At 41.2% G+C, this 70,000-nt stretch overlaps 1 protein-coding gene across 1 annotated transcript; it reads left to right on the top strand.

Moving 5' to 3' along the window:
* Positions 1-33,466: 33,466 nt before the first annotated feature.
* Positions 33,467-62,515, top strand: LOC308381738 (uncharacterized protein; the record flags this gene model as incomplete). The annotated part of the gene is made up of 11 exons (XM_080859306.1): positions 33,467-33,516; positions 33,967-34,197; positions 35,125-35,210; positions 35,413-37,213; positions 37,811-37,981; positions 38,571-38,741; positions 44,630-45,959; positions 46,381-46,445; positions 51,583-51,756; positions 54,165-54,211; positions 61,986-62,515. 11 exons carry the CDS (start codon positions 33,467-33,469, stop codon positions 62,513-62,515), a joined length of 4,656 nt encoding a protein of 1,551 aa, XP_080715432.1.
* Between the last annotated feature and the right edge of the window lie 7,485 nt (positions 62,516-70,000).

Genomic DNA, 70,000 nt, shown 5'->3' with positions numbered 1-70,000 from the left:
GTGTGTGTGTGTGTGTGAGTAGTATTTACCATTCACTAACTGTCAACTTTTAATCGATTGTGATGGATTAAAATAGTGGTAACAAAATCCTGATTAATTAAAAAGTAATAAATAATTGAATAAAAATAAATTAATATAAAAAATTAAAAATTAAAAATTTAGTAATTCAAAAATAAAATATAAAAAATTAAAATTAAAGAAAATGATAACCTGATAGAATCTTATAATTGTGGGGCAAGTTGTCATTAAATTAAACTATATGATAGTTAATGATATCTGATGACTGGTGTCGTGTGTTGAGAACCCAGACATGTATTGATAACAATGATTATTAAGTTGTCATTATACTAAACTGTATGATGTCTAATGATATTTGATGTGTATTAGTATAAGTTTATATTAGGCACCAAGGTGTTATTGTAGGCAGGTCCCTAGGCATAGTTAAGTTTTGGGCAGTGTGCTTGTTAAAACACGTGGTTAAACGGTTACGTATTATGCAGCCAGGTGCTATGGTCACACAACCAGGTAACTCTATCTGATCAGTGGGTGTTATAACTAGAAACGCTAGGACGAGGCCACTCACAAGCCATGTGATTAAACATAAAACTTTCACACCACCTCATATCAGGCCCCCACAGGTCAGGATGTTTGTTTTTGCCCAAGTATAAGAGATGTGTAGTATGTGAAGTTACAGTCTAAGTTTTTGAAGAATGGCTTCAACAACTAGTGATGCTACCAATAGCACCCCAGGTATGGTTGAAGGCGTAGACTTTGAAATAACATACGCACCCAGAAAAGCCAAAAGAGGGGGTATGTTGGGCTGTCCTAGGGGGATTTCACCGCCGCTAAGATATGAATGGCCTCTGGCTGATGGTCGTATAGGTGGATACATATTCGACAAAGAAGAAGATGAATATAGTGTAAAACTATATACAATGGATACCCCCGGTACCTGCTTTACAGATGAAATGAAACATATCTCATGTAATGCTGAAGAATGGAAAAAGTCCAAGACCAACGTTTGGAAAGACCTCGGTGTAACAAACCAGGATGGTGACCAGGTTTTAAAGAAGATTGATGTATTATTCAAGCTGGGGCAGTTTGAAGAACGCTGCAAAGCTATTAAAGTAAGACTATTTTAAACTAACAGGCTTATCCGATAGTGTACATGGATGCCACACCCTCTGTTACTTTTCCTTTTTTTTTTTTTTTTCAAAGCATTGAAAAGGAGGGGGCACCTGTATGGTCGTGAACTATTGCCATGGCTCTTACAGAGGGACACACAGCACCACCTATGAACATCACCACCGATACAGACAGCGACAATACGACCTCTACAAGCCCTGAATCCACCCCCATCAAGATGGACCCGCGCAGCAATACCACCGGCAGCAGCACCCTGGACACCACAGACAGGGGAACCAACACAGATGTGGTAGATATGATATCTACAATTACAACCTCAGAGACCACACTAGAACCCCATATCATCAAGGACTGTGTACACGTCATGTTAAATGATGTAATCTATGATATGTTGAGGGAGACATGTAATGGATGTGTGACAAACCATCCTAGTCAGCGTCAACATGACTGTCTTTTTGAAAAACCATGCGACTTTTACCACAGCAACCATGTGGCTGTTAAAAACAGACTGTACCAGAAGGGTATGTTGAATGTACTAGGGCATTTATGTTTATCAAAGGGGATCACACCCAACCCACTAAGAATGTAAGGATCAGTGGATGTGGTGCTTTGGCAGTTGGACCAAGATGCAATAGACGAGGCCTACATTAACAATCCATACCGCTTCATCGATAGGGAAACTGCATCACACATTTCAGCAGCAATGGATGAATGTTGGTGAATATGTATAACCTGAGACCATCATTGAAGCAGCAGCCACCGTCTGGTGTGTCACGCAACATCATCGCTGAAGCGTTCTACAAGATGGGGAACTATCTAGGCTACTACATACTGTCAAAGAAAACTATCAAGAGACGTGTGAAATTTGAACTTTCTACATTGCTATGTAATACAATAATACATGATTCAAGACATGTTACCAAAAACTTCATAGGGTCTAAACGACGATTCATTTCACTCAAAAAGCAAATGGGGTTGGCCAGGTCAATGTCTGCAGAGTGGTCTGATATTTTGCAAAAGGGTACTAATTTAGCCAAACCGTGGCATATTACATTACGTTTAATTCTAGAGCACGCTGTGCCATATGAACAGGGTTGTTTTAAGGTGGGGCATCTTATTGTTTTATGTACATATATGTCTGATATATGTACCATGAATCTCGGTGGAAATAAAACTGTGGATGTGTGTGTGGTAATAGATACATTGGTAGATATGTTAGTTGAGAGGAGGCTTGATACATGTGTACAATTGTTAAACTATCTGGATGGTTAGACCGTCATAACTTTTGGATGTCAATAAAAAGTGGTGATATTATATGAAAATGAGTCATTATTTGTAAGACGTTTCAGCATGGCAGATCTTCTAAAAGCTGTATACTATGATCCCTCCAACCAGGGGTCTTTTGGTGGCAAAACCCGCTTAAAAGAGGCTGTATTGAAAGACAAGGGGGTAAGACTGACAGATAGCCAAGTGTCAGAATGGCTGGCTGGCGAAGAACCATATACATTGCACAAACCAGCACGTATGAATTACAAGAGAAACAGGGTCGTGGTATACGGCGTGGACAAACAATTTCAAGCAGATCTGGTGGACATGTCCATTTACTCAAAGGAGAATGATAACATCAAATTTATGCTAATGTGCATCGATGTTTTTAGCAAATACGCGTGGATACGTGTATTAAAAACTAAAACAGGACCTGAGGTGGCCAGAGCATTTGAGTCCATTTTAAAAGAGGGGAGGGTGCCTCGGAAAATCCAAACAGACCGCGGCACAGAGTTCTTCAATGAACACTTTCAGAAGGTGTTGAGTAAACATGACATTCATCACTTCGCCACAGGGAGCGAATTAAAAGCTAGTGTGGTTGAGCGTTTCAACAGAACTTTTAAAAGCAGAATGTGGAGATATTTAACGGCTGTCAATTCTAAACGCTATGTTGATACCATACAAGCATTGCTTACATCGTATAACAATAGCTATCAGCGTAGCATTAAGATGACGCCTACAGAGGTGACCAGAGAGAACGAAAATACAGTGTTTAAAACATTGTATGGTCTAAAGGACGGAAATGACAAAACTGTGTTCAAATTCAAAACAGGGGATGTTGTCAGAGTCTCAAAGGTCAGAGGAGTGTTCACCAAGGGGTATGAACAAACATTTACCCAGGAATTTTTCACCATAGCAGAATGTGTACCTCGAACACCCCCGGTATACAAATTAAAAGACTATGATGGCGATACATTAGATGGGGCATTTTATGAATCAGAATTGCAAAAAATACAAATTGATAGCGATAAACCATTTAAAATGGAGAAGGTTTTAGAAAGAAAAAAAGTGGGCGGAAGACGCATGGTCTTAGTCAAATGGCTTGGTTGGCCTTCCAAATTCAACAGCTGGGTCGCTGAGAAAGACGTGATCAGCATTTAACCTTTTTTAAAGACGATGCCCTGGACATTTTAACTCATTGAGACAGCTACAACATGGACGACGCCGGCTTTTACGTGACTCTACCCTGTAACGTATCGCGTAGTGTTTACAGCAAGAATGAGATATCCAGCTATCGAACTAAACTTGCTAAACCATTAATGTTGAGAGGAGCTTGGCAAGTGGCGCTATGTGAGATTATATATCCTCATACTTGGGAGGCATTCAGCTATGAGCATGCGACCATCATACTTACTGACAAAAGTACCAATGAGTCAACTGGTATCAAACTGCGGGTGGGCTATTACACAAAACTCACGGATATACTCGAGGAGATCAACAAACATACGACTGGATACGGTGTCACACTTGGCTACGACGATGTCATAAACAAAACCTATATTGATGCAAAAGAGAACATGACTCTAACATGCTACGGCAAACTTGCTCGAATTTTGGGGTACGATAGGGGGATAGCTTTTGATCCAAACATACCTAACAAGGGAAGGAAATTTGCTAGATATGTGGCTGATTTACATGGTTGGGTATACACACTTTTTATATATACAGATATAATAGATTATCAAGTCGTGGGGGATCATTTTGTACCACTACTGCGATGTGTACAAATAAACGGTAAGAACAGAGAGATCATTACAATCAAGTACGACAAGCCACACTACGTCCGTGTCTCTAAAAGCGATATCAGTGATATAGAGATCGAGATCAAGACGGATCAGAATTATAACGTACTTTTCAAGTACGGTAAAGTCATTGTGAAACTTCATTTCAGACCGTTGAAAGAAACACATAGTTTTTAGAATAATGTTACCTTTCAACCCTGCCGCGGATCCTCATAGATATGTCAACTATTACAAGAACCAGGCGGGAGGGTCTTTGCCTGGCTATGCAGGGTTGCCATCTATGTATGGCGTAGGTCTCGGAGGATTATTCAGAGGTCTTTTCCGAATGGCTATGCCGCTATTGAGAAGGGGGATCGGCATTGCAAAACCTCATTTAAAAGCGGCCGCTAAAAATATTGTCGGTGATGTTATCACCAATGTCATGAGCCACCGTAAGGACAATCAGAGGGACAGTACACAGAGCGGCTCAGGCATGCTGGTAATGAGCCGTAACAGTATGCAAAGACCCCCAGGAGTGAGACGTGTCATGTCAACAAATAAAAATAAGGGCCAAACTAAGAAGCAATCAGTGAGGAAAAGGAAGTCAGCGAGTAAACACCGTAAAAGTGGGGGCTCCAAAAAGAGGTGTAAAAACATATTCTGATTATGGCGCTAATACATGGCCTGTCAGAAGAATGCCTTAAATCAGAGCTTGACCTTTTTACCGTCCCAATGACGCAAACAGTTATTGAGAAAAGTACATATGTGGAAATAGCCCCTATCTCAGCCTTAACGGATACAACACCTTTGGAGTTTTTTATCGCAGGGAATGGAGAGGATTATATCGATTTGAATAACACACTATTATTCACCAAGATCAAAATTACAAGGCCCGACGGTACTGATATAGCCGATGGAGCTACAGTGGGGTTGGTGAACTACCCTGGGGCTACAATTTTCTCACAGGTGGACGTCTCACTGGGGGACCGTTTGATTTCACAGGGATCAAACACCTATCCATATCGATGTATCATAGAATGTTTAATGAATTACGACCGCCAGACTCTGGAGACACTTTTCTCTGCAGGGTTATTTTACAAAGATACCGCCGGCCATATGGACGTGGGAGATCCAGCTGGGGCTAACCGTGGGCTCACCAAGAGAGGCTCATTCTCAAATGCCAGTAATGTTGTGGAATTGTTGGCACCCCTCCATAGTGACATATTTTTCCAAGAAAAACTGATGTTAAATAATATGGACATCAGAATCAGATTGACAAGGGCCAAGGATGAATTTTGCCTAATGCGCAGCAATGCAGATAATCTTGCATATAAAATCAGTTTGCTTTCGGCATCCCTGTTTGTTAAAAAATCTGCCGTATCCCCTGCTGTGAGACTGGGGCATGCACAAGCATTACTATCTGCGACGGCCAAATACCCCATTGACAGAGTGTGTCTTAAAAACATCTCAATACCTACCGGCACGCGGGTGGCCAATCAAGAAAATCTGTTTCTAGGAACACTACCTAAATCTATCGTTATAGGTATGGTGGATAATGATGCGTTTACAGGGACCTATGATAAGAATCCATTCGCCTTCAAACATTACGATTTAGAGTTTTTGGCTCTTTATATGGACGGTCAGCAATTCCCTTCAAAACCCCTTCAACCACAATATTTACAGGGGTGTGCTGTGCGCGAGTTTTATCAACTAGCCTTAGCCTCAGGCAGGCATCTAAAAAATAGAGCCATGCTGGTCGACCGTGAAGATTTTTTAAATGGTTATACGCTATACGCCTTCAATCTCGCACCTGATGAGGAGTGTAGTCAGCATTTGTCATTAATTAAGAATGGTAACATAAGGTTAGAAGCCCGTTTCAGACAAGCTTTACCAAACACTATAAATCTAGTAGTCTATGCTATATATGACAGCATTATTGAGGTATCAAACCGAAGACAGGTGCTAATAGATTATTACTAAGGCTATGAATACAATTCAGCTATCCGCGATTATGGATACAATTTCCCAAAACACCCATTTCCTAGGTGTGTTAGCCTGTGATCAACTACCCCAGGCGCCTCTGCAAAACACACCAGTGTCTGTAATAATCAACACCCATAGTTCGGACATGGCTGGTGAGCACTGGCTAGCTGTATACATAACGCACACACGGACCGGTTGTTTTTTTGACAGTTTTGGCAACAGTCCCACTTGTCAGATATTCCCACCAGCTATCTATACATTTTTAAGAACCAACTGTTCAGGACTACAATTCTCAAAAAGACAAGTACAAGATAACTTGAGTGTCATGTGTGGCGAACATTGTGTTTTCTTTCTCTATCATATGCTGTGTGGTTTAAACTATAAAGATGTAATGTTAAAATATTCTGATGACTTGATTAAAAATGATAAGATGGTTTCATCATTTGTGAAGAAATTACTACCATGTAAATGTAATTCTAAAATGTTACACTGTGTTCAGTATGTACAGTGGGGGACAAAGTTCCTAAATAAATAAAAACAACCAAAGGCAATTACCTGTGTACAAGTATATTTATTGAAACACTGACATATTATACTGACAGTTTTAAAATACATTTTTAACAACCCATGTACATGATATACCAAGATACACATGTTATCACACCATACAGATGATTTACCAAAATACACACTATAACACCCCATACACATAAATGACCAAAAGAAATAAAAAAAACCTTTATTATACAAAACCCCAGTAAAATAAACAAATAAAATAAAAACACAATCACAGATGCCTATTTAAAAGTCTTGCCACCCCGAAGTATCCTTACCAGGTGTAGAAAACTTGCTTGATTCTGAACCCCTGACCGGGGTAGATGTACTGGGGGTTACAGGTCTTTTCAAAGAATCAACGGCCTGCTGAACTTGTTTATTTGGCACTGTCGAAAGCGGTATGTTTAATTTTGCTATAGCTCTCAGAAATTCACGCCACCCCTGAGGCCTCCGACGTATCGTCTGTGGGGCTGTGGCACTTTTTACCAAATCGAGTATATGGGTGCCAGGTACCACTGCTCCATTAAAAACAAATTCACCCGTTTCACGCCACGTTGCTGTATCTTGAGCCATAAGCATTTTTTCTAATATATGGTGGGCATTCTTTTTACTTCTCTCTGGTATATTTCTTAAAATTTCTTGAACCATGCCGTCACCCCCCACATCAGAGCCTGTAGCTTGAGGTGTAACAATGTCATTAGTTACAGCTTCTTGGGGTATGCTCAAAGTTAAAGTGTTGGTTTCGAGTGCACCCTGTTTAACCAATGCCAAATATCGCTGCAATAAGCCCGTATACAGTTTGGCCTTTTCATGTTGATTCAAATCTGCTCCACTCAAAACATTGTTTATAGAGGTATCCAGTTCGTTTTCAACAACCTGTCTAAGGGGTTTGGATGTTTCATTATTCTTCAAGCTATCCAATTGTCGCTGGGGTACTAAATATAACTTTTCGGCGTATTCCATCACCTTTTTTTTATTTTTTTTAACTACTTCTTGAAGCGATAAGACTACTTATGAAAGGTATTGCCACGCTCAGTAGTGGTAGAATAAAACCCCCTTGCTGATTAATTGTGCGCCTTTTCTTGAGCAAACCAATTTTCTTATCTGCTATAAACTTGATTGCCGTCTTCTTCTTTTCCAATTTTTTATATTGTGCTTTTGTCAGAGGTATAGTACCTCGGAGAATGTTCAAAGCCACTTCACACAGGGTTAGAATTAACTCATCTGATGCTGTTTGTAAAATGAGGCGTCTCTGTGGCGGTTTAGCCTTAAGTATGCGTTTCAACAGTGTCAAGTGGCTACGGACCCTCACGGACATGCTGTGGATCAATTCTTTTTCGGGACATAAACAACCGGATGCTCTGAAAGCAGATCTGTTCTGAGACGGAATGAATCTGGTGTTTTGGTTTTATAATCAAGCAGTAGATACCCATGGGGTTTCTCTGTAGCATTTTTATAACTCTCCATGAAATATTTTGTATTACCAGGGTACATTTGTCTAGCCAAGACAGATACCTGTTGATTATCCCTAGCGTTTTTAAAAAGAATGAGATAATTGGTGTTTAGACTTATCGTTCTGCTAGATTTACCCTGAAAAAACAGATTCTGAACCAGGTAAATGGCACTAAGATTACGATGGTGAACATATTGCGTGAAGACCTTTTCAACTTGTGCATTGCTGCTTGCATCATTCATCACATCATCAAAAATAATCAGATTGTTTTTGGTAACAGGTAGTAGAGCATCGTCATCTAAAGCCTTAGGTATTCCTTCTATGAATTTAATGTCTCTTATCTTCAACAGCTCGTCATAAAGAGGCTGCCAGCAGTTATATATATAGACAATATTCTCAATCTTGTTACTAATCGCACTATTAGCCTTTGCAATCAACATTTTTACAAAGTATGTTTTTCCAGAGTTTGATGGCCCACTTATCACGCATGAGAATGGATGTTGAAGTCTGAAGTCAAAACTATTGACATCTCTTGAACTCTTGTTAAAATTAGCCATTTAAAAATAAATAAAATACCTCCAATCAGTATCCGTAAGGTATCGTTGTGTAGTCAGGGAGTAGCACACGTTTGTTGTATACAACTTTGAAACGCTTAACATCTGATTTGTTTTTCAGAGTGAGCTGGCTTTTATTGCGAACAATGTTGTCGGTGCGTGCTAAAATGTGGTGTGTGCTGTCTCGGTCTACCATGTGATGATCTACTAGACCAATCAATGTATCTAACCTGATTAGTTTTGAATTTTCGGCATTCAGTGTAATACCTTTGGCTTTCATGCATGTCTTCCCTTTGGCTGTCCGGTATCCATATGTTTTAGGCCCCCCTGAACAAAACTCGACAATGTGATCACCACTGTCGCATTCATCTGTGAGATCCCCCAAATAACCCTCTAGTGGTGGTTCCCAGTCACCATCTTTGGAAACAAATATCAGACTGTCTGTATCACTGTATAACACTCGCTCGCCTAATTTATCCATGACATAAAATAATTCTAGACGTGCGTGGGCTGTAGTGAACGCTCCAACAAACACATTTATGTCAGAGGGCTGATCTCCACACCCATCAGCAAACCGCCACTGGACCAAAGCCATGTCGTCTGAGACAAACGAAAAGTGACAAACGTCATATTCATCGCCAAATATGAATCTCGCAAATTGTCAAGGGCCTTTTATCATTTCTGTCTTCGGTAAGTTCTCACGCATAGAAAACTTGCCCCAAAGTGAGTTCAAAAGTAACTTGTTGATATGTCTGCGAGCATGATTGATTCTTATCTGATCTGATCTTAATCTGATACCTTCCTTGTCAAAATAATCCTCAATGTAAGCCAATTTCTCGGCATCTGAAGTCACATGTGGTGGGTATCCACTGGCCTCCAGTTTGAATTGGAGAGAAGTCTTTACATAGTTTGCAAAAAGACAATCTGAAGTTTCTGAAAAATGCCATATCTCGTCAATTGTACCAACTACGTAACCCTTCTCAACCGCTTTTAACAGTTCAATGCTAACCCAGCAACCTGAAAGTGCTCGCTCCACATCGTCATGGGAGCATGGGGCGTTCTGAATCTGTTGTTCAGTGCATGTCCTGCACAATGGAAACATTAATTTACCGCCGGCTCGATATGGCAGTACAGGGTGATATAACCCTCTCGGGGGGTAGACAGTGGCCTTGACTAACCCATAGTAACTCTCAAGTGGGCCAAAATCTTTCAATATGATCTGTGGGTGCCCTATGGGGTATGTTTTACGAGCCTGACAGTAGGGGTACAGACTGGTAAAATCCACATATCGGATTTTTTCGCCATCTTCAGCCTTGTGGTATAGCTTGTAAGCATTCGTTCTACCACCATAGAGACTGTCACGTGGTTTCAATCGTTCAGGGTGTATGTATGTCTTCATAAACTCAATAACAGCAGCATCATGTTGCTTGGCACGCTTCCAATCACATTCCCACATAACTTCAACTCTGAGCCCATACGTTTTGGTCAGTATGGCCACTTTGTCATCAAAGCGGCTTCTTAGAACGCTATATGGTAGTTTTGACAACGGGTGAACATTATTAGGATTATAGCGGCATGAATGTCCATGGTGTATGCAACCGTTAAACTCGAGCGCCATTCTTACACCATCCTGTTCATAGTAACCGTCCAGATAATATTTACCGATTAGCATTTCACCACCGGATAGTGCATGTAATATGTGTACATTTCTATGACTCTTCACAAATTCCAGCCATTCAATTGATATGTTTGAAAAGGCCTTGTGCTGGTCAATGTAAGCATTGTTCTGTGTTAGCGCAAGTGTGTCTCTGGGCAGATAGTTAGTCTTGTAAACGGCCATACAACAGGATGCTAGCGTAGTCTGCATAAACGGATCTAGACCGGTACACCCCATGAACTCATGCCGATATCTGAGGCAAGCTGAGCGTAGTAAAACAACATCATTACGCCCATATGCATATAGTTGTTCTTGAAAGTTAAATAACCCTGTTGAGTTGTCGTTGTACCAGCTGTCGAAAGCTAGCCGGTCTTTCTCAGACATATTGTCATACCCATAATAAAACTTGTCAGGGTATTGCCCGATGTAGTTGTTATTAGCCCTTGTGTTAAATCTGTGTGGGAAGTAACCCTTTTCACTTGTGGTCAGATTAAAGGCAGCTGTCATGTTGGCCAATCGCATGGGTATAAATGAGTAGCTGTCTATGTAACGCTGTTGGAAACGCTCGTCATACATGAAGGTTAACCGACACCCCTTCATTATTATTTTAGGCATCATCCCTATCTTAACAAAATGCTCCATCAGCAGTAGGTTGTCAAACCCGGAAGCATTGTGAGCCAACCACGTGTATCCAATGTACTTGTAAGATCTAAAATGCTTTAAAAGCCTGTCCACACAGTCGTACCCCTCAGCTGTAAATTCAAAACCCTGACAGGTAATGGCACATGCAAAATTAGCTGTGTGTTTTCCATTTTCAACACGTGTTTCTAGGTCAAAGAAAATGTACTTGTTAGCTGGTGTTTGTTTTTTGAGCGGCTGTATGTAGCATTTATGTATGGCATCGGGTGTCAACTCCTGCTTACAGTGGGTACATTTCCTGGGTGTACATATGTGTCGCTTGGGGTTTGTAATACTCACAGTATAACGCCTATTGCAATCTCTGCAATATTTTGTTACATCACATGGTGCGACTAGCTTTCCTGAAATGCACCTGTGGGTTTGCTTTTTGTGCTTTTCAAAACAGCTGTCAGAATGACAATACCTCCTACAATCGACACAATACACATCCGCCCCCTTAATCTTGTAGCAATTCTTGTCGAAACAGACGTTACATACATATTTACAACAGTGGTCAGTTCTACTGGTGTAACCTTTGTAACAATACATGCATACGTAGCTCACCCCCATAAAGCCTGGCAGATTTAAAATGCCATGATAGTGTTCGTCATGGAGATACATGTGTACTGTTCTATCGTGGGGAACATCGCTGTTTTGGTAATGTAACAAGTAGCCATCAACTGATCTGTAGAAAACGACAATTTTCACATCCGAGGTTTCTTCAAACTTAGTTACATCCCTAAAGCCTATTTTCTGATGCCTTATATAGCCTGCACGTCTCTGTATATCTAATGCTATTTCATGTAACCTTTTGGTTGTAGCCTGTGGATGCATGTATTTGGCTACACATTGAGCAAAACACAGTTTGTCTGTAGTATTCATAGGTATATACAGATGCATACGGTTTTTCCTTATGACTTCTGTGTGGGCCAAGTCCCGTAATTTCCGGCGAACACCGCCATTACGGGCTCGTGTTATGGTCACAATTACCTCTAAACTCTGGTCTGTTAAAATGATCTCATTGCTTTGTAAAACTCTCTCTCTGCAGTCCATAAAGTATTCTAAAGCATAACCATTTGCAGGGGTAAGCATGGCATTAATGTCAGTAAGGCTATCGCCTTTCAATGTGATGTTCACGACTCCATTTTCACCGGCAAGAGTTCTAGAGACCTCCACTATGCTGTTTAATTTGTCAAATATCTGCGTAATATATACACCTATGTCTGTGCCACTTACACCCCTAAAATTTAGGGATCTACTCAACACTACACCATTGAAGTGTGGTCTTGCTACCACTCTGTAATCACCCAATACACCACCTTCGCTAATCAAGCGTTCTACAGCCTCTGTATTTAAATTATATACATTAGACCCACCATCACTGGTGCTACCACCCCCTATCTGTGTTAACATACGCGGGTCTATGGTATGGCTGGCCACACCCTCACTGTTGGATGTTGTGAGGTCATTAACTGTATCATTTGTGTTAGTTAGTGATCTTAACACCCTATTGAAATGTGTTAGATCCTCACTCAATGTGTTAACATCATTGGTAATGTTGTCGTCAGTTCTCATGCGTTTGTTGGATGTATACATGTCTATGACGTATTCAGTTTTCACTTATTTATTTAAAGAAAAACAATGCCCATGCCAGTACTGGCTATGTCATGACAATTTTTAAAAGCATTAAAAAGTATTATTCAGCATCATCATGATCAAACAGATTAAACACAAAATAAACATATAAGATTAAAGAAAAAAAAAAAAAAATGGAAATAAAACTATAGCAAGCACATAACTCAAACACTACAATTACACTCCACAGAGATATTATTCAATACCTCGCATAGGCGATTCCAATCAACTTCAGACAAGTCATATCTGGGTGCTTTTCTAATATGTTCGTTTAGCAAGACATATTGCTTATAGATTAGTTCTTCAACATTTCTAAGACGATCTAACAGATCTGGCACCAACCTGTCATTTATGCGTACACCATCCAGAACCGGTGTGTCAGTCTCAATTGGTGGAGGTCCAGCGGCCGAGAAGTCAGAGATGGTGCCAAACGAAGCCAAACTACTAGAGGCCGTGTAGTCAGAGATGGATCCAAACGGAGCCAAGCTTCTAGCAGTCGATGGGTCAGGGACGGATCCAAACGGGGCCAAACCTGGCCGTATGATAACTGTCTGGGGTTGCAGAACTGCAGGCTTGGGTTGTATGACGGCCTGTTTTCGTCCTCTGCGTTTGTCAGGTACAGCGAGCGGTTCAATTTCATTTTTAACCCAGCAGACGTCTTGGGATTCGGTCCATATCTCTTTAGCAGTCTGCTCAGCACTATTGGTGATGGTTGAGGTCGGTACAACTGTAGTCATAACTGAAATAAATTAAACAAAACATAATAATGTTAATACATTGAAAAAAAAAAAAAAACTGATTACAAAATAATAATAATTAATTAATAAAAAATAATAACTTTAATCATAAGACTAATCAAACTCATAACTTTAAAATGTACCTACCAATGTTACCACCACACATAGTTCTGGTGGATGGAGTCACATCACTGCTACCATTTGTGTTGGGCGTTTCAGCTGGCCTTAGGACTGCATAAAAACAGAATGATATGTAATACCATATAATTTACCCATACATAAATCATTGAACTTATTACTTGTCACAGCATACCTTTATTCACATCACACCGCTCGTTACTCCTTTTAAATGACTTGGAATTTGGTGGTAAGTCGGGTTTTCGTTTCCGGCTTGTGTTTTTAACTTGCGATGGCTTGGCCTCAGTTGCTTGATACACACGGTTAGGAGCAGCGTCGGATATATCAAGCAGTGATTGTATAAAACGCGCTGTAAATATACATATATTAACGTTAACAACATGTTTGGATGATCGTTTTCTAAATATATAACCAATGTTTAAATAATAGCGAATAGGTTACCTGATTCTTGATTCGTGGTATCAACAATGGCCTGTAGGTGTCGCACTGCAACCATAAAATAACATTAATGTGCTTGTGTGGACTCTGGGGGGTTATACGTTACCTTCCCCATGTGAGTAAGACAACACAGATGTTAATAACCTGTGTTTGACAGCCAAACATGATGCTATCTATCGTATGTCATTACAACTATTATGTATGGCTGTTTACTTTATAACTACACACACACACACACGGTGACAGTAATAGCGATTAGGGCTTACCTGTTTCTTGATCTGTAAGGTCCAATGTAGATTCTAAGAAAGGCATTGGTTCGTCCGCTGTGTATTAAAAAAAACAAAAGCTTTCCACAGTTAAAATAATGATGGGTACTGTTGACTAACATACACTATATGTTTTTCAAAAGTTGAATAGTCTTACAATCATGATCGGATCTTGTAACGGACTGTTATCACTTCATTCCCTGCAGGGTAAGAAAACCGCTGTTTGATCCGAGTTCAAATATTTTGAATAACGTTTACAATAATTTTGAATCAACTTGATGTGGACCATTTTCACAATACTTTGTTCAGTGTCCTAACTCACCTTTGCATATTCAAAAAGTCATCTATTTGGCAAATAATATGTATGTAATTAAACGTATGCTACAAACGAGAAAAAAACATGAGATGGGTGCTATAGAATAAAGTACAATGGTATATAATCTCTAACATGCTGATGTAAATGATAAAATTTAAACATTCTTACCGGTTGCATCATTGTTCTGCATCTTGAAAAGGGGGTTGGTTTTCGTTGGAGTTTAGTTTGCCGTGGTAGACTCTTGCTGTCACGCCGGTTTCGCTTGACTGGTGTTCGTGGTCTAGCTAATGCTGTGTTATTACACTACCTCATATTTATACCTGATTACACACATGTTTTTTTAACATGTACTGAGAATATCTTACTGTATGATCAGCTGTGGCCGTCTCTAAGTATGGACATATTATCAGCTATGTGTGTGTGTGTGTGTGTGTGTGTGTGTGTGTGTGTGTGTGTGTGTGTGTGTGTGTGTGTGTGTGTGTGTGTGTGTGTGTGTGTGTGTGTGTGTGAGTGTGGCTGTTTTCCATTACATAACCACCGGTCTTTTAATATTAATGCTATGTGTTTAACATAATACTATAGGCTACGTCATTTTACACTTTTTGAGTTATGGTTTATAGGCAGCTGATTTTGGCATCATCCTCAGATTAATTTTGATATCATATAGTTATGTGAAGGACCTATAAAAACCTGTGTCTTGTCAACTAGTCTTCCAGGATAGACCCTTTTTATAATTCTGTATACCTTAGATTAGTAGTAGTAGTAGTTTAACTATGAGGTGGTGCTTTTGATATGTCTTATAGGTAGCTCATTTTGGCCTCACCCTCAGACTAATTTTGATATCATATAGTAATTTTGGTAACTCTTTTACTGGTGTTTCAGCATATAGGCTACATCTCTCCCCATTGAAAAGTTACTACTCCAAGTTAATCATTATGTGTACACATGTCGACTTAGTGTGTCTTATCAGCTAAAGGCACCTCGAGGATCCATTTCACATAGGTATATGGATCCATGTACAGCTACATATGGGGTCAGAAGTGTAATTTGGGGTTTAATCCAAAGTACACTTATCTGTAATAGTTTCAGGACCCATGTTTTAAACACATGTTAGAAGTTTACATTAAACATCCTGTTAACCCTTTTATATAGTCAGGCAGTCCTCTATGGAGTCAGTCAGGCAGTTGACACTTGTAAGTTTTAAAATATGCAGACGTTTACATCAATGTTCTATGCTTAGAGTTACCTGGTTGTGTGAACATAGCACCTGGCTGCATAATACGTAACCGTTTAACCACGTGTTTTAACAAGCACACTGCCCAAAACTTAACTATGCCTAGGGACCTGCCTACAATAACACCTTGGTGCCTAATATAAACTTATACTAATACACATCAAATATCATTAGACATCATACAGTTTAGTATAATGACAACTTAATAATCATTGTTATCAATACATGTCTGGGTTCTCAACACACGACACCAGTCATCAGATATCATTAACTATCATGTAGTTTAATTTAATGACATCTTGCCCCACAATTATAAAATTCTATCAGGTTATCATTTTCTTTAATTTTAATTTTTTATATTTAATTTTTTAATTACTAAATTTTTAATTTTTAATTTTTTATATTAATTTATTTTTATTCAATTATTTATTACTTTTTAATTAATCAAGATTTTGTTACCACTATTTTAATCCATCACAATCGATTAAAAGTTGACAGTTAGTGAATGGTAAATACTACTTGTGTGTGTGCGTGTGCGTGTGCGTGTGCGTGTGCGTGTGCGTGTGCGTGTGCGCGTGCGCGTGCGCGTGCGCGTCCGCGTCCGCGTTTTACCAATGTCACTCTCTCACCAGCCACTCTTATTTTATTTCATTCTTGTGTCATCCCTTTCTAGTTCTATCTATGATTGAGGGAGGGATGATTTACAAATCCTTTACAAATGACAAACTGACGTAACATGTAATCTCCAAAAGGTGTTTGTGTGTGTGTGTGTGGGTCTGTGTGTGTGTGTGTGTGGGTCTGTGTGTGTGTGTGTGTGTGTGAGTCTGTTATGTTTGTCCTAACTCTGACTGCTTACTTGTTTTAGTACCTACCTACCCCACTCATACACACACACACACACACACACACACAAACATGGACAAGGACAGACTAAGAGACACTCACATAGAAACACACACACACACACACACACACACAAACATGGACAAGGATAGACTTAGAGTCACTTACATAGAAACACATACACTCATGCACACACAACAGATTACACATATACTCCTTCCTTTAAACATTTCTGAGGGGGACATTAAAGTAACATTTGGAAATGTATTCATGGGAGAACACATAAACATGTAGTCCAGACAGCGTCTCACAGAAGAACGGCTGGGGCAAGGCAGTGGATCACACCACCGGGGTAACTGACCTCAGAAGTATGGCTGATCAGCCATTATGCACACACACACACACACACACACACACCCACACACACACACACACACACACACAGCGTTATGTCCTGTTGTGAATTGTGATCTGATTTGTAAGTGGATATCACCACATTGTCGTAACATCATGTCACCACTAGATGGCAGTAGTGCACTGCATTTCATAGTGATGCGTAGTCAGCCTTTCACCACCAACAACCCATTTAGATGCCCTGATTGTAAATGATGTTAATGCCCATTTACACTAATGTGTTCTGTAGGCATATCCACATGATTGTTCCATAACATAAACATCTAAATTAACTTTGAATCAACTTTCCTTTCTCCTCCCCGGTGAAGGCATCCCTTCCAAACACAACAAGGCTGTAACTACAGTATTTATTGAACAGGGTATCAATGTCTTTTGGAAATTAAGGTCTAAAAACTGAGTTCCAATGTCCACATAGTTAGGCCTATCCTTGTTGATGAATAGGTTTAATGTCATGGAGCGTAAACAATTAATCTATTTAATTTCCTGTTTTATTGCATACTACATATTGATGTTTTTAGTAGTCTGATTTCTATTTACCACAACTAGTGTTCTACAAAAAATATGAAGCGTCTTTTCTATGGAAGACTGCATCAACAGATCTGCTGTTGGATTGAAGGCCATTGAAGCTACATGAAATACCCAGACCTGCAGAGCAGGTGTCAATGCAGATGGATTTGCAATGGAGACCTGAGTCAGGAGCTGGGTCCTTCTTGAGAATGCTGTCATGACCCGGCTCATGAGCCGCAACATAACTGGGAGCAAGACCACAGAGTGTACAAACACAGGTTTATTTCAATAAAAATAAATAGGGGATAAAATAGTAAATCTAGGAAAAATCAGGAAAAGAAACAGTGCGCACCAGCATCAAACGCATGGTGAGAGTGCAAGGCTGCCTTCTGAAGGCCAACAGCTTACTTTGACTTTTCATGACATCACGTTCACGCACAGACGTATCTACCTGCATCTGCGATGCGGACTGCACTGAAGAAGAGGGTGATGTTGCCCTGTGTGAGCTTGGTCGACACAGGCAGACTGTTCTTGAACCAGATGTAGGGGTGGCTGCTAAGACTGTTCTTGACCCAGATGTAGGAGGGGGCTGCTAAGACTGTTCTTGAACCAGTTGTAGGAGGGGCTGCTAAGACTGTTCTTGAACCAGTTGTAGGAGGGGCTGCTAAGACTGTTCTTGAACCAGATGTAGGAGGGGCTGCTAAGACTGTTCTTGAACCAGATGTAGGGGGGGCTGCTAAGACTGTTCTTGAACCAGATGTAGGGGGGGCTGCTAAGACTGTTCTTGAACCAGATGTAGGGGGGGCTGCTAAGACTGTTCTTGAACCAGATGTAAGGGCTGCTAAGACTGTTCTTGAACCAGATGTGGGGGGGGGGGCTGCTAAGACTGTTCTTGAACCAGATGTAGGGGGGGCTGCTAAGACTGTTCTTGAACCAGATGTAGGGGGGGCTGCTAAGACTGTTCTTGAACCAGATGTAAGGGCTGCTAAGACTGTTCTTGAACCAGATGTAGGGGGGGCTGCTAAGACTGTTCTTGAACCAGATGTAGGGGGGGCTGCTAAGACTGTTCTTGAACCAGATGTAAGGGCTGCTAAGACTGTTCTTGAACCAGATGTAGGGGGGGCTGCTAAGACTGTTCTTGAACCAGATGTAGGGGGGGCTGCTAAGACTGTTCTTGAACCAGATGGAGGGGGGGGGGGAGGGGCTGCTAAGACTGTTCTTGAACCAGATGTAAGGGCTGCTAAGACTGTTCTTGAACCAGATGTAAGGGCTGCTAAGACTGTTCTTGAACCAGATGTGAGGGGGGGGGGGGGGCTGCTAAGACTGTTCTTGAACCAGATGTAGGGGGGGGGGGGGGGGGCTGCTAAGACTGTTCTTGAACCAGATGTAGGGGGGGGGGGGCTGCTAAGACTGTTCTTTAACCAGATGTGGACTGCAGGTGGTGGTGCAGGTCAGTGGTGTAGGGGGGGGGCTGCTAAGACTGCAGGTGGTGGTGTAGGGGGGGGGGGCTGCTAAGACTGCAGGTGGTGATGTAGGGGGGGGGCTGCTAAGACTGCAGGTGGTGGTGTAGGTCAGTGTCACACTCTGTCCCTCTGTCACGGTTGTAGGATCTTCACCTGCAAAGCTGAAAGGGTAAAAACAGCCCATGGCTTTCTGCTTTGGTTTAGTTCTCCCTCGTTTACAGGATTTCCACGTGAAAGAATGATTCCACACTTATTAAAGAATGATTCCACACTTATTAAAGAATGATTACACACTTGAATCATTACATTTTAATAAGTGTGGATCAGATGAGGGGGGCGCGGCAGCCAAGGGTGGTGACAGTTTAAAATGATATTGTGAAAATTTGCGATTACATGACGGGGGTGTGGCAGCCGCGGTGAAAAAAATATTGCGTTTTAGCAAATGTAATGAATCGTACACATGTAGCCTTCGCCCCTTTCATAACATGCATTTGCTAAAATGGTTACCATCTATATGTTTATATTCCTCTCATGGGTGTCACATCAAGTTTGCAGTGATCCCAGCCACCACACACACGATGCAGGAAGTGTGAAAGCCCTCACTTACTCACTTGTAGGCCTTGCTAACTGAGTTATGCTACTGTGTGTAAAACCCCCACCAGGACCCAGACCTGGTCTTTCTGGAAGGCAGGCATCTGACTTGTATACAAAACTGAAGCTGCACATATTATTTTGTATTTTTGTATTTATTTTTGCTGGCATGTGAATTTTTTGTTTTGTTATTTGTTATGTACACTGTCAGTTTGATGTCCTATTTTTTCCCCCCAAAAAAACAACATTTCTCACTAGGATATCTTTGTAATTACACCTGATGATCTTTTTAGAGCATAAATAGTTCCATTGTTGATGCCAATCTCACACTGCATACCTCAGGACTAAATAGATGAATGCAAACTTAAACAGTGCTCTCTTCCAAAGCACTTTAACTGCATTGAGGTGCTGCCATTTAGTGAAAGAACTAAATAATTACAGCTACATACCAAACTTGAATGGAAGGCTCACACTCTCTCTCTCAATATATAAACAAATAATTAATAAACTAAAATAGAGAGAGGGGATAGTCTGTAGATCAAAAGACAAACAACTCTTCATTCTGACTGGGCCATGTTCACCATCACTGATGGTCAGATGTGATTGGCTGGGACGTGTTCATCACTGATGGTCAGATGTGATTGGCTGGGACGTGTTCATCACTGATGGTCAGATGTGATTGGCTGGGACGTGTTCATCATCACTGATGGTCAGATGTGATTGGCTGGGACATGTTCATCACTGATGATCAGATGTGATTGGCTGGGACGTGTTCATAATCACTGATGGTCAGATGTGATTGGCTGGGACATGTTCATCACTGATGATCAGATGTGATTGGCTGGGACGTGTTCATCATCACTGATGGTCAGATGTGATTGGCTGGGACATGTTCATCACTGATGGTCAGATGTGATTGGCTGGGACATGTTCATCACTGATGGTCAGATGTGATTGGCTGGGACATGTTCATCATCACTGATGGTCAGATGTGATTGGCTGGGACATGTTCATCACTGATGGTCAGATGTGATTGGCTGGGACATGTTCATCATCACTGATGGTCAGATGTGATTGATTATTCGCAAAAGCAACACAAGAGCAGCCAAACAAGCGCATGAGATACAGTCACACACACACACACACATCATGAGATACAGTCACATCAGTTGAATGAAGTCTTAAAGGTGAGATGCAAGGCCGAGGTCACACAGAAAGTTCAGGGCCAGAACAAAGAGATCTGCTTCTCTCAAACCCTCGCTTTAAAAAGTATTGAAAACTACAAATCCCAGGTCCCAACTTCCTTTAAAGCACGATGCCCAAGTGTACATTGCCAGAGTCATGCTCAATCTGAAGACGGTGTGCAACAGGCTTTGAGGTACGTTCCTCTCATTTGGGAGAAAGGTGAGAGGTATTACCCACTCAGTAGCCACATGGATGTAAATCCCATCGTATTCACAAAGGCAGTGTGCACAATGGAATCAACTAAAGTCCTTGCCAAATTAAAGAGGAGAATACAAGGTTGAAAGAAAAAATGATAAGATAGCCAATCCAAACCAATTACATCAGGCTCCAAAAAATATGACTATAATACAGATGTCCTGTAACCTGTTTATCGGACAGGTAGGCTACAGGTTAGTGATAAAGGGAAGAGACGCCCTCTGAACATGCCACAATGCTACACTACATTAAACACCTGCCTGAAGTCTTAGCCTCAGGATTATTAAAGAGTGTCAAGATCGGACTGATAGCATGTAGCCTATCCACAATGTATAATGGTGTTTGTGATTATGGACCCAGCTCTATATAGGAGGGAGAGGAGGCTAATAGACCCAGCTCTATATAGGAGGGAGAGGAGGCTAATAGCGTGTGAATGAAATGAAAAGAGTGTGATTATGGACCCAGCTCTATATAGGAGGGAGAGGAGGCTAATAGCGTGTGTATGAAATGATTATGGACCCAGCTCTATATAGGAGGGAGAGGAGGCTAATAGTGTGTGTATGAAATGATTATGGACCCAGCTCTATATGGGCCATTCTACCGAATTGGTGCAAAGTCAGGTCGGAAATATTTTGATTTTTTTTATGTTTTATTCCCAAAACTTTGTCCGTATGTATATTGTACCATATCTAAAGTACACTTATCTAGTAAAAGAACAGTCAATTTTTATATTGTATTTTCAGAATGTGTTGGAATGTTTTTCCTCTTCCAAAAATTGTCACTACCGAAACATCACATTTACTATAGTAAAAAAGTATTATTATTGACCTGTTCAGATTGTGTTTCCTTCCCTTCTCTGAAGAGTATTTTTACAAATATTTCTTGAAGGTTTTCACAATGAAATCCATAAAAATGAATTTTTTATCAAATTTTCAAGTTCAATTTATACAATTCATCAAAATCTAAGTGCAATATTTCTTTGTAAAATGCAAAATACTGATCATATTGATTCCAGAGTTGTTAATTGATGAAATTGAACATACATTAATCCAATCAGTATCATAACATTTTAGTTGATTACTCAATATACTTAATTTTTTACAAAACATCCTGTGTTTCGGTAGTGCTGCACTGTTTCGGTAGTGACATCCAGTGTTTCGGTAGTGACTGCACTGTTGGATGGATGTTCATTTCTCTCCCAAAATCTTCCAAAAGGTGCTCTGGGCCGCCCTTTAGTCCACACAACACATTTATTTAAAAATTATGGGATTGAACTACTTACCATTTCATTTTGTCACTACTGAAATCATCAGGTCACTACCATATGTTTCGGTAGTGACTGTTTCGGTAGTGACAATTCTAGCTAACTTTAAGCATAAATAAAGAATTCTAACAAGCACACGGCATGCAAACACATCTTTGAAGAGGTGAACACACATACAAACATAAGATTTTCCATGAAACCCCAAAAGGTTTACTTAATTGAAGAAAACATGCGTTTCGGTAGTGACAATTCTTAAGGTTACACGTCGATTTTCAGACTTTGGAACACATTTATATAAAAACTGTGGGATTTAGCTACTTACCATTCAACCATGAGGGTCAGAGATGCAGTGTCACTGCATGGTCAAAAATGCAGAGTCGTGGCTAAAACACATGCTCAGCCAATGGACTAAAACTCTTGTGTTTCGGTAGTGACATGAAAACTAGGGACATGATTTTTTGAGTATAGAAAATTGATTTAAAAATTAAACCCACAATAAATCTAAATATTCCAAGTTCTGTTTCAACCCAATCATAAAGATCTTTGAAATTAAATCATTGAAAAAAATCTAAAAAAATTGAAAAGTGTTATTTAAAGGCATTGAAATTTAGATGTCAGGGTTGGGGACAGCTACTTCCCAATAGAAAGTACCCTATAAATGATGATTTTGTATATATTTAGCTTATCACTATCTCATGTAATGCATTGGGTTTATATAGACCATAACATTTTCTAATTAAATATCTATGCCTAAATACCTAATTGTTTTGTAAATAGTTTTTATTGTTGAGGGACTGCATATTACACGAATTCGGTAGAATGGCCCATATAGGAGGGAGAGGAGGCTAATAGTGTGTGTATGAAATGATTATGGACCCAGCTCTATATAGGAGGGAGAGGAGGCTAATAGTGTGTGTATGAGATGATTATGGACCCAGCTCTCTATAGGAGGGAGAGGAGGCTAATAGCGTGTGTATGAAATGATTATGGACCCAGCTCTATATAGGAGGGAGAGGAAGCTAATAGCGTGTGTATGAAATGATTATGGACCCAGCTCTATATAGGAGGGAGAGGAGGCTAATAGTGTGTGTATGAAATGATTATGGACCCAGCTCTATATAGGAGGGAGAGGAGGCTAATAGCGTGTGTATGAAAGGATTATGGACCCAGCTCTATATAGGAGGGAGAGGAGGCTAATAGTGTGTGTATGAAATGATTATGGACCCAGCTCTATATAGGAGGGAGAGGAGGCTAATAGTGTGGGTATTAAATGATTATGGACCCAGCTCTATATAGGAGGGAGAGGAGGCTAATAGCGTGTGTATGAAATGATTATGGACCCAGCTCTATATAGGAGGGAGAGGAGGCTAATAGTGTGTGTATGAAATGAAAAGAGTGTGATTATGGACCCAGCTCTATATAGGAGGGAGAGGAGGCTAATAGTGTGTGTATGAAATGATTATGGACTCAGCTCTATATAGGAGGGAGAGGAGGTTAATAGTGTGTGTATGAAATGAAAAGAGTGTGATGGACCTGAGTGCAGGGCTATCGTCTATAGGTAGGTGTGACCAAAAGAGTTCAGTCAGAGTTCAATTACTTTAGGGTTTATTAAGGCTTGAAAAAGATCAAGCAAACTATAAGTACACAAGTACATCTAAAATGCAGATTAGGAAAATCCAAATAAAAATCCACTTCTAAACGTATTATTAAAAATAAGTTAAAATCTCAAAGAAATGGCAAAATCAAGCAAACACAATATTTTCAAAACACCTGCTAAGCAAGGACAAAGGTCAGCAGCCTCAGGGTCAGCAGATGATATACCTGACAAGGAACTAACCTCACTAGACAGATCAGGTGATAATATACCTGACAAGGAACTAACCTCACTAGACAGATCAGGTGATAATATACCTGACAAGGAACTAACCTCACTAGACAGATCAGGTGATAATATACCTGACAAGGAACTAACCTCACTAGACAGATCAGGTGATAATATACCTGACAAGGAACTAACCTCACTAGACAGATCAGGTGATAATATACCTGACAAGGAACTAACCTCACTAGACAGATCAGGTGATAATATACCTGACAAGGAACTAACCTCACTAGACAGATCAGGTGATAATATACCTGACAAGGAACTAACCTCACTAGACAGATCAGGTGATAATATACCTGACAAGGAACTAACCTCACTAGACAGATCAGGTGATAATATACCTGACAAGGAACTAACCTCACTAGACAGATCAGGTGATAATATACCTGACAAGGAACTAACCTCACTAGACAGATCAGGTGATAATATACCTGACAAGGAACTAACCTCACTAGACAGATCAGGTGATAATATACCTGACAAGGAACTAACCTCACTAGACAGATCAGGTGATAATATACCTGACAAGGAACTAACCTCACTAGACAGATCAGGTGATAATATACCTGACAAGGAACTAACCTCACTAGACTGATCAGGTGATAATATACCTGACAAGGAACTAACCTCACTAGACAGATCAGGTGATAATATACCTGACAAGGAACTAACCTCACTAGACAGATCAGGTGATAATATACCTGACAAGGAACTAACCTCACTAGACAGATCAGGTGATAATATACCTGACAAGAAACTAACCTCACTAGACTGATCAGGTGATAATATACCTGACAAGGAACTAACCTCACTAGACAGATCAGGTGATAATATACCTGATAAGGAACTAACCTCACTAGACAGATCAGGTGATAATATACCTGACAAGGAACTAACCTCACTAGACAGATCAGGTGATAATATACCTGACAAGGAACTAACCTCACTAGACAGATCAGGTGATAATATACCTGACAAGGAACTAACCTAACTAGACAGATCAGGTGATAATATACCTGACAAGGAACTAACCTCACTAGACAGATCAGGTGATAATATACCTGACAAGGAACTAACCTCACTAGACAGATCAGGTGATAATATACCTGACAAGGAACTAACCTAACTAGACAGATCAGGTGATAATATACCTGACAAGGAACTAACCTCACTAGACAGATCAGGTGAACACATAGAAAGTGTGTCAGCACCATTTAAAACAAAAGGGACACACACAGAAATCAATGAATACCCACATATCACAAGATAGGGTTCGAATACACATAAGCGTCTTTTTACAGGCGCAGACGCTTCAGTGACGCCTTGGCAAAGTGCGGGGGCCAAAACAGACTTTTCACAGCTAATAATAATCACTCCGCGATTAAAGCGCATTGTTGAAAACCGTTCATTCAAAATTCTGACGTTGAAAGTGGAACTATTTTTCGTGTTTTTAAAATGTTAATTTGTTGACTGTAGAATTCTTTTGTAAAAGCAATACTCGTGGGAGTGGGGTAGGTAAGGGGTAATCCAACTCCCACTCGTGCTATATTGCTTAATCATACCACATCATCCAGCATCAAAACAGGAAATAAGTGATAAAGTAGTTAAGCCCGCCTGTTGCTTGATCTGATTGGCTGCCTGGGCCGAGTGTGACATTGATGAGCGGTGCGCTTCCCTGCCTTGCGCTGGAAAGTTGAGAATAGTTCAACTTTTAAGCGCACCTAAAAAACGCTACAAAGACGCAACGCGTGGTGGAGAAAGGGCGCACACGCAAAGCGCGCACACGCAAAGCGCGCCGTACCATAGGAATCAATGCATTTTCTCGCGTCCCGTTTTAAAAAAAACGCGTAGGCCTATGTGTATTCGAACCCATAGGCCCTGCGACACAAAAACAGTGTTCCTGTGTGGTAAACACAATCAAAGCAATTACCATATAATAAGCACATCTGAGGCATGCAGAAAGTCTCCATGCAGAAGTAGTTTGGCCACTGTTGTCCTTACAGGAAATCACCTGTCTAATTCTCTCTAGGAACCAAACACATGTTCCCTCTGTTTGTCTGCGTTGCTTCTTTGCCGTCAGACTGATAAACCAGACGAGGACACGACAACAGACCTCCAACATGTTGGTCCTAGGGTTAGGACCAACTCCGTTCAATAAAGTGAATGTTTGAACTTGTAACAGCCTCCTAAAGTTATTTCAATCGGATGGGTGCATGTGTACATGTGTGCATGTATTTGGAAAAATGGCACAATAGTGCTTCAATTTTCATAGTTAGAATGATTTCTACTTCACAAAATTTCGGTCACTTTACTGATATGGGTTGGTAGTAGGCTTTTCTGTTTTTGAATCAAGTCTGTGAACTGCTCTCCAATAGGAACGCGTCCACTAGGGACGTAGGTTTTCACTTTACATAGGAATGTGCTATTGTTCATGACTGACGCGGAACAATTAAAAACGAAACTAGTTTTCATCTTTAAGAAGGAAGGTTTTAACAGAGAAGGTTGCGTGCAAGAACTTGTCCTTCGATTTTCTATGAGGGTGAGTAAGCATAATTACTCGAGGTTTCTGTTCTTATTGATACTACAGGTGGTGATCTCGTTTTCGTGGACTGAATATGGAAGATTAAACTTTAAGGGGTTGTAGTCGGAGATGACACGAACATTTTCACGGATTCGACGGGCCTACTTGCGAAATGCCACGCTTAGATTTAGCCTACTTTTCCATACCACCTTTTCAGACCTTAACTCTGATTTGCTTTGACTGAAGTCAGATAAATGTAGTATAAATATACTCTGTTATGCAAATCCATAGACTCCGCATGGATCAACCGCAGTTGCAATAAATATGAAAAAGTTCGGGAAAAAATGGCTGGAAGACGAGGAAGTGAGATTTTTGTCAGTAGATTTGTATGTAATGCCATATTAAACTAGCACATACTGTACATGTTTATTGATAGGCTTTGTGCCCATTGTAACTTGTCTTGTGAAAAAAGGTTAGTAAAATCATTATGGGTAAAGTTAAGCTCTTCCGCTGTAACAGGGGATTAATGCTCCATTCAAGACGACGGTTAACTAACAATGGGAAGCTCGAGACAGGTGCCTCGATACTGACTGCGTCGGATAGTCTGCAATGTCGTCTTTGCCTAACCGTTCAAAACTTTTCCCGAGCAATTTACATATAAAATCCCATAAACCGAATTAAACTGATTTGAAATGGCTCATATCGTTTCAGAAAAAGGACTTCAACCCAAGTCATCTGCCCTGCTCACCGCAGAATATGCCTTTTCCTTCATGATATTGACACCACATGCAGGGGCGGACTGGCCATCGGGAATACCGGGGAAATCCCCGGTGGGCCAAAACACCAGCCCATTATCATCTTCAATCGGCCCACCTCCATCAGGACCACTCGCAGAGCATATCAGTACATTATAAGTTAGCTGCTGAAGACAACGTTAATCTAGTTTTTTCTAAGAATTACAAATGTGAAGAAGCACTGACTGAATTTTATACTCCTACTTACAATCTGTCTTCACACTTATGGTGACCTACTTTTATTTATTTTTTTATGTTACTTCTTAAATGTGTTTTACGGACTTCGGAAGTTCAACGTAATAATATATATCCACGTTATTAATGAACACCTGAAAATTGGTTCTTACACAGCCGAAGTGTTCTCAGCTGTGCCGATTGAGGTAGAGGATTCTGGGATTCTTACATTTGGATTTGCATACATACACGCAACAGGCCCAGCCAGGGCACGCAACCGTATTGACGTGTGCAGTCAGCCCTAGCCCTTAACACGGATGAGGCACAGCTTGCTGCTGCCTCTGTCAATCTCTTCCGTCAGTCTGATTTAGTTTTAGGTGTTATTAAATGTCAATTACTCTAGCCTACATTTTATTTGGAAAACCACTGACTGGTGACAGTGATAAGGTAAGATGTGGCGTTGACCTTGCCAAATGTTAGCTTGCTATTCACAGATGAGGTAACGTTCCCTACAGCAAGCCTAGCTAACGGTATGTCTTAAATTGAGACCGTTATGATCTGGTAAAATAAGCAAAATGTTGTCAACATCGAGATTATCTATTTTAACATGTTAGCCGTAGTCACTTGCTTACAATCGATGAGCAAGCTATCCATGGTGGTAGTTGTAAATAGGGCAATCTTATCATTTCTAATACTGTAACTTGTGTCAAATAAGTTAACCAGCTAGTTTGTTATGCTAAAATCACTGTGTTACACCAACACTTACATTATAAACAATGTTAATATGTTATCTAGATTGTTAATATGTTATCTAAAGGTGTTGAATTGGCCAAGTAAAGCTTGCGTTTCACAACACTTACATTATAAACAATGTTAATATGTTATCTAGATAGATGATTCTGGAATAAAACATGGATAAATGGATACAAAATAAATGAAGGGAGTCAAGGGACATTTATAATAGACAAAAAATTGTGATTAAATATTGTCATAGTTTGACAGCACTAATTTCAAGTATATTTATCTAATACGCTTTGAGTATACTAACCAATAGGCTTTGTAGTTATACGTATAACCATCTGATCTGATCTGATACTATTCATCTTGCAAACTATACCTACCTTGGAGTGTTACAATAGCCAGTATCATTTTATTCCATGTGTCCATCCAGGCAAATTGGTGGATCCAAATGTTATTAAAAAACAAGCATATATGATGTAATTTCTTTGTAATCAACCAAAATAATGTTAAGTGTATCCATTGAGTGGGCAATGCGCTGTGTACTTAGTGGGGCGTGCGCCGTGTATTGAGTGGGCCGGTCTGACAGTAACTCCCGGGCCACTTTTTCCCCCCAGTCCGCCCCTGACCACATGTCAGCTCTCCATGTGAGTATTGGAACTGCTTTACATGTCTAGACCCTCTAATGGTTATGACTACGCGGTATGCATTGTTTTTTTGTACAGAAACATTCAGCCAGCCATCAATACAAATCGTTCTCTTTCTCACTCTGTCCCCTCTTCACTCCGTTTGCGTGTCTGTGCCGCAACTACATCTACTCACATCAACTTCACTACAAACGCAACTTCACTGGTCTCTCCCCGCCCTTTGTGTCCCTACTGATAATTCATAATGGCAAATCATACACAGTAACGTCCGCATTATAAAAGTGCTTCAAGGGAAGATAGCTTTTGCTATCTGTCCTACAAATGCAATCTATTATTAGTTGCCATCACCAAAAACGCCACACTGGGTGCCTAACTGCTGAGAGAGCTTGTTTAAGCTGTGATCTTACTGGGTAGAGAGAGCCTGTCTGAGTAGTTACTTACGTTATCTGTAAGAGGTTATTGCTGAAGTTGCTTTTTATTTTGACCATTTTTATGAATTCTAAGATTAGTGGGTTTGCTGGTAGAGTGTTTTCCATCATGTGACACTCAAGTTCAACTCAAGACAGGGGTAGGCCGAGTACAGTTGGTAACCTTTTTGTATTTGCAACTCATTAATGAAAGGAGGCACATTTGATATTGTCACTTTCTTGGCAGAAGTAGAGAGAAGAATCTCTGGGATGAATCAAGCATCAACCACTGATCCCTTCTCTACTACCTCGCTCAAGTTATATATAGTGCTCAAAATAATTTAGTTTGAATTGAAAAATGTTTGAATATAACAAACAGAACATATGCACACAGACAATATAACTCTAAAAGTGTTAAAATTGCCCTTAAAAAGAAGTAAAACATGTATAATTATTGGATAGCTATAATCACATGATCATCAGTAACTAAGCCGACTGTTTCATTGTTTTACAGTCTGTATGGTCTTTAAAGTGGCATTATGCAGTAATTGTACTCCAGGATTAGGGTTAGGATAAACAGTTTTACCTCAAAATAAGCGCAAAAAAAAAAGTGGACAGCTACAATGACTTTTAATATGAAGAATCGCCTCCGTGCCATTGCCATACCAGGGTCCGTAGGCATATTACTGCGTTCTGTAGGTTTGTCTGAAGCCGCCCAGTTTCTACTGTCTGCTGAACTATTAAGTAGCTTATTTGCCGTCTTGCTTTATCTTGTGTTCCACTTGCTTGCTGTTTGACAGTAAGGACAGTTGTTGACTAACTAGTTTGTCTGGTTGCACCGGTTATGCAGACGCAGACCCCTACGATTGACTGTCACACCCACACACACACACACACAGACACACATTGTTCAAATCATACGCTGGACGCTTTTTTAGTATTTCTACATGGGTTTAGTTAATGATCAGGCTATAATAAGACCACATCGGCTATATAATCGCTGACAACCGGGACAATTTCATAGTGGTTGGTGTAAACCAAATCTCATCCATATGCTTGATATAAGGCACTGACTTTCAAAATAAATATTTTCACTCCAACCTTATAGAAGGTAAGTAACCAAACTATATGAAAGAGCTCAAGTCTTTTTTAAAAAAACATTTTTACAATATATCAGCACCTCTCAGAATAGATTTTGGAAAACTGTTCGTTTAGTTGATTTAAGCAGTGATGGTGGTAACAGTATTACTGTTCTTACTTGAACCATAACATACATTCATTCAATAATTAGTCACATGCATGTATTATAAAATGTAAAATGTTATAGCGCCATTTTCTACATTTGTCTTTAGTATTACAATGGTCACTGGACACTGACTGTTGTCATGACAGCTTATGACAGAATATACAATTTACCATAGCATTTAACCCAAACATTGTCCGGTAAGTCTTAAGAAGAGGAGGATTTAAGTAAGGTGTTCACAGTCTGATCCAAAGTGAGTTGTTAGCTGTTATACTTTACATTTTTACATTTTACAAAAAACTTATGTACAAGAGTGGAGAATTGTGTGTTTGTGAGTGAGTGTGTATGTTAAAGAGAAAGAGCGAAAGAGAGAGTATGCAGACATGCTAACCCAACTAACTATTGGGCTGCTGTGTTAGCTAATTTATTATTTTGTCTCCGTATGTAACCAGGTCACAGACACACAGACCAGTGTCTCCAGTGCCCAGCTGTGTGTCTATGAAGAGTGACTGGTCCATGGCAGACCCTCTCAATTTAAGCAGTGGACCACCACAGCCTGATCCTAGGTGAGTTGTCAGCTGATATATTTGACATTTTTTACATTTTACAAATACACATTATGTACAAGAGCAGAGAATTGTGTGTTTGTGTGAGAGAGAATGAGACAGAGAGACACTGTTTGTCTGTTTGAGACAGAGAGGAGGGATAATGAGATAGAGAGAGGGTGTTTGTGGGCGCAGGTGTCTCTTTGTGTGTGTGTGTGTGTGTGTGTGTGTGTTTGAGTGTGTGTTTGTGTGTGTGTGTGTGTGTGTGTGTGCGCACGTGCATTGTTTGCATGCGTGTGTTTTTGTGAATGTGTGTATCTACAGCAAGTAAAATAAGTATTGAACACGTCACCATTCTTCTCAGTAAACAAAAAGGTGCTATTGACATGAAATTTTCACCAGATGTTGGTAACAACCCAATTCATTCATACATACTAAGAAACCAAAACAAATACGTTTGGAAATAAAGGTATGTGTATTAATGTGAAATAACACAGGGAAAAGTATTGAACACATGAAGAAAGTAAGGTGCAAAAAGGCATGGAAAGCCAGAAAAACAGCTCAAATCTATCATTAATTTGAACGAAATCCGGCCCCTCACTTCACATATCAAGAAGTTTGCCCATCACTGCTGATGGCATTGGTTACAGACGCATTTCTAAACTTCTGAATATTCCGGTGAGCCCTGTTGGGGCCATAATCCAGCTTCATTCAGTGATTGAAACAAATGTTATTAACATTAATTGAAGTTTTACAGTATAGAACCGACATTGAAGGCTCCGAGCGAGCTGTGCTGTGGTAAACATGGAACTTTTCTTTGGCATGAAACAGACAAATTATCAAACCAGTGCATGACGCTGTTGTAGCCTATCTAGTCTCTTTTATTCATGCATTTTACAGTCAGTACAGTAGCGACTAGCCCATACTAGTAATGTTTCTGTTAACGTTAAACAAAATGAGGCACACAGTGTTATACAATTCTAAGATTCTATTGTTGACGGTTCCACGGCTAGGGACACAGTACCTCGGTTCCAGTGCTTCACAGAACTCCCTGAAGCCTTTCCCATCCACCACACGGATCGGCCTCATGTCCTTGCATATGAACAAAATCATTTTTGTGTGTGTGTGTGTGTGTGTGTGAGTGAGTGTGAGAGAGAGAGACAAAGAGAGAGAGACTGTGTGTGTGTGTATGTGTTTGTGCAAATCTTAGTGTACACAGTACTTTTAAGGTTTTACAAATACACAGAGGTACAAGAGTGGAGAATTGTTTGTGCACCGGGGTGTGTTTGTGTGTGTGAGAGAAAGCAAAGGAGAAAGTATGCAGACATGCTAACCCAACTAACTATTGGGCTGCTGTGTTAGCTAAATCTATTATTTTGTCTCCTTATGTAACCAGGCCACAGACACACAGACCAGTGTCTCCAGTGCCCAGCTGTGTGTCTATGAAGAGTGACCAGTCCATGTTAGACCCTCTCAATTTCAGCAGTGGACCCTCACAGTCTGATCCAAGGTGAGTTGTCAGCTGATATATTTTACATTTTTTACATTTTACAAATACATTGGTTACAGATGCATTTCTAAACTTCTGAATGTTCCGGTGAGCCCTGTTGGGGCCATAATCCGGCTTCATTCAGTGATTGAAACAAATATTATTAACATTAATTGAAGTTTTACAGTATAGAACCGTCATTGAAGGCTCCGAGCGAGCTGTGCTGTGGTCAAAATGGAACTTTTCTTTGGCATGAAACGGACAAAATATCAAACCAGTGCATGACGCTGTTGTAGCCTATCTAGTCTCTTTTATTCATGCATTTGACAGTCAGTACAGTAGCGACTAGCCCATACTAGTAATGTTTCTGTTAACGTTAAACAAAATGAGGCACACAGTGTTATACAATTCTAAGATTCTATTGTTGACGGTTCCACGGCTAGGGACACAGTACCTCGGTTCCAGTGCTTCACAGAACTCCCTGAAGCCTTTCCCATCCACCACACGGATCGGCCTCATGTCCTTGCATATGAACAAAATCATTTTTGTGTGTGTGTGTGTGTGTGTGAGTGAGTGTGAGAGGTCTCCTTATGTAACCAGGCCACAGACACACAGACCAGTGTCTCCAGTGCCCAGCTGTGTGTCTATGAAGAGTGACCAGTCCATGTTAGACCCTCTCAATTTCAGCAGTGGACCCTCACAGTCTGATCCAAGGTGAGTTTCTTACATTTATATATTTTAGAAATACACATATGTACAAGAGCAGATCATTGTGTGTGTGTGTGTGTGTGTGTGTGTGTGTGTGTGTGTTGGGGTTCATGTACAGGCTTGGGGAGTAAGGAAATTCAAGGTCAACCCTCACAAGGCCCCAGGTCCCGATGGCATTTCAGGTAGGGCCCTCAGGGGCTGTGCTGACCAGCTAGCAGGCGTCTTCAGTGACATCTTCAACCTCTCCCTCAGCCTGTCTGTACTCCCCACCTGCTTCAAGAGGACCACCATCGTCCCTGTGCCTAAGAACACCAAGGCCACCAGCATGAATGACTATCGCCCGATAGCACAGACCTCTGACATCATTAAGTGCTTCGAGCGGCTGGTCAAATCATTCATCTGCTCCTCACTGCCACCCACCCTGGACCCCATGCAGTTCCCATATTGATCCAACAGGTCTACAGACGACGCCATCGCCCTGACAGTGCACACTGCCCTCTCCCACCTGGAAAAAGGGAACTCGTATGTGAGGATGCTGTTCATTGACTACAGTTCGGCATTCAAAACCATCATCCTTTCCAGACTCGTCTCTAAGCTTGTGGACCTGGGACTAAACACCTACCTCTGCAAATGGATCTACAGCTTCCTGACGGGGAGGCCACAGGTGGTGAGACTCGGTGACCGCACGTCAGCCACAATGATCACAAACACTGGAGCCCCCCAGGGCTGTGTGCTTAGCCCTCTCCTGTTCTCCTTGTTCACTCACGACTGTGCGGCAATGCACAGTTCCAACCTCATCGTGAAGTTTGCTGATGACACAACCATCGTAGGCCTCATCACTAACAATGATGAGTCAGCCTACAGAGAGGAGGTTGACACCCTAACTACTTGGTGTCAGGAAAATGACCTCTCTCTCTCAACATCAGTAAAACTAAGGAGATGATTGTGGACTTTAGGAGACGGCAGGGGGTGGAGCATACACCCCTTCACATCAACGGATCTGAAGTGGAAAAGGTCAGCTGCTTCAAGTTCCTCGGGGTCAACATCATCAATGATCTCACCTGGTCTACCCACACTGATAAGGTGGTTAAAGCTGCCCGGAAACGCCTCTTCTTCCTGAGGAGACTCAGGAAGTTTGGCATGAATCCAGACATCCTCACCAACTTCTACAGATAAACAATAGAAAGCATCTTGACTGGTAGTATCTCAGTGTGGTTTGGGAGCTGCACAGCCATGGACCGTAAGGCCCTACGCAGTGTGGTCAGATCCGCTGAGCTCATCATCGGCAGGAAACTCCCATCCCTTCAGGACATCTACCTCACTAGATGCCTCCGAAGAGCTGGCAGGATCCTAAACGACTGTCATCACCCATCCTTCAGATTGTTCACGCTGCTGCCTTCTGATAGGCGGTTCCGAAGTATTCGGTCTCGCATCCGCAGACTAGAGAACAGTTTCTATCCTAAGGCCATCAGACTCCTAAATGAACAATAGTGCACTCTCATCACTTTACACTCGCCACTTTACTCTACACAGGCTCACTTTCACTGCTGTTTGCACTACATTTGCAATATTGCACCACCCACATACTGAAGTGTCTATGTCTCTGTGTTCCAGGGTTAGTATAGGTCCCTTTCTAGTCATGGAAGGAAGCAACCATCTCCAAACTGAGCCTGCTCCTGCCAAAAGGGCCAAACTACCAGGTGAGTCTTGAAGTCTCTCAGATCTGCTTCCAAGGTTTCCTGCATGAAAAGAAACATAATTTAGTTAAGAAACAAAATGATGGTGACCTTTTGACCATTGTTCTCTGTTACTCTTCTTGAAATATGAATTAGAGAGACGATAACAAATTAGTATGATGCTGATCTGTTTTGTTTGTTTGTTTGTGTGTTTGATGTCAAACAGATGATCTTCTGAACAGAGCACTGGTGAATCATAAAGCCAGTATGAAGAGGAGGTTTGAGAGCATATCTGAAGGTGTCATAAGATCAGAGACTCAAACACTCCTGAACAAGATCTACACAGAGCTCTACATCACAGAGGGGGAGAGTGAAGGGGTGAATAATGAACATGAAGTTTGGCAGGTAGAGTCAGCATCCAGATCACAAACTACAGAAGACACAGCAATCCACTGCAATGACATCTTCAAGCCCCTACCTGGACAGCAGAGAGCCATCAGAACTGTCATGACCAAGGGCATTGCTGGCATTGGAAAAACCGTCTCAGTGCAGAAGTTCATCCTTGACTGGGCAGAGGAGAAAGCTAACCAGGATGTAGATTTCATGTTTATACTTCCGTTCCGTGAGCTGAATTTGGTCAAACATGATCAGTACAGTCTTCACAGACTCCTGCTGGACTTCCACCCTGAGCTGAGGGAGCTACAGGATGGTGAGTACAAAGACCGCCATATTGTGTTCATCTTTGATGGTCTGGATGAGAGCCGACTTCCGCTGAATTTCCAAGAGAACCAGCAGTTGTCTGATGTGACACAAACATCATCAGTGGATGTGTTGATGACGAGCCTCATTCAGGGATCTCTGCTTCCCTCAGCTCTCATCTGGATAACCTCCCGACCAGCAGCAGCCGGTCAGATCCCTTCTCAGTGCATCAATCAGGTTACAGAGGTACGAGGGTTCAGTGATCCACAGAAGGAAGAGTACTTCAGGAAGAGGATCAGTGACCAGAATCAAGCCAACAGAATTATCCTGCATATTAAGGCATCCAGGAGCCTCCACATCATGTGCCACATGCCAGTCTTCTGTTGGATCTCAGCCACTGTCCTTCAGCAGATACTGGAAGAGGATGATGTGAAGGAAGCCCCCAAAACTCTGACTGAGATGTTCATACACTTCCTGCTCATCCAGACTACCAGGAAAAATCAGAAGTATCAAGAGGAAAATGATGTAGAGAGAAGGAGGCTCCTGGAATTACACAAATATGTCATACTGAAACTGGCAGAGCTGGCCTTCAAGCATTTGGAGAATGGCAATCTCATGTTCTATGAAGAAGACCTGAAAGAGTGTGGCATTGATGTGAGTGAAGCCTTAGTGTACTCTGGCATGTGCACAGAGATCTTCAGGGAGGAATGTGTGTTTCACCACAAGAAGGTCTACTGCTTTGTGCATCTGAGCATCCAGGAGTTTCTGGCAGCCATGTTTGTTTTTCACTCCTACATGTCAGAACATTTTGAGATACTGAAATCATTCTTCAGTAAAAAACACAAAGACCTGCAAGCCCCCCTTCCCTTGCATGTCCTGTTGAAGGGAGCAGTGGACAAATCTTTGGACAGCAAGAATGGACACCTGGACCTTTTCCTCCGCTTCCTTGTAGGCGTGTCAGTGGAGGGCAATCAGGCCCTTTTACAAGGTCTTCTGTCAAACACACGCATCAGCTCAGAGAGCATCAAGAAAACGTGTCACTACATCAAGGTTCTGAAGAGAAAGGATCTGTCTCCTGAAAGATGCATCAATCTTTTCCATTGCTTATTTGAAATGAATGATCATTCCCTACATGAAAAAGTCCAGACATATCTGATGTCTTCGCATGGCGTCCCAGGTCGTTTGTCACCTACCCAATGCTCAGCACTGGCCTACATGCTTCTGATGTCTGAAGAGGTGCTGGATGAGTTTGACTTGACGAAATACAACACATCAGAGGAGGGATGGAGGAGACTAATACCAGCTGTGAGATGCTGCAGAAAGGCCCGGTGAGTTCCCAATTACATCCCATATGGAAATAATCAGCTTAAAACCAGTGCGTACACCACCGTATGTGAGAGCAATTTTTACAGAAATAATTTGCATTTTTTTCTGAGAGTGTGAAAACATTTTTTTTTAATAAATGTTCATAGTATTGTTACAGCACATACACTTGCAACTGATGTTCTCCTTAGTCAGCTAGTTGTAACGGATGGTTTACATTTTTGTTTTAATGATTAAAGCTATTTCTGCTGTTCCAGCATTTATTCATGTACTAGTTGTCAGCACGACCAGAATAGAATGATATTTAGTAAATGTAATAGAATAATGTATATTTGTGTTACATCAAACTGTTTTTGAAAATCCCTAAATCTTCTCACCCCACTGTTCTTTAACTTGTAAAAAAAAAACATTTAAAAAAAACTAAAAGAAAACATTTCAAGGAATGAAATCTGGTGAAGCAGACATGCTATTTGATACTTTAAGTTTCGAACATATAGCTGTGTATTAATGTGCATACAATATGTATACATGTATGTATTCAATGTATACTTAAATCACCTAGAAATCTGCTGCACATACTGACATATGATTTATAATTGTAGACTTGCTGGCTGCAAACTAACAGAGAAGTCCTATGAGATTGTGGCCTCAGCTCTACAGTCTGCAAACTCCCCCTTAAGAGAGCTGGACCTCAGTCAGAATGACCTGCAGCAGTCAGGAGGAATGCTGCTCTCTGCTCTACAGAGTCCAAACTGCAAACTGAAGACACTGAGGTCAGTAATGTAGTAGACTGTGTTAACGGACGCATACTGTTAACTGTAAACTGTTAACCAGACAATAGTAACAAGTTGTACTCTAGGCAGACTTTTCTCTCTGATTTCAGTCAGTAAAACTGTTCACAGACGCCTTATCTACATCATCATATTGTTTAGGTGTTATGTGTGTGTGAGAATGTGAGTGTATAAAGCACTGAATCCACACTGAACTGAAGATACAAAAGTTAATTTTCAAGGAGGCTGTACAAGATGGTATTTTCTCCTCCAGCAAAACAGTGACCATGATATTGACAGAGCATTGCTCCAAATTGGGCAAGACATATTTATAAAGGAAGCAGTCAAGCTGTAATGCTACAAAGTTTGTAATTTTTGCAAATGGAGGATTATTTGATGAAAACAAATTCCAAGCACATAATTATTATTTCAATCTAAAATTATATTTTTGAATAGACCAATGTCAACTATATTTCTGTTAATTTTGCTCCTTATTTGATGGGTAAAGTGTCGATGTTCTGTGTCATTCTAAACTTTTGAAGAGGATTGTTTTTATACATGCTACCATGTTCTACTCTCTCACTCTACACAGACTTGCTGATTGTAAGCTAACAGAGGAATCCTGTAAATCTGTAGCCTCTGCTGTCAAGTCATTGGTCTCCCTGACAGAACTGGACCTCACAAACAGTGAACTGAAGGATTCTGGAGTTCAGCTTCTCTCTGCAGGACTAAGTAGCCCTCACTGTATACTACAGAACCTAAGGTTGGTGTTTGACTTTCATTCTAATATCTAGTATCACTCCTGATTTGAGCTTTTGATGCATGTGCTAGATTAGTTTGCTGTCCTTGAAGCACACTTCTGTCTATACAAAACCATTTGCATTTTGGAGAAAGTGACAGGACACTCCTGCCACCTATGAATGTCTCCTGTTGCACTAAGTACTTGTAATGGCGTAATGAAGGTTTGACACAAACTCCCAATTGCTTGTGTGTAGATTCTCACTATATAGATTCAGAGTGTATTTTCAAATAAAAAGAACCAAAGTGATTTCTTCAGGAGATAATAATTATTATTCTGATCCATGGTATGGATTGACCTGTCAATCAGTGTAAATCACAATTGACCTGTCGCTAAGCCCCGCCCCCCTTAGTTACTGTTGCTAACTTGGACAAGTTATCAGAGCTGACTAGAGTTAACAATGACAGCTATCAGTGTCAAAACTATATCCCAAGAGGCTTTAGACAACTTTTGGAGACGAAAGGACCTGATTTCGTCTAGAAGCCTTCTAAAGGGACTTCATTATGCAATGGAGGGATATGTATAAAATGTAAAACTAGATATGGTGGAAAACAAGCTTACATTTGAGGCGAGAATGTACAGAGTTCAATGCAAGAGGGAGAACCTCATCTCACAGTCATCGCGATTGCAGATAAATACATCCAATACCAGCATTGTTCATGCACCGCATGGGAAAGAGACAATTAATTCACCTTCAGTTAATTTAACTAATCTGGAGAGGCACTGAGATGTAGAACTACGTTTATTAAGTAGCATTAACCTGCCCCTGACAGGACAGTGTCCTAACCATATGGTCCTAGCTGTCTAGCTTGTTATTGTAACGGTGTTAATTACCGGCATGCGTGTGTTACATTCACGTTGTCATGTTAATCCATTATTAAACCTATGTATACTTGTGCATATCGTTTGTTTAATAGAATTGCCGATTTTTAGCAAACTGTCCCACAATTGACAAAGCTACGCTAGAGCAGCTGTGAATAGCTAACGTTAACGTTAGCTAGTTTGAACCAGAGATAACTTGCCTTAGACTAGCATAACATCACATGGTGAAAGTAAGCAGGTACTGGCAATGACAATAATGTGAATAATGAGTATGCCTTTTATCATGTAGGCTTAGTTGGTTGCTATAGCAAAGGAAAATTCCAACCTAACAAGAGTATGGCAGAAAGCTAATGAGCGTAGATTTCACTGTGTGGTCTGCTGATATTTGGCCCTGTCTTGTTTTCATTTAGAAAATGAGATACAATATACCCCATTGCCTATCCTCTCATGATGCCTGGTATCAGTGTTGTATCTACCCCATGCACATCGTTTGACCATTTTTGTTCAACTTACATTACAACAAACACCATGAATCAACCGAATAATCCCTGTCTCTAATGCTATCATATGGAGCTGTAAACTCAAGATGTCCGAGTGCAGCTGTTACTTAACTGCCATTGGTCCGTCTGCGTTCGTATACCACACCTGTATATTCTCTGCCTGTCAAGAGCCATTCAGAAAACATCTAATCATTTTCATAATTGTTTTCTTTCATTACTGTAAGAACATTTGTAGTGTTTAAGTAGAACTGGTACAAAGTGTCCCATTTGTATTGTTTGTAGTAAATGTCTGTTAATCTGTTTGGAATCAATTAAAATTTCTCAGACAGAGATTCCCCAATGATGCCAAGAGATGTTAGTAATTTCCTACCCCAGGAATGGAGACCTCAGTCAGGCAATGCTAGAAACATCAGGAACAATGAGGGGCATCAAGGGAGAGAGAGCATGGCTTCACATAAAGATTCACCAACTTCTCTAACAAACATGACTTTTCATTTTTTGTTTTCATTTTCAAACTTGTCTCAATACCATATCCACTTCTTCAAAACACTTAACACATTCACCATATCAGTACATTATGCAAACTAAACTATGGATACTTTTCCATTGCTTAGATACAAAATGCATTCAATGACCACGTCTCCGAAATTCATGGATACCTGTCTCACCACCAAGGTCAATATTAGTTCACCACCCTCAACTCTGTGCAACTACAGCAGTTTTTGCCGACATTTAGATACTCTGCTCAAAACAGTTAACTTACGGTTCAAAACCGGAAAAAAAAAATAGATTATTGTAGATGGCAAGATGTTTTTTTTTTTATTCAATTCATAATAATTCATTACAGTTTTCTTGGGTAATTTCACGGAACAGAAATAACATTCTCAAAGCTCTTAGTGCATTTGGCAAAATAGCCTATATGGTTCAGCACAACTACATAGATCACCTTCAAAAGGTCATATCTCACCCAAAACAGTTAAGTCAAGCTTCAAAACCAAATCATTTTCTCATATGAATAGTCATTGCCCCAAGAATGAAAGGTTCATTATCGATTGCTGTGGCTCATCTCTCGAAAAAAAAGAACATTCTCAGGGCTTTAAATACATTTGCCAAAATGACCTAGATGGTTGAGCAAAACACTAAGGCACACCTGCAAAAGGTCATATCTTTTCCAAAACAGACAACTCATCAGTCAAAACGAATTCCTTTTCTCATACAAATAGTCAGTGCCCCCAAAATGAAAAGTCCTTTTGGCATTGTTTAAACTCTGCAGGTCAAAACGTTTAGATGTTTTGTCAGTATGGCAGTGGACCATAGAAATATCCCTCAAGTGCACATTTCAATCTTGGCTAAGTCCTTTGACACTGAATGTTTACTGCAGTAGATGTTTTCTTTCCAGAATACTCTGTGTATCAAACAGAAAAAAGAATAATTCCAGCGTAGCCTACAAGGTAGCACTCCTACTGCACTCATACTGCCATGGAAATTGTTACAGTTACTGTATTGCCATACATCGTAGTTACAGTAACAGGAAATGTGTACAGCACAATATACTGTCATACAATGTAAGCACATCAATACTAAAATTATGTATAGCCTACACAAACAACACAACCTGGAGCTTCTGGGTATTGTATGGGCCAAGACTGGGAATGTGGGTGACTACACCATTCTCTAAAATGGCATCACACATGGTGATGTTGCCCCGCGCTGGCCTGGGACATTCTCCGTTGCTCCTCTTCTTCTTCCTCCTCTTCCTCGAACAGGAAGTTGCCCTTGGTTGTTTCCCTGGCCAGGTGCTTTCATGTTCATAAATTGTACTGAACTTGGACAAGCTCTAGATATTTGATGGAAGCATTTATACTCCTGGATAGGACCTGTCAGCTAACTAAACGTACTGTGTGATTGGTGATCAGATGTGTAAATCTCCCCCTTGATTACAGTTTTTCTCAATCGCTTTGGCAAATTTTTCCATTCACTGTTTACTTTTTCAAAACAGCTCACACACAGCCCTTAACTGAAGCTGAAATGACCAAAACACTATATGATGGTTGCAGAATGACACTACCTTCTCAAAAACTTATCACACACCCATCAAAACCAAACAATTCCTACAAAACTTACAATTTGTGCTCAATTGAAAATGTATGTTTTCTCATTTATTTAACAATGGATAGCAAAACTCAAAATACAGCTTTCAATATCAACCGATGAAAGCATCACCTCAACTTTTGTGCAACACCCTCCCAGTATTGACTATTTTACCACTGACAACGTACTACAATTTGGGTTTTGTACTGAGCACTCTTGCTTAAGGAATACTGTCTTCGAAACCTGAACATTTGTATACAGTAAAATTTTGTATTTCTGTTTTTGTATTGCTAAACACTATATCATGATGATATATATATATGATTACGTAATTTTAGTTCTACTGTGCACAAAATGGCAAAGATTCTGACACAACATTTTTACAGTATTGCAGTCCTTTTTCCACATTACATGTATATTCTGTACGTCAAAATGAGGTCAACTCTGTTCTGCAGTGAACAATCTCCCCCTGCCACCAGTTTGGGCCAGTGTGTTGATTCTGTAAAAATAGTGCAATAGGCTGTAAATACTGTACATTTACATAAAGTAATCAGAATTCAACGGTATATGTTGTAAAACACTTTAGTGAAACTACAGTATACATTGTATTGTGACAACATACTTTACAAAAGTATAGAAATTGTTGTTACCAAGAGTGCAAATACAGTGAAGCACAATACATTATATTGACTGTGAAGGCCAGCAAAGTGTCATTGTCATTGCTAAACGTACAAACAATTGATGCCACAGTATGACAGCTCAGGTTTGAAAGAACCCTTTGGCCAGCCTCTCAAATGGTGGTCATGATTCACTATAGATCAATGACTCTTGCCCTAATTTCATTTGAGCATCTTACACGAATGCCACATCCCCTGACAGGGGCCCCTCTACCTCTACCACAACCTCTTCCTTGTCCTGATCCTGGTGGCCTATTCGATACATGCTTACTGTAGTATCAACTTCGATCTATTGACCCTTTTTTAGAGGTTGAGAACTGCTTGATTAGTTTTGCACAGAGAGTTCACACAGGTGCTGACGATATTTAGAATATAGAGAGCAGTGCCAGTAGGCTGCTACTAAGTGTCTGCAATGTGTTGACATGGTTATTCAATTAGGTTTTGTGTCTTTCTCTGAGAAGTGTGTAAACTGTTTTGAAAAGTGTGTTAAAACTCAAAGAAATTTGTGTGAAAGCAATGAAAAATGGTTAACCCATTCGCCAGAGAAGACTCTTGCTGTGCAAAGAAGATGTGAGCATTAGATGAAGTTGACCCATGATTCGCTAAATGCCTGAAAACGATTGGGAAAAACTGTAGTAAAGTTCTAGTTGCACCTGAAAATGACTGTTAGCTGATGATCCAAGAGATCCATATTACAGTATATAGCTTGATGTTTTTCATGGTGTTATGTGCCTGAAAGATTTTGACAGTGGAGTAAACTATTTTGCAGGTGATGATGTACACAAGGAAATTAGGCCAACATGTTTAGCAGAGAACAGCGACTTGACTGAGAAACAACAGTCAGTTTAGACCAGCAAGATATATTCAATTGGTAATTGGGCTAATGGAAGGCAATTGAACCTAACCATTTTTAAAGATGTACTACATCATTTGAAATGTGTGCAAACTGTAGGCAATTGTACTTGTCATTTATAAGGATGTGCAAATACAATTGCAATGTGATTAAAGGAATGAGAAATTCCAATCTGTTGTGAACAAGTGCCCAGTGGTTTGGAGGTTTGCACGTGTTGTTTCGAGAATGTAATTTCTGTTTTGTGAAATTACCCAAAGCAATGGAGAAAAACTGTTATAATAATTTGTTAAACACTTGAAATGAGGCAGATTATTCTATAAATATTGCTGATAAATTATTCAGTTTACTGCTTTGTTTTGTTTGTTTGGAATCTTCTTTCCAACTATACTATTTAACTATTCAAGCGTGGTGCAATATCTACATTGAAATGTACATTGTAGGTACAATTGGTGCAATCCTTACGCAGGGCACAAAGACAATGTAGGTAACTTGTGAGCAGGCCCTGGATAAATGTGGGTGCAATTGTGTGTAAATAGTAGGCCTGCAGCGGATTTTAATTGTATCCGAATCCGTTCGGTTCGTTTACCACAGTTCGGAGCATTCTGGAGATCCAATGGTTTCAATGAAGGCATTGCCTTATGTAGCGTATTTTGTCTACTGTAGCCTACGTCCGATACAAAAGGGTGTTTAGGACCCAGCGGAATGCATTCTCTCCAGTGCTGCCCGAGCCAATGAGAATTTTCCCGCCCCTCCGTTCAGCCTGTCAGCGTTCAACAAACTGGGCTTTAAACTTTAAGCGGTCCATGACAATTTATGAATGGAAAAGATGAATGGAAATGACAATAAGAGGACATTTGAGGAAGCACCAGTCTCATTAAAGTCAGCCGTGTGGGATCATTTCGGTTTTAGTGTGGAGTGCGATGATCAGGGGAAAAAGACAGTTGACAAGCAAAGGACAGTATGCAAACACTGTTTCTCGTCCTTCGTTTACTCCTCGGGTAGCACTTCGAATATGGCAGGACACCTTCGCCGCAGCCACCCAACTATTAATGTGAGTGGAACAGCTAGAAAAGATCTGGGCTCATCTTCAAAGACCGTTCAAACATCAATCTCGTCGGCCTTTCAACAAAAATACCCTGTGGATTCGGACCGTCATAAACGCATCACCCAAGGGATCGGCATGTTCATCGCCAAAGATATGCAGCCATATTCTGTGGTGACTGACAAGGGATTCCGCTTTATGATGAAGACGGTTGAGCCTCGCTACAGCATACCTTCCCGGACATATTTCAGTCGGAAAGTGGTCCCAGGACTTTATGCGGTCTCTCGGGGTGAAGTTGAGGGGGAACTGAGAGTAACTGTCCATTTCATAGCAGACTGGGAGATGAAGTGTTACGTGCTGCAAACTCGTCCGGTGTACGAAAGCCACACAAGCCAACATTTGGCTGAAGAACTACGGCAAGCAGCCACCGAATGGAAGCTGGAGCGAGCGAACGTCACTATCCCTGTCGCCACGGACAATGCCACCAACATAGTGAATGCCATCCGTGACACTTCTGCCTTTGGCCCGCATATTCCCTGCTTTGCCCACACGCTTCACCTGGCCGCGAAAAAAGCTGTTTCCATCAATGCTGTGTCCCTCCTGCTGGGGATAGTCAGAAGAGTCGTCACCTTTTTCCACAAGAGCACCACTGCAGCCAACGTTCTGACACAAAAGCAACAAATGCTCAACATACCGGAACATAAATTGATCCACGACGTCCCGACCCGTTGGAACACCGCGCACAACATGTTGGTGCGGTATGTGGAGCAGCAACCTGCAATATTCTCTGCCTTGCTGGACAAGACGGTGAAGAAGACGGGGAAAGACCTGGCCATGCTCAGTGACGGCGAGATGAAGCTGGCAGAAGGCCTTATCCAGCTGCTTTCTCCACTAAAACAGATGACAACACTGATGAGCAGTGAATCAACAGCTACAACATCTATGATACTGCCACTCAAGACAAGGACACTACGAGCCATGACCGCAAACCCACAAGACAGTCCAATCATCAGAGAAGCCAAGCGAGCCGTCACAGCAGACTTGGAGAAAAGGTACACAAATCCAGATCTGATTGACTACCTGCACCGGGCTACAGCACTTGATCCCAGGTTCAAGTCTTTACCCTTCATTGATGAAGCTGCCTGTGACCAAGTCTACAAAGGCCTTGTTGCAGATATTCTGGACCATGAGCAACAGGTATTTATTTATTTAGTATATTTTAAACAACATAGACCTATATTTAAATACTTATATTTTAGAATATATGTAAGGGATAACGGCCGAAGAGCTGTGCAATTCTACAAAGATAATTGAACGACGCGGGGCTAAGAACGCACGACGCTCCGCAAAGTCCAATTCTCTTTGTTGAATTGCACAGCTCGTCGGCCGTTATCCCGCTTATCTCCCGTTTACAACATCCAAAATTGTTTATTATTATTATTTAGAATTTCCTTTATCTTTAGGAAACGTAATAACCTGATGAATTATTGATTTGAAGCCTAGTGCTCCCGTTAGAGAAAGTAGTGAGAAAGTAGTGCGTGGAACAGAACCCCCTCTAGAAAACAATGTAGCCTACCCATTGATCATGCTGATAATTTTAATACTATTAATTTTGCAGGTTGAAGATGAGGAAAAGCTGCCATCAGCATCAGCGTTGCCCCCTCCCCAGAAGAAGACTGCAATGTCTGACCTATTTGGGGAGCTTTTCACAACAGGGGAACAACATCCTAAACCTCTTTCGGCAACCATTGAGGGGGAGGTGGCATTATACAGAGCAGCGGAATCACTCCATATAGATGCAATCCATTTCAGTGGTGGAAATTACATCAGCACAAGTTTCCTTGTGTCTCAAAACATGCCAAAAGGTATCTCTGTGTCCCTGGAACCTCTGTTGCAAGTGAAAGAGTGTTTTCCACTGCAGGTGATATCGTGAGTGCAAGTCGTTCTTGCCTTTCCCCAGAAAATGTTGACATGCTTATCTTTTTACAAAATAACATGAAAACAGAATAGTGCCTATATTAGGCAGTTTATTGACTTGAAAGTGCACTTGTTTTTGCACATTTACTCTTTTATTTAAATTTTATAAGGCACTTTGTTTAATTGTGTTATTTATGTTTACATTTTATCAGCCACTTTGAAATGTTATTTATTTTCATTTAGTTCACTTTGGCACATTTAAAGGTTATGTTCACATTCTATCAGTCACTTTTATGTGTTATTTGGAAGTTCAAGGGTTTTTATCAGTTTATGAATCAAATTATGATCCATGTTTAGGATCCATGCGATTGATTGACCCCAGGATTGATGGGCCTATTCCATGTTTTTAATAAAATGCCTTTGATTTCACCAGTGCCTCTTATTTCATATTATCACCCTCAACAATGGGATTATCTTCTCTTGTTGGCTGATGGGGTGACCATTAATTTCGTATAAGTAGTTCCAGAAAAAAAATAATCACCTTTTCATATCAATGCGCTTATGAATGGTAACCATAACAACAGTAGTACAAGTAGCCTAACCGACGGTTGATTGACAAGTCATGGACGGCGGAAAAGACATCGGAAAAAACGATGAACAGAATAGATGATTTTGTGTAATAAAATGTTCTTGGTGATTTAACATTTGAACAATGGCTTGAAGAGGCATTTAATGAGACTGACAAGGGGAGATACACAAGTTTGACAGAAGAGGAAATTGGAAAGGCACACTTGACCGTAAGGGGCTATTTTACTGTAACTCTCGTGTAACGGTAGCTGTAATAGGTTGTTTTCTAAAGTTCAAGCGCACGATTCCTAAATTTAAAGAAAGTAATTGATACAATTATATTCTAAATATACGGGAGATAAATACAAACGGGTGATAAGCGGGATAAAGGCCTTCGAGGTCGACCGGTTCGATGGAAATAATGGACAGGTAGAGGCAACTCTGGCTTCATGCTGCGCTCGTCGCCAGAGTTCTAAGCCTCGTCGGCCGTTATCCCTTACATGTTACACTCAGTGCACCATGTTTTCAAATGCATTTGGGGAACATTTATTGCACAAAAAAGCCTTGCAAGTTGTCTGATTGCAGTCAATTAACACATTGCAAATAGCCTGTGGGTCTCATTCATTTTTGTGTTTCTCCCCCAAACCCTCCGTCAAAAAAAAGTCCGCCTTTTTACTATCACGGACATGATCCTAATCCGAACCCGTATCCGAAACCGAGGCTCAAAACGGTTATCTGAACCGAACTGTGGACACACTGATCCGTTTCACCCCTAGTAAATAGCAATACTGTCTTCACGAGGGCCACCAAGACACACCGGTTCTATCCTGACAACATCACCAATATGTTGGTAATCTCACCTGATTGGACAGATCAACCATTGAACAAAGTGTAGTGTCCTCCACGGTGGTCAAAATAAAGATCAACCACAAATCAGTCTCATAAAATATATCTAACATATCAATTTGGAACTCTGACTTATAATTAAATGAATAACTACAACCAAATGTACTTCATCAATAGCAAGGTTAAAGGTCTTTGTTCTGAATAGAAAAGGTTGGCAGCATTCTTTCATGTGTAACATTTAAATGACCAGCTTTTATAAATCAGAGCATTTATTAACACAATGACCAGAAATATTAAATATGGAATTGAATGAGTGTGTGTGAGCTCATGGGCTCGGGGTCGCGCTCTCGGGTGCACGCCAGAAAGAATGTGTGTGTGTGTGTGTGTTCCTTTGTCAATCACTGTAGTTCCGCCTATGTGCAGCGCAAAGTTCGAGTGTTCCCTTTGCGTGTGGGGCGACATGGATGTGTGATTACGATGCCGTGTTAGAAAAGGGAAATGGTTAGTGATGCATGCAAGACCCTATGTCTCTAAGAAGTAATACTAACGATAACCCTGGATGGTGTAGCAAAGCCAACTACGAAATAACCATTAAAATATATATATCAACAGTTATGTTCGGTGAACAAAACAGATCAAATACAAAGACAATGCCAAAGGTAAACATTCCTATGCTCAGCCAGTTAGGGGATATGCTAAGATAGCTTAAAGCCCAGTTATGTTGGAAGTTACCAGTCCTTGATTTGATGAGGCAGAGAGAATAGATGATAAAGATGTCCATACAGTAGATAAAGAAATGTTTTCCTACCTGTGATGTCGTCTTTGTTTCACTGAAGTTTAGTTTGGAGGATTCGATCGCTTGTTTTTTTTGCGGTTTGTCTTGACGATTTTGTGCCTTGCTTGATTTGCTCCCATCAGAGAGTTAGCTAGCAGGTCTTGTGTTAACACTCTACAGTCCAAGGCCTTTTAGACTTTTCTAAGTTGTCTGACATGCCTTGATGTTTTTGTACATTCCCCTTAACTAAAAACATTGATGCACAAATGGAATATATGATTCTATTCTCAAAGACCTCAGCAATAATATCATGTAAGTAAAAGGAATGTAGTTAAAAAAAGTTAAATTTAAATCAAATGTAAACATACCCTTGGAAAAACCTTGTTTCAAAGGTGCTCAGACTTTGTACAAAAACACATTGTAAGGATTTATTCACAAGACTTTTTATTTCTGAGCCTTGTAAACATAGGTGTTGGCTAAACACATGTTAGTTTAGCATTCAGAAAGTGTGTCTTATTTCACTACCACGTATTTATAATTTCAGAGTGTCCTTTGCCATTCCTAAGTCTGTGTACCTTCAAATGCATATTGATGAGTTGGTGTGAACAAACCTGTGACACCTCCATCAAAAACAAAGGCCATTGCCTAATGGCCCTAGAATGTCTTTGTGGCCCACTACCCCCTGAGGTGATCTTGCCACACCATGACCCAATGGAGATCACTGAATCACCATGCCCTTATCATACGAATAGCTGTCATTTGCTAATGGGTGGGTCCTTAGCAGCAGAAACCCCACTCAGATGCCGAAAAGTGCATCACATCAGTTCTATTCCCCTGACAAAGTGCTTATTTATTTTACATTTTTGAACTGTATATATTATAAAAGAAAAGGGTTCAATGTTTCCGTGGTTGTTCTTTTTATGTCTCTAAGACGAAAACTCCCGGAGCCCATTGTTTTTGACAAAAAAATTAAAATATCCCGGACGAGGTTTAGTGTTAAATGCTAGTGGCTAAACTTGCTTTCTCTCAGATCAACGCTGGATCTGTTAACGTTGACGGATCCAAATTCACTTTGAATGATATGACGTCATCCACTGGTGAACTGAATTGTGTTTCGGTTGCGTTCTGTTCCATGCGTTGCTTGTGCCGAAAGTTGAAAACATGTACATTTTTCAAAAGGCAACGCATGCGTCAGCTAATCACATGACATTAATGCAAATACGGCAGTGCAGGTGCTAGCCAATCAAATAGTGTTTTGTTCTAAAGATATGCGCCAGATACTCTCTCCATCATCTGTCAAGCAACGCATGTCATGTGAGCCAGGCGTTAATCTTTGTTAGCAGTGTGTTACTGGCTAATGAGAAGTTTTAGACATCGGAAAGAGCGTTGTCTGTTCTCTTTGTTGCGAGGCAACAAAAAGAGGAGGTTCTCACCAGGCGAACAAGAGAGAAAGATACATGGAACTAGTGGTCTTTGTGGTCCAAGTAGCATCAGGTTACAGTTTTACCTTAGGGGCGGTTTAAGTAGGTTCAGGATTAAACCATATGCACATTCCTGCAAATGAAACACAATGGATGAATTCCAGGTGTATCTACAGCATGCATGAAGAGAAAAATGTAGATGTAGTTGTAGCTGAAGACATTTCCCCACTATAACTGCTGTATATGTAAGTCTTGGGCTATCAATGACACAAAGTGACCCAAAAATGCAACCATAACAAACATTTTTATCCAAAGTTGCATACAATAGCATATTGCATTGCCCAGGAACTGAACCCAGGTCAGACACTTGTTCGTCAACAACAATAACCACTGTACCACTGATTACACAGGGTACATTTGCCACACTCAAGAGTGATGTATACAGTATTGTGAAAGGCAAACCAAAAGATCAATAAAGTTTATTCTTGGTGTCATGGCAACAGCTTGCCTTGAAACAATTATTGTATATGGAGTATTGTAGGTTTGGATAAGATGTGCTAAAGATATTTTGCTAAAGTATCAAGACAGGGGAGAATTTTGTGGTACTGTAAATGTGAAGTTCATAATTTCACCACTGATCAGCATTAGGGCTGCAGGACACTTCTAGTGGTAGTCCCATGAGATGTTGTTTCACTCACTGCACTGGTAAAGAAAAGTGTCTGCTCACTTTCTTTTGTACTAGTAGTTTACCACAGAAGATTTAGCATGGAGCTGAATTTCATATTTACTTTTTTAATTTATAATATACTATGTACAAGGTGTCATACGTTTCTTTCCTTTTGCAATGCAACACTAAACTGTGCAAAAATAGAGGATACAGCAACACATATGCATTTTGCAATTGTTCAAGTTGTCTGTTTTTTAGTTAATTGTACATTGAGTTATGAAGTAGTTTAGTGGCAGCATGAGTCACTTTTGGGTGAAGTATGAAGTGTTTTGGTGGTTGTTTTGCACCAAAGGTTAACTGATGTCCTGAGGTGTGTGTGAACAGATTTGGAGAAATGGGCATGGTATTGAGACAAGTGTGAACATGATTGGAAAAAACCTTTAGTATTTCATCAGTTGAAAGGAGAGGAGTGTTCATCGCAGAGCTCGGATCACATGGGCCAACCCTACGACCTTAGAATCTAACTGAGTCCGTTTATGAATGTTGTTTGTGATTTATCTGCTCTTATAATAAACTGGGTAACACTTTTTTATGAAGCCTGCCTTGAAAGATGATCTCTTGTTTCAGACTGTCTGGTTGTCTCATCACACACAAGGGCTGTTATTTCTTGGCCTCTGCCCTCAAATCAAACCCCTCCTACTTGAAACAGCTGGATCTGAGCTACAATCACCCAGGAGACTCAGGCGTCAGAGAGCTCACAGGCAGACTGAATGATCCCAACTGTAAACTAGAGACTTTCAGGTGAGTGTTGGAGTCCTTTACTATGCCTCAGGCCTGCTTGCAGACTCTTTGGTAGTAAGTGAGCTCCAGGGATGGGAGTGGAGCTCCTTCTCTGCTGTCTTGATGAGAAGTTGATAAGGATTGTCGCTGCCAAATGTGAGTCCCTGCCTGATGTGAGTCCGCATGCGCAAACACAAACACAAACGGTTCACGCATAATGTGGGTTTATTTACTGGTATATTTAATTGTGTTTTAAACGGTGACAAGCGCATTTGTTTACGTTTGAAATCTACCAAGGTTTATGATGTTACGCTTCAAGTTTATTGAATTATTAGTTAAGCAGTGCATTCATTACTAGTAACAGTAATACAACATAGCCCCATATGTTGACGGTGAGCCTTACACCGTGTAACAATTCCCCCTTCTCATGGAGAGTAAACAGTTACTAAACGCGATTAAGGTCACTGGCCGATCCTATTTTGCGCTTTCTAACACTGCTGCAGGCACAACTATTGAAGAACAAACACCATAGAGAGACAACCCGAGGTTTCCCCAACAACACGACACAAACACAGGGCAAATAAGTGCGTCTGACAATGTATTGAAAATGCAATGATCTTAAGCGCACTCTGGCGCACCATGACTACACACGTCGGAAACAAGCCGACCATTAACAAACATCGCCAAACAATTTACCAAACAAACACCCCAAACCCCACCCCACATTAAACCCCCCAATAGTCCCAAGTCTCGAGATTAAATCATATAAAGTCCACTCAAAAGTAGTTCAAAATAAGCACGATCGTTTAGTGGAAAAAACTAGTGTTCAATGGCTTACGACGTGATGAGAGGCCGCTCCGCACCGCCTCGGAAGCGCAATCTCACCCCTAACAACGTTCAGATAATAATCCACAATTTGGGGAAATCCACTGCTTGCTGCAATGCTGGAAGTAATCTGTGTCGCGGGTAATCCAGTGCCGGAAAGGCAGGGTAAATTCCAAACAATTGGGTCCTCTGAGCGCATTCGCCTCCACTCTCCACCTATACTCAGGTAAACAGCGACAGTTCTCTCGCGTCACGTCCCTCTTGCCCTTTTAAAGAAAGTGCAATAAGAGCCCCATGACCCCGAAACCCACGTTCCTCAGGTCAGCTGACTACAAACTCACATACATGGCGGGATACACATGAGAAAACAGATTACAATAATAATCTCATATTATGTGCCATGTAACAAGGTGAATTTTAGGCAACCTTTACAACAACACAATTAAAAATACCAGTAAATAAACCCACATTATGCGTGAACCGTTTGTGTTTGCGCATGCGGACTCACATCAGGCAGGGACTCACATTTGGCAGCGACAAGGATACTGGTTGGCCTCCTCAATTTCCTGAGGAAGTACAGATGCTCCTAGGAATTGAATGGTGCCCATCTTCACCAGTGCTGAGCCGTCTATGTGAATTCACTGATGATGTTGGTGTTGATGTCCTCTGTCCCTTCTCCTCAAAACCAGAATCATCTCTTTAGTTTTGTTGACATTGAGGGAAATGTTGTTCTTATGGCACCATGTCACTCAGCTTGACACCTCACTCCTGTATGCTGTCTCATCACCACCAGTGATCAAGCCTATGACAGCAAACCTGATGATGGAGTAGCTCTCATAGGAAGCAGTGCAGTCATGTGTGAATAGTGTGTAGAGCAGGGGGCTCAGCACACAATCTTTAGGTGTTACGACCACATGGCTCGATGTGAAGGTAACATAAAATGGGGATACCACACAAGAGTTAAGGTTTAAATAAAAGATAGTTTATTAAATAATTAAATCAAATACTTACAAAAAGTCAGTCTATGGGAGGCAACCAAAAGTAAAGATCAATGTGGTGCAGATCAGCATAGTGTATTTTAGGTGGTAAATTGGAACGAAGAGAGGACTAAAGAACAGGTGCTGCAGCCAACCCCAGTAGACCATCCCAGAGGATCAGAGAGAGCGAACTCACATCAGGAACTCTTTTTAAATGACCCCGCCAATCAGCTGCCATCTAGCCACGTTGGCCAGACCATACAGCTCCCCCTGTGGACTGGAGGGAGAGGGACAGCCCAAAGTCTGATTCACCAGGGTTTGAGTGACCAGCACGGGCAAGCTAGGCGTGACAGCCAGTGTTCATGATTAGTGTCTGTGAGGAGAGAGGCCCAATGCTGACAGATTGTGGTCTGTTAGTGTGGAAGTCCATGATCCAGCAGCATAGGAAGGGGATACGCCATGAGGAGTTTGTCTGCTTAGTGTGGGGGTAGACGATGGTGTTGAATATTGAGCTGCTGCTAATGAACCACATTCTAACATGGCTGTACACTGAAAACAAATCAGTTCACATTCTAAACTCACAGTTTTGTGCCTCAACTGTATTTTCTTCTTCCTTTTTTTTTTGAGGTATGACCATGGAGGAGAGTTCATGATTAAACCAGGACCGAGAAAATGTGAGTGAATTTTCATTTTCCCTTCAGAAATACATTCACATGATTGTATATGAACACATGGAAACATTGAGGTGTGTGTGTGTGTGTGTGTGTGTGTGTGTGTGTGTGTGTGTGTGTGTGTGTGTTTGTGTGTGTGTGTGTGTGTTTGAAAAAGAGAAAGAGGATGTGTATGTTTAAAGGTTTAGTAGTGCATGTGATCATGTTTGTGTGATCAGGCTGATGTTTCTTTGTTTTCACTTGGTAATTTTCTCATGCCATTTGACTTGATAAATCTAAAACATGAACATGAACATGAATGTGATCAAGTCGACTCCTAGCTCATACAGCTGGTGCTGAGCAACACACATACATTCATTTACACAAGGATGCACATACACAAACACGCATACACACACACATACACAAGGAAGCACATGCACACACACACACACACACACACACACACACACCACACACACACACACACACACACACACACACACACACAAACTCACACACATATACATACACACACATACACACACTCACACACACAAAATAGTACACATAAACTCCTTCCTGAGACACACACACACACACACATACACTCCTTTACACCCAAGTGATTTGCCTTCAAGCGATTACAACCATACTCCCTCTGACATAGACACACACACACACACACAAATCACAAATACACAAGGATAACAGACACACACACAAACATATACATACTCCTTCCTGAGTGACAGAGATTGACAGAAACATATGTATACCTTCCTGACACACACACACACCGGACACACACACACACACACAAATATCCCAAATACAACAAATACACAAGGATGCACATACACAAACACGCATACACACACACAAACACAAGGATGCACACACACACACACACATACACAAGGATGCACATGCACACACACACACACACACACCAGAGGTTCCGCTAGAGAAAAATGTTGCCGGTCAAAATGACCGTTAGAGTTTTCATTTGCTGGACATTTTAATAATAAGCCAGCCAAATATCTATTTCTGCTTCTAAATTAGCCTATTGAAGAAAACTGACGGCATGCGTAGCTTAAATAATAACATAATCAGGTAGTTTAGAATGCAACATGTTTATTTGCCTTAGTTTACAATGGGAAAAAACATTAATGTCAGATGCACGTTAATAAGTGACCTTTAATCGCAACCTGCTGTGGCGTTAAATTGAGCGCTGCAACATGGTCATTGCTCTGACTATGTTCAATGAGAGCAGTGATTCTAAAATTATTCGACCCTCTTGTGAATCCGTTGCGTCGTCCTGCCTTTTCGCAGTGCTAACAGAACATTTTATTGTGACTATCAATTACCTCGCATCGGAACTTGTCACTCCATAACGACATAAACGCCCGACATTTCGTCTTTTTCTCTGGTGAAGCTGTTCGAACATCTAGGGCTTCAGTTATTCAGTGTTTGGAAAGTTCACGTTCTACATGAACAAGTTCAGTTCATAGTTCATAATTCAAAGTTCACAGCTCCAAAAAAAATTACTTGTTCAGTTCGTTTTTTCAATATGCTGCAAGCTATAATTTTTCAAAATCTTTATCTGTCTGCAATACCGCTCTCGGCTCCTACGCAACACTATAATGAAATTAAATGCGTTCAGACGCAACACTGCAGGTATTACAGGTTCATCCTCGCCAGACGGTTTTCCCTCATCAATTGCGTTTGGCCTTTGAAAAAAGCTGTTAAGGCTAGTCTGCTTGGCCATGTTTGATCCTTCTCACTCAGTTCGCTCCTTGTTTGAAACCGACGGTTTGCGCTTTATTTAAAATGCAGCATATGCGTGTTGTTTAATAACTTTCTAACCGCAGATTAGCATGTTCCTTTAAAACATAATAAGGGCAGTGCACATTTGCTTTATAGGCCTAAATATTAGGATTGTTGTCAAATTCAGATTCACACAAATATCACAAGTACAGAAGGATCCACATATGCATACACACACACACATACACACACACATACATACATACAGACAGACACTCTCTCTCACACACTTACACACACGCACACACACATTCTCTTACATAGACATAAACACACACACACACATTCTTTTGCATAGACATAAACACAAAAACATACCAACACACCACACTCACACTCACACTCACACACACACATACACATAAACACACACACCCAGGTACAGACACACAGAAAGAGTGACAGATACACACAAAGACAACACATATACAAGGATGTACATACACACACAAACACTCACACACACACACACATGATCATTTATACTTACTGACACACCAACACACACATACACACACTCACACACACACACACACACACACACATGATCATTCATACTTACTGACACACCAAAACACACATACACACACACACAAATATCGCAGATGCGAAAGAATGCACGTACACACACACACACACACACACACACACACACTAACCTATATGCATACACACAACACACACACACACTCACAAAGATACACACACAAAAAGAATGTATATATGCGTCAAAAAATATATGTATGATACCTTGTGTTTACTAATACAAATATCACAAATACACAAGAATGCTCTGACACACAGACACACACACACAACGAAACACTGACACACCGACACACAGACACATAAGTTTATACATATACTTCCCGACACACACATACACAAACAAACACACACACAAGAGATCATACATACTTCCTGACACACACACACATTCTCTTACACAGACATAAACAAACACACACACACACACACAAATATCACAAATACACAAAAATACACAGACACACAAACTCACTCCCCTGCATGGATACACACACACACACACACACACACACGTACACACACACAATTACACACACACACACACAGAGACACACACACAAACACACACACAGAAGAGATCATTCATATACTTCCTGACACGTAAAACACACAAACACACACACACACAAATATCACAGATACGAAAGAATGCACGTACACACACTCACTCACACTCACACACACACAAACATAAACACACACATACACACACACACACACACACACACACACACTATTCTATATGCATGCACACAACAAACACACACACACACACACACACACACACTCACAAAGATACGCACACAAACAGAATGTATATACAGCCGCGGAAAAAATTAAGAGACCACTTCAAAATTATCAGTTTCTCTGGTTTTACTATTTATTGGTATGTGTTAAAGTAAAATGTACATTTTAGTTTTATTCTATAACCTACTGGCAACATTCCTACCAAATTTCAAATAAAAATATTGTCATTTAGATCATTTATTTGCAGAAAAATGACAATTGGTCAAAATAGCAAAAAAGATGCAGTGTCTTCAGATCTCGAATAATGCAAAGAAAAAAAGCTCATTCATTTTTAAACTACACAATACTAATGCTTTAACTTAGGAAGAGTTCAGAAATCAATATTTGGTGGAATAACCTTGATTTAAAAGCACAACTTTCATGTGTCTTGGCATGCTCTCCACCAGTCTTTCACATTGCCGTTGGGTGACTTTATGCTACTCCTGGCGCAAGAATTCAAGCAGCTCGGCTTCTTTTCATGGCTTGTGACCATCCATCTTCCTCTTGATCACATTTCAGAGTTTTTTTATGGGATTCAGGTCTCGAAATTGGGCTGGCCATGACAGGGTCCTGATCTGGTGATACTCCATACACACCTTTACTGGCCTGGCTGTGTGGCATGGAGCATTGCCCTGCTGGAAAAAACACTACTCAGAGTTGGGGGACATTGTCAGAGCAAAAGGAAGCAAGTTTTTCTTCCGGAACAACGTTGTACTTTGCCTGGCTGAGGTTTGTAAAAGATCATAAGGATTGAACCAAAGCGGACTGGAGGGTCTCCTAGTTCGTCTTCTCTGATGAGTCCAATTTTCAGCTTTGCCCAACACATGGTCGTCTGATGGTTAGACGGAGACCTGGAGAGGCCTACAAGCCACAGAGTCTTGCACCTACTGTGAAATTGGACTCATCAGAGAAGACGAACTAAGAAGAACCTCCAGTCCGCTTTGGTTCAATCCTTATGGTCTTTTACAAACCTCAGCCAGGCAAAATACAACGTTGTCCCGGAAGAAAAACTTGCTTCCTTTTGGGCGTGGTCCTGTAACGACTGGGGGGCTGGCCTTCCAGGATAAAAGCCATCCAGTTTTCAAGATGGAGGCTCGCTCTCGCCTCGCAAAAAGACAGACGCTGGCACACTCTATACTCTAGTCTCTTGACTGTTTACTGTTAACTCAAATGCTCCATTGTAACTCTGTTAATTTTCCTGATATTGTTTCTTGTTATCTGGTGGTTATTTCCAGCACATTATTAGTTGTTAGTTAGTTAGTGTAGGTAAGTAAGTTGGACTGCGGAAGACTCACTTCTTGTTTTGCCTGTCTCGTGTTTTGTACGTCAGGCACGGGAGCCAGGCAAGTTCACACCACCAACACAGCAAGCGTGAGGTTTTCTTTTTTCCATTTTCCTTTCGGTCTTATAACCACGTTGTTTTGTATGTTATTGGGGCGTTTTTGTTTGTTGTCAGTAAACTTATACTTTTGTTCACTAAATCACACTGTGACGATTTCGGGTTGAGATTCGTAACATAATTTGGGGGCTCGTCCAGGATATGAATATATGCGTATTCATTTTTTTCTCTCGCTAAGAGCTTTGATGCGCATATTGATTTCTGCTTTATATGGTGGAAATGTTTTTTCTCTGTCAACCGCGCATTGGTTACCTTTTGACTTTCATAGTCATCAAAGCAGTTTCTGTCATAAGTCCTTTTTCCATCAAAAAGATAATGCGCTTTAAAATGATGCGCATCAAAAGTTAGTGCGACATATGTGATGGAAAAAGGGTTATATCGCTCTAATGCCGATTTTGTCGCACTAAGTTAATTCGCTCTGCAGAGGTGGTTTTGGGGAAGTTCTAGCGACATAAAAGTAATGGAAAACGGTTGAAGCGATATAGAATGTCGCGCATGCGCATTGACAACGAGACTTAAACTAGTGTCCTCTAGTGGGTTTTAGGAAGAGAAATTAACTAATTTAGATTTAAAATATGGCACAAAAATAAACATTTAAAAGATATCTGCCGAGATAGGTGCTAATTATACTGTAGCATGGTAGAGATTTGCAGCTCAAGTGAGTAGGTAAACGTTGTAAGCTAGAGTTCACTAGCTAGTTATAGCTGGCGGAGCTACTGTTATATCCAGCAGCTGATTATGGAAGCTATCACCGTCTGTCTGCAGGCTCGCGAGGAGGCTCACTTACTCACCACCAAACAGAGCAGGGCGCTTACCATTACAGTCTCAAACAGGCTAATAACTAATTTGAAGACGACATACACATGCATGCCGTCATCTTAAACTTGAACACAAGGAAAATGCATCTGGCAGAAATGAAAAAAGCCATTGTCCTACCATGTTTATTGTAGATGTATTTATCTCAAAAGCACGTTAAGCTAAAAGCACAAGACTTCTTCTGACTTTATGACCTGTCAAATTGATCTACTATGCGGTTGGCTCTAGCCTAGTGGTGTGGTGGTGAAGTGAGTCATGCTGCCTTCATGAGCATAAGGTAGGCTACGGTCTGGCTATGTCCCGTGGCATGGTATCCTCAGGGGATCCTGCTGAGAGATCGCTGGTTCAAAAGCAGGACGTGAACTATATGAGTTGCACTGGAAACGTGGACGTGCAATGCCCCTGTCATAGTGGCAGACAAACGTTTGCCTTTAAATGAAATTATCTTCCCATATATTTTCTACTGGCATTGTAGTATTACCAGTTGGATGCCAACATACCGTAGCCTAGCCTACTTGCTTAGGTAGCCTACTTACTTAATATCAGAGCAGAAGCCGGGTAAACCAATTTTTTAAATCATGTTGATGCTTTGTTTCTCGACTTTATTTCTTGATTTATTCCCGTTTGAGTAAGTTATTCTGATAAATGAGGCGAGAAAAACAGTGTTACTGCTTTTATTGTCAGCTCCAAAAGTAGCTACTTTACGGTCTGAGAAAACGTTGACCCAGATGACGTGACGTTAAGTTTTAATGCGAAGTTTTAAATTTGATAAACACACAATAAGGGCTTGTCTCCTCGCCGATTTGAACAGCCATTCGAGAAACAACTGTCTGGCATTTTACTTCCTAAGTCAGACAATTTAAAAGCGGAGATATTAAACCATGCCAGACTTAATTATTCCACACATTTTTGAACCAATGCAATTACTCGTTTCAGCCACCCCTGCCCCCCCCGCGCAAACTCCGCCGCTGCACTTGAGCGGTGTCGCTGCCACATCTGCGGCGATGGGCGCCGAGGTAACGCCAGGCAGGCCTCGACCAGGCTCAGCAGTTCCACCCTTCTTGCCCTCATCCTTCGCCGCAATACTATGATAGCTGTGATCAGCTGACATATTACCATTAAACATTGTAGGCTGGCCATTCGGTTCTCCATTATAAATACTAGTATGAAGTAGGCTATACTCGATCAGGAAACATCTATAAAAGTATGAGATCAATCAATAGCTTGCGCTGACAACGAATCGACCTCAGTCTTACTCATCACTCCTGGTTGAGTGAAATATGAATTCGGGCTAGTATGGAGTTCAACATTAGTGTTAAGAAAGTTTAATTTAAATCACTGTAGGCCTACGTATCGAAGTGCAGCAAAAAAGAACCTAGAGGCTTGCGAACATCGGTCCCTCCCTGCGCTGCTGTAACCGTCCCAGAAGGTTCTATTGCGCTACATTGTTGATGGAAAATCATCTAGCGGGTCAGAAAAATGCGCTTCAACACGGGGCATTGTGACACAATTTTAATTCGCTACAATCATTCTGTCGATGGAAAACCGTTAGGCGCTTCTTATGTCGCTACAAATTAATTCGCTTTAAGATTTAATTCGCTTGAAAATCTGATGGAAAAAGGACTATAGTGTGGTTGTTATTATAGTGTGCCCAGCTCTGTCTGTGTTGTGATAAACTGTCGCTTCTGTGGCTGTTTATATCGCTATCGCAAAATGTTTAGTCTGGACGTATTCTCTTACACAGACATAAACAAACAAACACACACAAACACACACACACACAAACACACACAAACACACACACACACAAATATCACAAATACACAAAAATACACAGACACACAAACTCACTCCCCTGCATGGATACACACACACTCACACATACACACACACAATTACACACACACACACACACTCACACACACACATACACACACACACAATCACACACAATTGAAGCATGCACTCACACACAAAAATATACACACTTCTTCTCATTCTCCTCCCAGGATTTTTAACACACACACACAAACACACACACACACACACACACACACACACACACACACACACACACACATACATATATATATATATATACACTCCTCTCATTCTCCTCCCAGAATTTTGAGCACAGAAACACACACACACATGTCTGTTGGATCTGTGTGTGATGGTGTGTATGTGTGTTTGAGCATGTGTTTGGTTGTGTGCAAGCAGGAAGAGGTGTGTATCTGAACATCTGTATGATTGTGTGTGTGCGTGTGTGTGTGTGTGTGTGTGTGTGTGTGTGTGTGTGTGTGTGTGTGTGTGTGTGTGTGTGTGTGTGTGTGTGTGTGTGTGTGTGTGTGTGTATGGCTGGAGTGAAACAGTCCCTTTTCTACCCCATATTCTGATGTTCTCTCCTCTTGTCTGCAGATGCCTGTGAGCTCACACTGGATCCAAACACAGCATACAGAAACCTCCATCTGTCTGAGGGGAACAGGAGGGTGGAGTGGAGACATGAGGTCCAGGCATATCCTGATCATCCAGAGAGATTTGATAAGTGGACTCAGGTGCTGTGTAAAGAGGGTGTGTCTGGACGCTGCTACTGGGAGGTTGAGTTGGGTGGTAGTGGGGCCCGTGTAGCAGTGGCATATAAGAGCATGGAGAGGAAAGGGAGGATGGGGAAAAGCATGTTTGGAGGTAATGAGAAGTCCTGGAGTCTGTATTGCTCTGATAACCGTTACACTGTCTGGCACAATAATAAGAAGACTGACATACCTGCCCCCTCCTCCAGCAGAATAGGAGTGTACCTGGACTGGCCAGCAGGCACTCTGTCCTTCTACAGCGTCTCCTCTGACACACTCACCCACCTGCACACGTTCCACTCCACATTCACTGAGCCCCTCTATCCTGGGTTTGATGTTTGGCCTGATTCCTCAGTGTCCCTGTGCCAGATCACATGACCTCCTGATCCTGCAGGATCACCAGAGTCTGCAGAAGAGTCACACACTCCTGTTCAAACACCATTGTGTGATGCTGTGATGGAACATATTGATAATGAATATATAATATTTGAGCCTATTACAGGTTGATTATCATGTTACTATGGAGACAAAGGTTAATTAAGCATCACTGTATTCATAGTTAAACTGTTCAAAATATGCCAGGGAATAAAAGAGGTGTGAATCTCTCTCTGTCTCTCTGTATATGTGTGTGTGTGTGTGTGTGTGTGTGTGTGTGTGTGTGTGTGTGTGTGTGTGTGTGTGTGTGAGAGTGTGTGTGTGAGTGTGTGTGTGTGTGTGTGTGTGTTTTACCAATGTCACTCACCAGTCACTGTGTGTGTGTGTGTGTGTGTGGGGGGATGTTACAAATGTCACTCACCAGTCACTGTGTGTGTGTGTGTCAGTGATGCGCGGGCACATGTCTAAATGACCCGCGACCGCCAGGCGTTTTCGACTAACTCGACCGCAACTCGACCGAAAATATGAATTATTAGAATGTTGTACCCGCCCCGCTTACCGACCCGCTTATTATATATATATATATAAAAAAAAAGTTGTTTATGCTGTTGTTTAGCTAGCGGTATTTGGTTATGCAAAACCCAGTAGGCCTATAGATTTCGCATTAAACGTGTACAATGACGTTAATTCTGAGCTGTTTGGCGTGGGGAACCAGCATTATTAGTTTAGCCTATGCCTATTGTTTTCATCCCGCAGCTTTCATGCAAAAGTTAATAAGGATTTCCGTCAAAGTGGATGCTCCGATGAAACCCTCCCAAACACAAAGGCAGGAATAACATATTTCAAAAAACTTTATTCACCTCAAACAGGTAGGCCTAAATAATGTGCATTCGTGCAAATAAAAAATAGGCTACACAAAACGAAAACTGAAGATAGCCTATATGATAAGACTAACCTGGGCTGAAACAACGAAATAGTGTTAATTGCTTATCAAAATAAGCTTGTAAAATGTTCACAAAACGAAAATGTGTTGGTCAAAATAAGATAGGCCTAGTCACAGAATATTAAAAACAAAGGCAGCGTGCGCAGCATATCACTGCGTGCAATTTGTACACATTACATTTGACTAATTAGTTTTAGCTTTCCTCGCGCTGTGCAGAAATAAAATAGAATTAACTGTCTCTGGGTTGAGACGGTTCCTTCTGGCCTCGATTACACGGCCTGCAGAGCTGAATGCGCGCTCACTGGCTGCACTTGACGATGGAACACACAGGATCCTCCTCGCCAACGCACGGGGCTTCGGGAAGGTGTGAACCTGTCTCTCCCAAAATGTAAGCAAGCGGTCTTCATCGCAGTCTTCAGGTGTAAACTGCGCTGCGAGGTATCTCTCTACTTCATCCTGTGTGCCTACACCGCCACAGGAATCATCCGCCCATTCTGCAAAGTCCACTCTAGGTCTTTTCTTTCTCTGACTGCCGACGGCTATGGAAGAAATAAAAGCCAACACTTGTCACATGTCAATTACAAGCCTCAAAATCATCCCATTCATCAATAATAACGTAGCCGATGCACTTACCCTCGTCGGTAGGTGTCCGTGGTGCTGAAGTGGTTGTGGTCGGAGTCTCAGGACAGTCCGCTGCTTCGTCAGATACAGGGTGTATGAGGTCGCCAATGACGCTATGGAGATTTGTTCTTTCATTCTCGGTCAATATTCTGAGACTTTTGAACCGGGGACAGAGGAAGAGTGCGATTTTGTGCGTGTCTGTGATGAGTAACTTCTCACGGAGTAGATCATGTGCACGCCTTCGGAGCAGAACCATGTACTCGGGGTCTCCAAAGACTGGTTGGCAGTGCGCTCTCAGTCTGTAAAACCACAGAATCACCAAATGCAGTGTGGGGTAGGCCTCTCCCTGCAACTCCTCAGATGCTTTTCTTGAAAGGTTCCAAAAAATCAATCACGGCCGTGAGTGTGTTTTGATAAACGCCTTCCATGCGCTCAGACTGCCCCCTGCTTTCAAGTAGCTCGTAAATCTCCCTAAATTGTGTCATGACGGATTTGAGCATATCTATTTTGCTGTTCCAGCGCGTCTCGCACTCTTGAATTAAGGCATGTGGTAGAGTTGTGGTCGCACTGGCTTTCTTCAGATATTTCACAATGCCCTTACACCCGTCCATCATCTCAGTCACCTCCTCAATGTCAGATCCACTGAATGTGTGTTTCAGGACTGTGTTCAGAATATGGACTGAGCACGGTATCCAGTGGTAATTTTTCAGGGCGGCTTTTATGTTAGAACCTTGATCACTGACGAGCACCACTTGATCAAATGCGATTCCATAAGACTCTAGCTGGTCATGAATTTGTTCGTGGATGTTTAACGCTGTTTTGGGCATTGTGGAATCAAATTCCACTGTGCACATAACACGGCTTGCCAGCTTCCAATCGTCGGTGACGTAATGGCATGTCAAGACAGTGTAGGACCTCCTGTTAAAATCATCAGTCCACATGTCAGTTGTTATTGCGACCCCCCCACCATCACAAAGCGCCGACTTCATGTCATTTGATAAGGCCTCTTTCTCGACCGTGGCCTGTTTTTTTGCTCGGTCACACACCGTCTGCCTATGCGGAATGACTGCATCTGCGTCGACTGATCCATAACGTGCACCAATGTTGATGAGACCCTGGGCCACTTTAGTAAAACCTTTCCCCGAAACAATATCGAAAGGGCGCAGATCTGTACAACAAAAGTCCACACAGTCATCCACAAATTTGCTCTTCACTTGGAGTGGAATTTTCCTGTGGTCAGCACGCATGAAAGCATCTATGCTTTGAGGTCTGGGTGCAGTGATGCGATTAGACTGTGAAGGCTTACCGGTGCCGCATTTGTGACGGGCCATGTTGGTCGTGCCGACTTTGTGGCTGTCAAACTTGTAGAGTGTATCGCACGAAGTGCACATAACGTAGCCGGCACTAATGTCATCTTTATTTATAACCTCTGCAAATGTTTCCCACACTTTGCTTTTTCGGTTCTCATGTTTTTTGAGTTTCCACTCTCCTTTCTTCAACTTCTCCCTAACCGATTCCATCTCCCTTACAACTGGCGCGAATAAGGGACACAACCTCTCCAAGTGCTAAGAAGGGACACGACCTCTCCAAGTGCTTGCCACGCGCAAGGTCGTGTCCCTTCTTCGCGCCAGTTGTCATGCAGTCAATGATGTCTAATTTGTCTTTTATAAAATATATGTTTACAATCTAATTAAATACAAACGTTTCGTCGGGAGTTTTTTATTTATTTATTTATTTTCACCGGCTCGACCGAATGCGACCCGAATATAATTAAAAATATTTTTTGATGACTCGTCACCGCGGGTGACCGCTCATTTTGGATCAGCCCGCGCATCACTGGTGTGTGTGTGTGGGGGGGGGGGGGGGGGTGTTACCAATGTCACTCACTCACCAGTCACTCATTTTATTTCATTCTTGTGTCATCCCTTTCTAGTTCTATCTATGATTGAGGGAGGGATGATTTACAAATCCTTCACAAATGACAAACTGACGTGACATGTAATCTCCAAAAGGTGTTTGTGTGTGTGTGTGTGGGTCTGTGTGTGTGTGTGTGTGTGTGTGTGTGTGTGTGTGTGAGTCTGTTATGTATGTCCTAACTCTGACTGCTTACTTGTTTTAGTACCTACCTACCCCACTCATACACACACACACACACACACACACACACACACACACAAACATGGACAAGGACAGACTAAGAGACACTCACATAGAAACACACACACACACACACACACACACACACACACAAACATGGACAAGGATAGACTTAGAGTCACTCACATAGAAACACATACACTCATTCACACACAACAGATTACACATATTCTCCTTCTTTTAAACATTTCTGAGGGGGACATTAAAGTAACATGTGGAAATGTATTCATGGGAGAACACACAAAAATGTAGTCCAGACAGCGTCTCACAGAAGAACGGCTGGGGCAAGGCAGTGGATCACAACACCGGGGTAACTGACCTCAGAAGTATGGCTGATCAGCCATTATGCACACACACACACACACACACACACACAGTGTTATGTCCTGTTGTGAATTGTGACCTGATTTGTAAGTGGATATCACCACATTGTCGTAACATCATGTCACCACTAGATGGCAGTAGTGCACTACATTTCATGGTGATGCGTATTCAGCCTTTCACCACCAACAACCCATTTAGATGCCCTGATTGTAAATGATGTTAATGCCAATTTACACTAATGTGTTCTGTAGGCAAATCCACATGATTGATCCATAACATAAAGATCTAAATTAACTTTTAATCAACTTTCCTTTCTCCTCCCTTGTGAAGGCCTCCCTTCCAAACACAACAAGGCTGTAACTACAGTATTTATTGAACAGGGTATTGATGTCTTCTGGAAATGAAGTTATAAAAACTGAGTTCCAATACCCACATACGTAGTTAGGCCTATCCTTGTTGCTGAATAGGTTTAACGTCATGGAAAGTAAATCATCTATTTAATTACCTGTTTTATTGCATACTACACATGGCATTTAGTAATAAACAGGTCATATTTTCCCCACTAATTCTTAGGCTTTAACCCCCTTTGGTTTAGTAGTCTGATTTCTATTTACCACAACTAGTGTTCTACAAAAATATGAAGCGTCTTTTCTATGGAAGACTGCATCAACTGATCTGATGTTGGATTGAAGGCCATTGAAGCTACATGAAATACCCAGACCTGCAGAGCAGGTGTCAATGCAGATGAATTTGCAATGGAGACCTGAGTCAGGAGCTGGGTCCTTCTAGAGAATGCTGTCATGACCCGCCTCATGAGCCGCAACATAACTGGGAGCCAGACCACAGAGTGTACAAACACAGGTTTATTTCAATAAAACTAAAATAGGGGATAAAATAGTGAATGCAGGAAAAATCAGGAAAAAAAACAGAGTGCGCACCAGCATCAAACGCATGGTGAGAGTGCAAGGCTACCTTCTGAAGGCCAACAGCTTACTTTTACTTTTCATGACATCACGTTCACGCACAGACGTATCTACCTGCATCTGCGATGCAGACTGCACTGAAGAAGAGGGTGTTGTTGCCTGGTGTGTTTTCAGTGTGCTCAGAGTGTTTGCCAGAAAACTGTGAGTGTTTCAAAACTAGTCCTGTCACTACTTGTGCTACTTGCTTGAGCTCAGAAACAACAATGTAATTTATGTTTACAACAAGAAATGCATCGCTACATGCTGTATGTGGAAATGTTTTAATGGGTTTATAATGTACCTGTTTTAGAAAAAACATGTATAACTAGAATGCGTTTCGTGAACGAACTGCGAGAGTGTGCTTGCTCTGTTGCGGCCATGACCGAGAGAACAAGTGCCTTGTAATTGGGGCAGGTGTCAGCTCTCCAGCTCAACCTGCTGGATGAGCATGCACAAATGAGTATGCATGAGTGAGTATGCATGAGTGAGTAAACATGAGTGAGTATGCATGAGTGAGTATGAATGAGTGAGTAAACATGAGTGAGTATGCATGAGTGAGTATGCATGAGTGAGTATGCACGAGTGAGTATGCATGAGTGAGTATGCATGAGTGAGTAAACATTAGTGAGTAAACATGAGTGAGTATGCATGAGTGAGTATGCACGAGTGAGTATGCACTAGTGAGTATGCATGAGTGAGTAAACATGAGTGAGTATGCATGAGTGAGTATGCATCAGTGAGTATGCATGAGTGAGTATGCATAAGTGAGTAAACATGAGTGAGTATGCATGAGTGAGTATGAATGAGTGAGTATGCACGAGTGAGTATGCATGAGTGAGTATGCATGAGTGAGTAAACATTAGTGAGTAAACATGAGTGAGTATGCATGAGTGAGTTTGCATGAGTGAGTATGCACGAGTGAGTATGCACTAGTGAGTATGCATGAGTGAGTATGCATGAGTGAGTATGCATGAGTGAGTATGCATGAGTGAGTAAACATGAGTGAGTATGCATGAGTGAGTATGAATGAGTGAGTATGCACGAGTGAGTATGCATGAGTGAGTATGAATGAGTGAGTATGCACGAGTGAGTATGCATGAGTGAGTATGCATGAGTGAGTAAACATAAGTGAGTAAACATGAGTGAGTATGCATGAGTGAGTATGCATGAGTGAGTATGGACTAGTGAGTATGCATGAGTGAGTAAACATGAGTGAGTAAACATGAGTGAGTGTGCATGAGTGAGTAAACATGAGTGAGTATGCATGAGTGAGTCAACATGAGTGAGTATGCATGAGTGAGTAAACATGAGTGAGTATGCATGAGTGAGTATGCACAAGTGAGTCAACATGAGTGAGTATGCATGAGTGAGTATGTATGAGTGAGTATGCACGGGTGAGTAAACATGAGTGAATATGCATGAGTGAGTATGAATGAGTGAGTATGCATGAGTGAGTAAACATGAGTGAGTATGCATGAGTGAGTATGCATGAGTGAGTATGCACGAGTGATTATGCATGAGTGAGTATGCACGAGTGAGTAAACATGAGTGAGTATGCATGATTGAGTAGAGCCCTGGTATGGAAGGTGTCTCTTAATATTCCTAGTTATACAGTTGAGTGGCGAGGGACAGAGAGAGAAGAGGAGCCTTGAGACCTTGGCGCAGGTGTCAGTGAAGCACAGGTGCAAGCCAGTTTAATGACCCTATTATGATGTCATAATGGCACAGAGTTCTGCCATGCAAGTCTATGGAGAAAAAAGGTGATGGAAAAAGAGGAATAAAAAAGGAGTGGCGCGGAGTACCGCCACGAAAAGTCATAGCAGGTTGCACCGGATCAGGCCAGAACATGCAAACATGCAGAATACAAACAGCACTGAAACTGCAGTAGACAGAAATGCGTGATGTGAAAATGACGAGTTGTTCCTATTAATCACACTTTAAACACACACAAAATAATTATGAGGACATTTTAAAACATTAATACATGATTAACTACATCTTTATGTTATTCACTTGTTCTTACTTAAGTAATCTAACTAATATTATCTGTCCTAATGATCTGTACCTATCCCCCCCCCCCCCCACCCCAACCCCAAATACATTGTATGCATAAGCTTATACGTATTCACACACACTGCCACAGGATCAGCGTCTATGTTTATAAAACACTGTCCCGAGTTGGTTGCTATTTGAGGGTTATGGAATAATGCGAGTTCAACATCAGCTGGAGTTTGCAGAGGCTTCAGTATTTATCGATGGCTTCGACCAGGTACACTTGGTGGATACCTCTAATGCTAGCACCATGAATCAGCTAGCACCTGATTAAGCCCGAACAGAGGGCAACTATCTTATTTATTTATTTAACTAAACATTGGCCTGTTGTATAGGTCTAGTTTATATATTTAGAGAGATTGATGTCATGTCAAGCCAAAAATACCTGGCTAAGTTGTAAAGATGCACATGCAGGGACTTAGACATGAA

The sequence above is a fragment of the Sprattus sprattus genome (genome assembly GCF_963457725.1).
Source record: "Sprattus sprattus genome assembly, chromosome: 20".
Taxonomy (NCBI): domain Eukaryota; kingdom Metazoa; phylum Chordata; class Actinopteri; order Clupeiformes; family Clupeidae; genus Sprattus; species Sprattus sprattus.
This window is presented reverse-complemented; position numbering and strand designations above follow the sequence as displayed.